At 30.8% G+C, this 60,948-nt stretch overlaps 4 protein-coding genes and 1 pseudogene across 5 annotated transcripts; 2 read left to right on the top strand and 3 right to left on the bottom strand.

Moving 5' to 3' along the window:
* The first annotated feature begins 5,909 nt into the window (after positions 1-5,909).
* LOC114381287 (homeobox-leucine zipper protein HAT7-like) lies at positions 5,910-9,177 on the top strand. Of its 2 annotated transcripts, none has more exons than XM_028340509.1 (3): positions 5,910-6,427; positions 7,094-7,491; positions 8,603-9,177. In XM_028340509.1, the coding sequence occupies exons 1-3, from the start codon at positions 6,298-6,300 to the stop codon at positions 8,936-8,938; spliced, it is 864 nt and encodes a 287-aa protein (XP_028196310.1). In that variant the 5' UTR covers positions 5,910-6,297; the 3' UTR covers positions 8,939-9,177. The 2 variants fall into 2 exon arrangements, with proteins under 2 accessions (XP_028196310.1, XP_028196309.1); XM_028340508.1 differs by having other exon boundaries at positions 5,913-6,427; positions 7,082-7,491.
* A 4,577-nt stretch (positions 9,178-13,754) lies between these two features.
* On the top strand, positions 13,755-17,047 carry LOC114381635 (probable serine/threonine-protein kinase PIX7). The gene is made up of 5 exons (XM_028340887.1): positions 13,755-13,806; positions 15,001-15,326; positions 15,748-15,883; positions 16,689-16,825; positions 16,919-17,047. Exons 1-5 carry the CDS (start codon positions 13,755-13,757, stop codon positions 17,045-17,047), a joined length of 780 nt encoding a protein of 259 aa, XP_028196688.1.
* A 10,097-nt stretch (positions 17,048-27,144) lies between these two features.
* LOC114381831 lies at positions 27,145-32,703 on the bottom strand (annotated as a pseudogene).
* Positions 32,704-33,287: 584 nt separating this feature from the next.
* On the bottom strand, positions 33,288-37,617 carry LOC114381510 (aldose 1-epimerase-like). The gene is made up of 5 exons (XM_028340785.1): positions 37,189-37,617; positions 37,024-37,073; positions 34,925-35,048; positions 34,509-34,616; positions 33,288-34,063 (listed from the first exon to the last, which is right to left on the bottom strand). Exons 1-5 carry the CDS (start codon positions 37,361-37,363, stop codon positions 33,417-33,419), a joined length of 1,104 nt encoding a protein of 367 aa, XP_028196586.1. The 5' UTR covers positions 37,364-37,617; the 3' UTR covers positions 33,288-33,416.
* A 12,105-nt stretch (positions 37,618-49,722) lies between these two features.
* Positions 49,723-54,010, bottom strand: LOC114380792 (plant cysteine oxidase 2-like). Its single transcript, XM_028339841.1, has 5 exons — positions 53,361-54,010; positions 52,058-52,176; positions 51,791-51,953; positions 50,456-50,674; positions 49,723-50,297 (listed from the first exon to the last, which is right to left on the bottom strand). The coding sequence occupies exons 1-5, from the start codon at positions 53,578-53,580 to the stop codon at positions 50,173-50,175; spliced, it is 846 nt and encodes a 281-aa protein (XP_028195642.1). The 5' UTR covers positions 53,581-54,010; the 3' UTR covers positions 49,723-50,172.
* Positions 54,011-60,948: the final 6,938 nt, after the last annotated feature.

Consider the following 60,948-nt stretch of genomic DNA (forward strand, 5'->3'; position numbering starts at 1 on the left):
TGATTACATCTATCTAATTTGATTTCTTTATATATATATATATATATATATATAAAAGATACCTAGCTGGTGTGTGGGATTCCTGTGAGTTTAGTTCCCCTAGATACTCTTATCATTAGAAAAGTGAAAGCACCCAATGATTTCTCCATCAATGGATAAAAGACACGATCTATCCCATTCCCTTACAACTCTCTATTCATTCATTCACAATCGTTTGTTCTTCGTCCTTGTGAAAATTATGATATCATGAGTCACCACTACTGATCCCGGAGAACCAGCAAATTCGTGATCTATAAAAAAATATACCCTCAATTTGATTTGATCCTTCAATACATATGTTTTTGCACCAACACCCCCCCCCCCCCCCCCTCCCCCCCTCCCTTCCCCCTATCTTATAGCTAGTTTTAAATTATTTATACCCAAGAAATTAAGTTGGGTTTGGTAACGTGAGACCAATTATATCAACTAACAAATCATCTTTATTGTTTTAGGGCCTCTTAATATAAATTAATCTCATGTTTTATTTCTAGAACTTAATTGATTATCATATAATAAAAAATTATTAATTTTTTAATATTTATTTTCTCTATTCATTTTCCATCGATATTCTCTTTCAAAGAAATATTCACATTCGAAATACTTTTGAGCAAAAAATGTTGACATACCTCATAATGAAAATTTGAACTAATTTGTGCAATGTTGGAGATTAACCCATTTCATTAGACCCAATTTTCATTGGTGTAATACTTATTTGAAAAATGATATCTTAAAAAATAATTTCTAATTGATTAAAAATATAAAAATATTTACACTATTAATCTATTAAAATTAACCTCTTATTTATATATCTCATTTTATTGTTATATTGATCAAAATATCTCATGTTATAGATTATGAGATAGGCTGTGTACAACGTGAAATCATATATATAATTATTGAAAGGATTAGCTGAACCTTAAGAATTTGCAATCGAATCTATCTTTACCATGCATGCCAAAGGAAACACAACCACGGGGTTGGAGTGAATATATTCCAAAATCCTAGTCTATGTTTGCTAGAAAATGGCCAAATATATCCAGCAGATGCCTGACTCGCTTTAATTAATTTAACGCAAGCTCCATCTCTGATGCATATATTATACTTATATATAAAATGACTGCTTGATGAGGCATGCATTTCAAAATTTTCTATTATACTTCTCTCCTTGGATTCTGGATTTTCACGTTGCCGAATGCCATGTTTCCTCGTCACACATGCATGACCAAACGAGTTAAATTACCTCAAGATTAAATGGGTTTTTTTCTTTTTTTTGAAGATTCCAACTCAATTAAAAGTTGTCAACTATGTAGTACTCTATTGTCAGTACTCTATTGTCCAGTACCCATAAAATACACGTGACATTCTATAACATTCGATTCAGTCGGGCTTCCCAACAAATAAATTATCTCTAACCTAACTAATATTCAAATGTATTTGAATTGACAAATATTAAATTATCTATAACGTCACATTTATCTACAAGGTATGATTATTTCCTACCTTTTATCTATAATCAAATATTTATCTTTAATATTATCTACAAAGCTATAACAGTCCCTACAAATAAAGACCAACACCCTCACCCAAATAATATAAATATAGGTTCCATTGAACTCCTTCACATGAGTTGCTCACACACTTAGCACACGGCAACAAGTCTGCCTCTCTCTTTCGCTCATACGAGCTCCATAGCAGCATATACTTATTTTTCTGTCTTAACTCATATTCTTACTTGACTTGAGTATCAGAATCCTTTGTTTTGCTGGTCTCCCTTCCTGTCAAGGCACCTCTCAAAGTCAATGTGTGAAGTTCGGGATCCACTCAGCCATATCTACCCTATTGTGCCACGGTTTCGGATTTTGGTAAAAACATTTGGCGCCCACCGTGGGGTCGCAGTAAATCATATCCCGCGGTCTCTCGTCAACTCTATCTTCTTCATCCATGGTTAGCACTCGGTCTGACCTTAGACACGAGATCCCTTTCGAAGGCTCTAACCCTCTACAAACAACCATGCCATAAATTGATACTCCCCAACAACTCCAAAACCACATTGCAGAGATTGAGCAACACCACTATAGCTTCAATACGTGCCATTCACGGCGAGTGACATGTATGCAAGAACTCACCATTACGTCTCCAGTACGTGTCACTCGAGGGTAACACGTATGTAAGAACATGACATTATGCCTCCAATACATGCCCCTCCACGGTTGACATGTATGCAAGAGCACTACACCACGTCTCTAGTACATGTCACTCCATGAAGTGACACTTATGCAAGAGCATGACATGTGCAATACACCATACTCGACAAATCCAAGGTTCGCCCTTGGTGAGTCTTGGTTCTCCAATGGCTTGCAAAACACAGGGTCTGCCCTTAGTGAGTCTCGCCAAAATCCAGGACGGATGCATCACTGGTCAATCCTCCAAAGGCTCATCAAACTTCCCTTACTTGACATGTGAGACCTCACCTACAAAACCAAAAGCATGTCCATCCTAGACAACTTGACAGAAGCAGTCCAAACAACACTTTTCTAGGCTCGGGGGCTTGACAAGCCACATCGACATGCAATTCTCTCACTTGTCAAGGTTACCACACTCGACATCGGACAAACACTCGTCCACACCCGTGGGCTTGACAAACTCGTCACCCTCTGCTTGTCAAGACCACTACCTTAGACATCAAATACTCTCCCTCAACACGGGACAATCTCCTTCGACACTAAACAATCTTTTTAGCCCGCAAGCTGGCTCAGAGCTTAGGGGGCTTATGTAATGTACATGACCCACAAAATACGTTTGACATCCTACATGGAACTTAGAGACACGTGTCAATCATCCACGTCAATCCTACAACAGGATTGTGGACGCTCGACCCTTAGCAGTCGGGCTCCTCAATAAACAGGTTATCTCTAACCTAACTAATATTCAAATGTATTTGAATATCTTATTTATTGGCAGGTATTAAATTATCTATAACACCACTTTTATTTACAAGGTACGATTATCTTCTACCTTTTATCTATAAGCAAATATTTATCTCTAACATTATCTACAAGTTCTCGACTATTATCTATAAGCCAAAAATTATCTACAAGGCTACAACAGTCCCTACAAACAAGGACCAATACTTTCGCTCAACTAATATAAATACAGGTTCCATCAAACCCCTTCATACAACTTGCTCACACACTCAGCACACCGCAACAAGCCTGTCTCTCTCTCTCTCTCTCTCTCTCTTTTGCTCATACGAGTTCCATTTTTGCTCATACGAACCTGCTTTTCTTTCCTAACTCATATTCTTACTTGAACGATAGAGTCCTTTGTTTTGCAGGTCCCCCTTCATGTCAAAGGTACCTCTCAAAGCCAATGTGTGAAGTTCGGGATCCAACTCAGTCTATCTTAATGTGCCACGGTTCCAAATTTTGATAAGAATAACTACGTTGATATTTTTATTCAAGATTGGCTTGTCTTCAGTGTAGTATATGTTAGGTTTTTTTTATAAAAAAAAAATTGAGGAAGTAAATATTTGATTTGTTTTTCTCCCTCAAATTAATTCAAATACTATTCGTTTTTTTCTCAAGTATTTGAAATTTAATTTGGACCTATTGCATGCCTCAATAATGTATAAATAAATGGTACTATATGTCAAGCACAAGCAAAGCTACGTCTAGATGTCTCCAAAGAAACCAAGCTTCTTTTTTTTTCATTGGGATTGCTTGTTCTTTTGATGTGGACAGGTATTAACTAAACTAGACTTTCATGATCCCAATCTCTCATTTCCAGTCCATTCTGAGCAATAGAAGGCCAAAAAATCCCATATAATAATAATAATAATAATAATAAGTTATTTTGTATGGTCCCGAACTTCATTCTCGAATCATTGAGTTTGAATGATTTTTCCTTTTTTATGTGACGTTTTTCTTATATGTAACATGTTTTTGTGAACTTGAACTTATCTCTATCGCAATATATACATATAAATTTTGAAAAAGAGAGAAATATATGTGCTTTATCATATTTTGAATAAAATATTCACCTTAAAAATATTGGGGAAATGTGTGCTATCGATCACACATGACACATCTATGAATCTTGTATGTTAAAGGTTACAAAGATCAGCAGTCATATCTGTATATATATATAAAATAAACATTTGCGAATCATTATAATTTGAACAATTTTTTTCAGATTAAAGTTTTGAAAATAAAATTTGTGTTACAGATCACACATCTAGGAATTTTCTGTGCATCTCTATATTGAAGTTATGGGTATATAAAAATCAGCAGCCATGCACACACGCACCGGCATCTAAATACATATATATAATTAATCAGTATAAGTGTCATATTTTCTAAAATTATTTTTAAGAGATTTTTTTAAAAAAATAAATTTAACTAATTTAATTATACTTACAAAATTTAAGGTTTTTTAAAAAATGAATTAATACTTAACACTTCATTATATCACTTTATTTTTAAATTGAGCTTGTCTTAATAATTCTATTACCAAATTTTAAATAATTTACACATCTATGAATATATTTTAAAATTAAAAGTATTATTTATATTTTAAATATTATATCACACGTTAAAATATTATATATATATATATTTGTGTGTGTATGTTCGTAGAACACTAATTTTACCATACTATTTTTCATCTCTCTCCACAGTGGTAGAACTAGACATATTTAATTAGTTTAAATAGAAAAACATATAAAATATTATTAAGAAGTAATTATATTAAAAGTAAACTTAATTTTATTTTTTGATTAACAATGACTAACATGTGATTTTTATTTCTTTTTTTTTTCTTCTCAAATTTAATCTTTCTATTTTTTAATTGTTATAATTATTAATATTTAAAAAAATAATATACTGTTATTTGACTTCTTAATACTCAAAGCACACACAAAGTTCATATCAAATATATAATTATGTTTAATTAGGTTTAACTTTTCAATAATATTTAATCAACGAGCTTTAAGTTACAGAGTGTTTTAAATAGTCTAACCAATTTACTTATATAGAATTTGAAAAGAAAATAATTTTTCAGAGTTTTAACTAGAGGAAAATTGATAGAATTAGAAATCACGTGAATCAATTGGTTTGAGATTTTTTTAGCTAAACTAATAATCTTAATTTTAAATTTTGGGTATGTACTCAGAAAAAATTTCATAGTCTATAATATTTATATTAGACTTAAATAAAATTACTTTCCGTAGAAAATAAACATGCCCTGTAAAAAAAATTGATAGAAAGTTTTTTATACTGTTAGTCAAAAAAGTTAAAAGCTAAATTCAAACCAAAGAATCACTTGAAGATAAAAAAATCACACATTAATCATAATAGGAAAATCAAAACTATAATTAACTTAAAATTATTAAGTTTTTAAATATACATCAAAGAAACTTTTTACATTACCAAAAAGAAAGAAACTTCTAAAATTTGGGGGTGCCCCCCTCAAAATGTAAGTAGCTCCTCCCTATATTTCTTTTAATCGTACCTTTCATTTTATCTCGCATTCTTTTTATAACTCTTTATATATAGTAATATATATATATATATATATATATATATATATATATATATATATATATATATGTATAAATTAATTGTATATACAAAATTCTTCATATATATATATATAATATATATATATAAGAGAGAAAAAAATTTAGTCATGAAATTAGAATAAATAATTTAAATTAATTAAGTAAATGAATAGAATGTGTACTATTTATGTATAACCGCATAATTGCCATCGATGTAGACTTTGTACATACATAAACAAGAGAGTGAGAGAGAATAGGGATGGGTCCATGAAAGGTGTAATATATGGAATTTGATGATACTACTACGATTACATAATTTGCATTGCACCTATTATGATTATTATTATTATTATTTATTTTTCTCTCTCCGCTGTCTGTCTCTCAACCTAAAAATCGCTGTCTTTCGGTCTGCATACCTATCATCAGCACCATCCCCTCTTTCTGAAAACTCTGTCACCATGAGAGTGAGAGCCAAACTCCTGTTTTCGCCACCACCACCCTCCTAATTAAATCGCTGCATCACAAACAAACACACATACACAAAGTAGTGAAAGAAAAGAGAAAGAGAAGAGTGAGTCTTCAATTTTCATTAGTGAGCGACCCTCCAAAAACCTTGCATGAATGAATGATAACATCATCTTCACTACTACTACCAAAAGTCCACAAGAATAACTCCCTCTTCTTCTTCCTTTCCTTCTACCATGGCTTTCCCTCCTTCTCACACTTTCATGTTCCAAACCCATGAAGATCATGACCCCCACCAGCTCCATCTGCGTTCAACTTCAACATCCCTCAACGCCTTCCCCTCTTTCCCACCTCATCACTTTCAAGGTGAGAACACACACACTCACACACAACAAAACACACTCACCATCATTCCTCTCTTCAAGTGTAATTCCAAGTCAATTCATAGTTACTATTTTTTCCATGCATGTCAAGGTCTTTAAAAACCAGTTTGTAACAGTGAATTCAGACATAACATCAAAGTTTTTTTTTTTTTTTTTACACTCTACGCTATTGCATCAACTGTTTTTATCTGTAATATCATGAATCGCAACGAAACTGTGGTAACAACCACAATTTGAAACCTTGATGTATATATAGTAATCAAGATTCTAAATTGAGATCACAGTGTTATTGCGGTGCTTGATAATTGTAGTAAAAGATCCTTAACTCTTTCGTTGAGGTTGAACTCATAGTTGTGGATATTTCTTGAAATCTTGAAAATAATATTAGCCCGGAAATGATTATTCTTTTGTAAAAATAATATGGGACATCTGATAAAAAAAAAGTAATTGTTTTTTTAAGAATACAAGATAAAGGAAGAAGGCATATTGAAAAAATATTAATGGACACTCCTAATAAAGGATAAGATGTATGATGTGATAGAAAAAGAGAGAGATAATGAGAAATAAAAGGTGTGAATGAGGTGTTTAAAATAACAGATGTGGATATCTTTGTATCATTACTATGATTTCATTTCAGGGGGTGGGGCAGGTGCAGGAGGTTTTATGATGAAGCGTTCAATGTCGTTTTCCAGCATAGAGAAGAACAACCACAAGAACAAGTGCGATGAGGTGCACGGTGACGACGAGTTATCGGACGAGGGATCTCAGCTCCTAGGGGAGAAGAAGAAGAGGCTGAGTCAGGAGCAGGTGAAGGGTCTCGAGAAGAGCTTCGAGCTCGGGAACAAGCTCGAGCCCGAGAGGAAAATGCAGCTGGCCAAGGCCCTGGGACTTCAGCCAAGGCAGATCTCCATATGGTTCCAGAACAGAAGAGCTAGGTGGAAGACCAAGCAGCTTGAGAAGGAGTATGAAGTTCTCAAGAAACTGTTTGAAGCTGTTAAGGCTGATAATGACTCCCTCAAGGCTCAGAACCAGAAACTACATGCAGAGGTAATAATTTTATTAATTTATGGTACCATGTGTAGCTAAATTAAAACACAATATACAATTAGATGCAGTTCTTTAGATGTTTTTATATATCGTTGTTCTATCAGAATTGGAGTTTTCTCTTGGTAATCTGAATAATAATAGTTTACTGTTGAAGTTACTGCAGTGAAAATGAAACTTTAATTGTGATTGAAAAATAATACGAAATAAATCTAAAGAACTGCATCTAAGTTTTATTCTTTTTAATAATACTAGAAACATGTCTTGTGTCCAGTCATTGCTTGTGGAATCTTGAAATCAACCTTATTTGTAGGGATAAGGTTCCTTTTTTGGGTCGTGCTAAATAATTAATGGTTTTGGAGAAATGAGAAGTTGGAATTTTTCAGATCTCGAGGGATTAATTTTGGTACCATTTGAATCCTGATCTTGATTCAAAATATCCAATTAATAGAGTTTGACGTGACTCCAACATCCAAATGTCTTTTGTTGAATTAAAATTGAATCTTGAATGAAGTACTTTTGTTATTCAACGATTTTTTTTTCATTTTTTTCCACCATAGTTTTATTTACTGGATTATGGTTAGCAATATTTTCTGAATGTTCTTATTTGTTTTAGTGCTCTTCCTTTTCCCTTAACAATGAACTTGATTGATATTTTCGTGTTTCAAGAGACATAGGCTTTTATATATCTTTAATTATAGGAGGATTCCTTTTTCTTTTATTTTATTCTGAGTTTTGGTGCTTCTCGTTATTTAGTAAGAAAACTCCGTATCATTGATTGAGTAATGATGATCCCACATGTGTTTAGTGACCAATTTTAAAGAAATTGATTCCTTCATTAACTTTTTGTTGATTGTGAGTTGATCATTCTTGGGAAGTGTCAGTGTGACAGTGTCAGAACCGAGAACTGGGAATTAATAGTAATCTTTGCTTTCCTTTTTCCATTGAAAACTCTGTGCTATAACTATTCCACGTTGCTAGCAAGCTATGAAAAAAGACAAAAGGTTGCATTAGATATCCTTCACATGGAACCAGAAAAGCTGTGGTTGAAACACATTAACAAAAACAGTTTTGGTTTTACACTTTCCACTGTGTGGTGTTGTTGTGTTTGCAGTTACAAACTCTAAAAAGTAGGGACTGCAGTGAAACCGGAACAGTAATTAGCCTCAAGAAAGAAACTGAGGGTTCTTGGAGCAATGGCAGCAACAACAGTTCAGAAATCAATTTGGATCTCTCAAGAACACCAGTGATGAATAGTCCTGTGTCTTCTTCTCTGAATGGAAAAACCCTTTTACCAACTTCCCTTAAGCCCACAAGCATAACTCAACTCCTCCAATGCTCATCAAGATCAGATCTCCAAGATGAGAGCTTCTGCAACATGTTCCACAACATTGATGAGCAGCAGAATTTTTGGCCCTGGCCTGATCATCAGCAACACCAGTTTCATTAATCAATAAAAAAAAACCCAAAATTGTTGATTTTGGACACTATAAAATGATTTGAGGTTGAAGAAAAGTTATGAAAAGTAATTAAAAAGTTCATTGATTAGGCTTATAGCTCAACCTTCTCTTTTTTCTTCTTTTTTTCCCTACCAGTTTTTCCAAATTTATGTTTATGATGTAGATTGATGTATAAAAAGTTTGAACACATTTACTTAAGTCATGATCATCAGGAGTTGGTGGACTTTGAGTAGTAGTGCAACTTCTTCTTTCCTTTTTCTTTCTCTCCATAAATATCTTCTTTCAAATACAATCACATTCAAAATACAATTTTCTTAAAAGCAATTTAAATCTTGATTCCTCACATCATAAAGAATTAGTCTAATTGATCAGATCCAAGCCTGATTGGTTGCAACTTCTTTCCTATTGAATTGCACTTTAGTGTGTTATGCAAAATAAATTCTATTTTTTTCTAGGTTGAAATAAAATATTATATACTATATAGTTAATATATATGTACGTGCCCGTAAGTGGATTTCCAGCTCTAGCACGTAGTATGGGGCCACGGATAAAAATAGGATTCTCTGTTTGCATTCTTTATTCACACATGTATATTTTTTAATTTCATGTTGCTGCTTTGGAATCATGACATCGTGTCATCCGAAAATTGCATGGAAAAAGGTGTTTTGGAGAAAAGGTCAGCTAATGAAAAGGGGGCATGGCTGACTTTAGTGAGTGAGGGCATGTCGTTTTATATGGGTTGAAAGAAAGAGCCAAATCTAGCTGGGAGTTTACAAAGAGTAGTAGTAGTAGTAGTGGGGTTGGGGGAAGTAGGATTTCTGATGAGTTTGCACACAGTTCAAGAAGAGTGATGAAGCTAAAGAGGTGGTAGGGAATTAAAAAGAAGAAAATGTTTCTATAAAGTTACAATAATAATAAAAAAAGTTACTATAATGTTAGTGATGGTGTTGAAATTTCACTGTAAGTATATATAACCTTTGCCAATTTTAATCTGACAAACGAAACTACTTCACTCTGAATCCTAAAGAAGATCCATGTGACCTACTGCCAAACCAAAAGTAAAAGCCTTTGATTTCTTTCTCTCTCTCTTAACTCTGTATCCTAAGTTTCTTATAGTAGCTGTCTATCTTAAAAAAGAGTAGACTCCTAATAGAATAAACATTTCATAGAGTAGTGCTGCTAAAAATTAATTAATTCAGTATCAAAACAAATTAATACATGCAGGAGATGACTTAATTATTATTGCTAGAAGCAGCTGCAATCAAATTATTTTATTGTAGTTGTAAATAACTGTAACTCTGGCATTGTATAAAGTAAGACATGTTGCTTCCCAATTTTTGCTGAAGTTACAAATCTACCCTTTGGAGAAGTTTATGTATATATGTGGATCTAAAGTATTGGTATTTTTTACTATTTTCATGAACACATTTTCAGTTTCAATTATTGATTTGAAAAAAGTGGACGTTTGTTTTACAGTGGGATTCTTGTAAATAAAAAGATAGAAATATGTTTTTCCGTGTTTATTAAAATTAGAATGTAATAAAAAAAGATTCTCAAACATGTTATATTTCTAGGAAAATGAATTTCTCATACTCATTTTGTTTATGTATTGATTTGATTCCATGGACTAAGGGTGAGAACGTGAATTCCTGTGTAGTGAAAATTTGATTTTTTGTGTGTACAAATAATATGATACTCTTTTTACTAATATTTACTATCACACTATTTTTCTACTTACCTATCAATTCTATTATTCTCGCTATATATTGTATATTTTTGTTACTTGTAAATAAGATGATACCTGCTTGAAAAATTGTGTCACGTGTAAAATATCTTCAATTGTGTTTTAATTTTCAATATAATTTCATATATATGTATGCTTGAATGATGCACGATGTTGGCGTCATGTGGGATCGATTCATGGTATAGTTGGTTGTTGATATGAAATATAATAATTTCTTTACTACAGAAAGGATTATTGAGTCATAAGATGAATTAAGACCTCCAATAATTTTAATTAAAAGTAGATAAATGTTAAATTCTAATAAAATATTTAAGATTTCATTTAATATTTTATGTCTGAGATTTATTTTGCATGAATTGTCTTAAAAATATTCTTCATATGATATCTTGAAATCCTAAGAAGTAAGAGCTCAAACATCTCAAAAGTCATGCCCTGCTACAGGTGTTTTTACAAACTTGCTCTAAGTAAAAGTACATAGTTTTTCTGTTAAAGTATGCTTCAAGAATGTTAAAGAGAGTAGTTTTCCAACATGTAGAGGACGTACATTTAATACAAGTATTAAATGCTTTAATGGATGCTTCTTCAAACATAATCCTTCAATGAAGAAATCAATTTGTTTAAAGACAACAGAAACTTGTTAAAGATGACCTATAAATACTAGAGGCTTTGATGAGTTGAAGTTACCAACAAATTAACGCACAAAGAATTCAAAGCCAAATAAATTTTGATAAGGCTCATTTTTAAATAACTATGTTAAAAAATGTGGTTAGTATTTCTCTGATAAGTATATTCCTCAATATCTACAAGTAATTTGAAATCATCTCTCGCACGCACCTTAAATACGAGGAATCAAGATCAAAGCCAAATAAATTTTAAAGTGATTTTACAAGTGTCTTTAATGCATCTAATATTTCTTATACTTTTTTTATATGTTGTGTTGACCATTTTGCTTTTGGTGATTCTTTTCCGATTGATTCGTAACGCTCAAACTTTTTGACATTATTTTATTATTTTTTTCTAATAAAATTTAATAAAGTAACTTCTCTTTAACTTTAATTTATTATTTGTATATGTTTTATAAAAATCTAAAATTGAGAAAAATCACACGCATTAAATTACATTATACTATATGACTACACAACACAAACAAATCTCAATACTTTTCCATTCTCATCTAGGATTCTTTAGTTTCCTTATTTTCTTGTTTTCCTTTCTTGACACAAACAAATCTCCTTGCAAAAGCATTCCTTTCTTCCTCTTCAATCTTGGGTGAGTACTTACTTTGCTTTTCATCATCTCTGTCATTTTTTTATGTCACTTGTTTTGTTAATGACGGTAGACATATGATTATTTGGTTCTTTCCTTGTAGTGGAACTAACAAGTTGCACTCACCCACCTTTCCAAATTTGGCCATAACAATTCAAAAGTTATATCAAAATGCCATTTAAAACCAATAAGAGAAATTTTTTAATTTTAATTTAAATTGTAAAATATTTTTTAATTTTTGAACATCGATTGATCCAATCAACTCACCGCTGATCGGAGTAGAACGGTTCACACTTGATAGAAAAATTACACAAATTCACCATATCTCATGGATCCAATCCAAATTATTTTTTTATTGGATTGGATAATGGATTTGAAGAAATCGAATCCAACTCTATCCATGAACATCCTTAGTATATCTGTATTAAACTCAGTTTGATATTATTTTTTTTTTTTACCTTTATATGCTCTTTGAGTTGAAATACTTTTTCTGTCATGGGCTATGGAACCATGCATCTTCTCCTCATAAATTTATTAGTATATAAAAATATTATATTATTAAATTAACTGAACAAATAAAAAATATATACAAATTCAAGTTAAACTATCCAAAACTTATTAAATTATTAATAGAATTCCATGCTTAATTAATATGTTTCAGTGTTCAAAAATCAAAACCACCTGTTTAAGTTCTTTTTAATGATTTTTTAAATTTTAATTTGTTCTCTCTAAGGACATTCATTGATTATTTTCGTTACCTCAAGTGCCTCTTCTACTTTTCATGCATAATGCTAGTCAATCTCTCTCTTTTGAAAATCGGTGTTTTCATTGAGTAAGTGACACATGTTATTGGTCATCTCTTGCCACGACAATGAGAGTGTGGTAATGCTAGTCAATCACTTGCTACTTACCTCAATATATACGGAACTCTACCCATTTCTAATATTCACCATAGCTTTCACTTGTTAACTTTCCCTTTATTTTTGTAAACAAGCACAAACTCTGATGTGTCCTTTTCTAGCTTTGTGTGCATGTTTGTTTCCTTTTTATCAACATGTTGCAAAATCCGATTTCACCATGTGGGGTCTGTTGAAATGGTTTAGTTTATGGCTGGTTTCATGATGAAGCTCTCTTGCTTCCCAAAATATTTATTGTTTTTACTGCTTCTACAATTCTGAACTTATGCCAACATTTATTAATTTTCCTGGTTTAATTTGCTTGAGAATTTGGAGTTTTGACGAGTGTGTACATGGTTTCAGCTTCCTTTACTGCTTCTTTTTAACATATTTTCTACCGTTAATTAAAATTTAGATGCCTTAAATAAGGTGTGATACTCATAATTTCTTAATTTTTAATAAATTGTATCCAATAATAAAGATTGTGTTTAAAAGATTATGTTATCTATGCAACTTTTGTTTTTACTCTCTAAACAGTCTCAATATTACCATCATTTATTTTTACTGTTTACAACTTAAATCATCTCTCCAACCCAGCAACATGAAAAACTTTACTTAGTAATGGTTCCCACAGATAATCTTTTAACATTAGTTTTCATCACCCTATTATTATTATTATTATTATTATTATTATTATTATTATTATTATTATTATTATAGGTACAAATTAACATTGACTCACATATAAAATATTTAAGCACTGAAGTATATTAAGATTGTTTCACACAAGCACCTACAAATTGTGTTGCTAGATATCACTTATCTTTTTTGTTTTCGTTTTTAAGAATTTTATGCTGAAATGTGTATATCTCAAATGCTTTAGGGTTCAGAATTAAAAATATGGAGAGCATGGACAGATCTAAGGGAGGGAGAAACATCGATGTTATTCAAGGTACCTATGAATAAGGCCGAAGATTCTGGAAGAAATTTAGGATTTTACTATGCTGTATGCTTTTAGGTTCAAAAGGTGAAGACTCCAACGAAAAAAGCAACCAAGCTAATGGTATACTTATTCTACCCTTTCTCACCATTCTTAGAATTACGCTGATTTCTTGTTTCAATTAAAAATCTTTTTTAATCAACACTTATATGAAATTTTGTAATTCATACATTAATGGATTGATATAGAAGTCACAAGGTGACAATCTTGTGCATGTTTCCTTATGCCATTGAACCCGATATTCATCAGTAAAATGTCTATTTGATACTCTCTAAGTCCTAAAATAAGTGTTACATTTGAGAGAAAAAATTATCTCAAAATAAGTGACATATTTATCTTTTTAATATAACATCTATTTTTCACCAATATTTCTAATAATGTCACTTTTAGTTTTTAAATATAATATTAATATCATTCCTTTTTATCAATTTAGTAAGGTTAATTTTATAAAATCGTTATTCTCTTTCATCATCATTTGTTTATTAATTTTTTTTTCTATAAAAAATAACCTATAATGACACTTATTTTAAAGAGAAAATAGTACTATTTTTTATTTGTTATTACATTATATTTTAATTATATTTACTATTTATCTCTCTTTTATTTCTCTCTCTCTCATCCCCTTTCTCATCTTATTCTTTGCTCCACCTTTCTCGTTTCCATTTACCTTAAATCAAAATCTATATTAATTAGTCAATCATATGTTATGTCCGTTTGGGATTTTATATATATATATATATAAACATTCTATCCTTCAGGTTATATATTTCTTTAGCGAGAACATAAATAAAACTAAAAAAACGTATTAGATATCTAACCAGAAAAGGAAAACAATGAAAAGTTGAAACATAAAAGATGAGAATTATGAAGTTTTAAAAATATTTTATTTTCAAAAGTTCTTTCAAGAAAACAATGCAAAAGCTGAATCCTTTGTTGAAATATGATCAATCAAATCTACATATGTACTATACGCTTATCTTAATAGAATTACTTGTGAAATAAAATTAACTGAACACTTTTTCTTTGCAAACATATTTATGTATATATGTTACAAAACAGGCAACTTAGGATTTTCTTTGTTGCTTTATACATTTTATGTTCGTTAAATTTGCTTTGTCATCTTATATTTTCCATATAAATCAACAGGAAGAAATGTTACAAATGATATGGTTAGACACCAATCAGATACTCAAAGAACCTCATCCACCAAAAGGTCAAAAGGATCCTTATCCACCAACTTAAACCAAAAAATAATTGAAGCTTCTTCCCTTCGAAGATTTACCTTTAATGATCTGAAGTTGGCAACCAGAAATTTTGAGTCTAAGAATGTTCTTGGTGAGGGAGGGTTTGGAACTGTGTTGAAAGGTTGGGTCAATGAGCATGGAAACTTTGTAGCACGACCTAGAATGGGAATTCCAGTAATAGTGAAGACTCTTAACCCAAATGGATTTCAGGGTCACAAGGAATGGCTTGTATGTGACCATTCTAACCCTGATTGTGTTTCTTTATCTTTTAACTATTTATTTAATTTCCACCATTTTTTAAGCAAATTACATTGACACATCCTATTATTTCTTAAGATTGCACACAATGTCTTGTCTTTCTAACTCCTCTAGTAATCTCTTTTAATTGTCTTAAATACATTACAATGTCACCCTTATTTCACAAAAAGACACATAACACAATGTGTGTCCTCTAAGGGAAATATAGTAAATGTTAAAAAGGCAAGAGTAGCTTACACAATCTCAAGATACCATGGAAGGTGTTAGTGTTTAATTTTGCTCATTACTATTTTGGTACAAAGTATTATGATTTACATAACTTTGTATATATTGCTCATTATACATACATATACATATATATTGAATCTCTTCATTGTTTCATGCATGGCAGACTGAAATAAATTATCTTAGTGAGCTCCATCATCCAAATCTGGTTAGATTGATTGGCTATTGCATCAAGGATGACAAAAGGTTGCTAGTATATGAGTATATGTGTCGAGCAAGCTTAGACAAACATTTGTTCAAGAGTATGTCCTAAATTCAACTTATTGTTTCGTAGAAATTTTTATTAGAATATATCAGTAAATTCATTATTTAGTTAATTTTTTTATAGTGTTGTGTGGTTTGAAGATTTTTATTGTCATTTTTTATTTTAAATTACTCAAATGACATTTTTTTTAATTGTAAATAATCCCGTCCTTTTATTTCTCCATTGTTTCAATCTCACAAAAATTACAATATCATTGTTGCCTATAAGTAGTGCATGGTGAAAGTCTTTCATCTTGATTTAGTAGGCATAACAATAAATGGCATTCACAATTAACTAGTTTAGACATATTTGTTGTGAGCCTTTGAATATTCTTGTAATTTCATCATGTGGCAAAATGTATACAAACTATGTGCATGATTGTAAAAAGAAAACTGATGGAAGATTTCTGAACAATGTATGATATTTTGAATAGGCTTTGTATACAATGGAAGATTTCAAATCAAATGTAAATGTATTCCTAAGGCCTTTGACCTTAAATATGGAAGATGTTTTAATTTGTTATTCTACTGATATTTCTTAATATAAAGATTCTGATGCAATCAGGGGATTGAATTATATAGGTGCTTCATTTAATTTCGTATTACCTTGTCATATTGTCCTCATTCAATGAACACAATGAAACAATCCCATATGAATTCACCTTTATGATAAGGTCACATGTACCTTTAATTTTCTTTTGGTGTGGATTTCCAAACCTTTTAGCTTAACAACTAGGTTAATTAATATGTATATGCTAGACATATATCGTTAAATTAACAAGTAATATTTCCATGTATTAGTAGGAACTAAGCACCTTACATGGCCTATCAGAATTAAGATTGCAATTGGTGCTGCTAATGCCCTTGCATTTTTGCATGAGGAAGTTTCAAGGCCGGTAATATTTCGAGATTTCAAGACATCTAATGTCCTATTGGATAAGGTAATAACTTGAATATTGTTTCATTGCTTACTATGCTAACTTTCAACAGATAAAAAACACCTTTACCTGCATCTTAACATCATTCTGTTTTAGGACTACAATGCAAAACTTTCTGACTTTGGGCTTGCGCAAGATGCTCCAGTGGGAGATAAAAGTCACGTTTCCACTGAAGTAATGGGAACACAAGGTTATGCAGCCCCTGAGTATGTGATGACAGGTTAGTATACTCTCAAACACCTCATTTTGTTCAACCAAATGTTTCTATTTATGTGTAGCATATACAATCACAAGCTTTATGAAAATACCTAGTCCGGGCCATGTATAATTCGTTTGTTACCATGATAAATCTTAAATGAAGTCAATCCATTAGGATCTATGAACATATGATATTCTACTTTAAGATAAAGTTATCGGTTAATTTTCTTAAAAGAGATAAGAATTTGTTTACAAAAAGTATCAGATTAGAGAGTTACCACGGTAAGTACTCATTGTAAGGGGTTGGTATTACAATTAGTTTTTGGGTCATTAAATGCATAAAATCTAAGTTTCCATACTAAATAGCAAAAAAAATGACATGATTTCATTAAATGGAAACTCATACAACTATTAGTTCAAAAACCAACTACACCAAAACTCCCAAACTTGTTATAGGGTAAAATAGAATTTTTCTTCTTTCTGTTTGTGTTTTCTTATCACATTATATGGCTCAAAGAATAAGGAGAATTGCAATCCTCTTTATTTTTGGATCAAATTGCAAATTAGGAGAATAAGAGAATGAGCATACAAGTTTTTTAACCCAAAAGAAGATAAGAAGTTATCAAGAAAGAAATTCCGGAAGGGAGACATAAGGAGAAAAAGTAAATAATTTAAAACATAAAAAAAGTGTCTAAATTAACCAAGACTTAATATTCCGAATTCTTTTTTCCTAAAATAGTCCCAACATCACTAAAAACGTGTTTTCGTTGCTTAAGTGTATCATTTGACAAATAATAAAGTTGAAAATTTAAGTCAGAAAATATATCAATCAACAAAGACTATGCTTAAGTGTATCATTTTCAAGATTTCAGACCACCACAAGTAACAGTTCAATCACTAGTATTACCCAAATTCTCTATAACTCGTGTTCCTGTCTAATTGTCAATCACCTATGCTAATCTGCTAGTAACCAATGGTCACAAAATAAACGATTGTACAAGTCCTTATATAAGAAATGAAATATATGCTAGAGTTGCCACTCTTGTGATTGATCTAGGATATATGGATACTTTCTTTAAAATGTGACTATAAAGACTACTATTATACATGGTACTGTCCCACCCAAATTTACATAGGTGCATGCGATCCTGGTATCTCTACTTTATATTCATTCATATTTATAAAATTAATAATTTATAAAAAAAATACATTTTTAAGATAATTTTTTTGGGTGCAACCCAGAAGATAAATAACAAAAACGAAAATGAAACTACACCATAAATAAGCATCAAAATGAAATCCCGACGAGGCAATGATACAATTCCAAGGCCACAACAGTGGCATGAGAAAGGCCTGATGTAGTTGGGTACACCAGCATGCATCATTGACGATCTCTCTTTCTCTTTGTCACTTTGTTCTGCAACTCTTGCACAAAAGTCTGACATTTTCACGAAAATGGTAGAGGAATAGACGTTCAGCACATGTTAAGAGAAGCTTTTACGAGTTTCCAAACAACCCCCTTAAGAGAAGTTATAATCTCACAGTGTAATAAGTGAAATTATAGGCTTGATTAGCAAGTTAGTTGTCTTTTTATTTTAAGAAAAATAATTAGTTATTAGATGTCAAAAACAAAAAAAGTAAGGGATAGGTTGCTTAAAATAGAAGTAACACTAATTAGAGGAAAATCTGAATTAAGAGGAGAATAAGAGGATATAAATAAACGTCCTTATGTACATTCTCATTCATTTATGAATAAAATTCTGAATTGTTCCTTTTGTGCCTTGAGAGTAGTAGAGAGTGAGTAAGGGCTCAATTGGATAATTTTATTCTCAATTGTCACATTTGGTATCAGATTAGCTCCATGATGATGGTGACCACGAAGGAACTCGAGACTCGCATGGAATTCTATGAGAAGAACCTCTCTGATCATCAAGAATCAATGTAGAAAACGTTGAAAATGGTGCAGAAATTGATCGAAAGCCTCATAGTGGCAATCGCAGTGATGAACGCCGGCAAGAAAATCACGAACAACAAAGATCATCATAGTGAAACTCTGGAAACGGTTCTTCCAATAGCTGATAGAGCGCAGATTCCATCTTCGTCCTTTGATGGCTCCAACTTTCGAGATTGGAAAGCAAAAGCAGAATAATTTTTTGAATTGGAGGGTACCCTTGAAGAACAAAGAAGTCGTTTGTTATTACTACCGATGGATGGTAAAGCCTTTGCGTAGCAAAGGCATTACATGCAGAACAGCAATAACAGAGGGAATTCTTGGCAACAAATCATTCACGATGCTGGAAGCAAATTCGATACGGGTGCATTCGATGATCCAATAGCGAAATTGCAAGATTAAAGCAAAATAGCCCTTTGATCGATTACCTGGAAAACTTTGACACATTGTTAGCTTGAGTATCAATTACAGAAGACTTAGCATTAAGTTTCTTTCTCTCTGGTTTAACCCCTGAGCTTGAGAGATCAGTAAGGGTTCATAGGCCAAAGACAATTCAAGAAGCTATACGAATTGCAAGATTACAAGAGGAGGTCCTTTAAGAAATGGCAAAGAAATTCTCACTAGCAAAATTCGTAAGTTCTGAATCTCAAGTCAGATATACAAGATCTTGGTCTTCTACATCTCCACAAACTAAAAGTTATCCAATCACCACCTTACAACAAAGTCAATCTCAGAATCCTACAGTTTCAACACTTACAATAGATTCTAAGGTATCATCCACAAATCTCAACTCTAGAAAGCACATTAGTGAACGAATTGCAAAGGGACTATGTAGATTTTGTAGTGAAAAATGGGATAAGGATCATAAGCAGTGATGTAAAGTATGGGATAAACTAACTGCTATTTTCAGTGTGTGACACCCTCTACCCCTCACATATATATTAATAAAGGAATAAAAATTCAAATATTAATTAAAAGTATTTTTAAAACATTTTTAAATACAAGCCTTTCAAATGGGTAAAAGGCTCACATTCACTTTCTTCTACATCATATTCAAACTTGTCCAAATAAATAATAAAGTCATCTCGGCTCAAAGAAGGCCATCTAAGTTTCATACAATTAATATAGAATCTATATACTAATGTCACATCCTATCAGAGCGTGGTGTTCCCGTGTCCTCTAGCATGAGATTCTTCATAGTCATCCACCTATTCATCTACTCCTCCGAACACAAAGTTCAAGATCATCACAGGATCCAAACACAAACAGCAAATCGGGAGTGAGTTATCATATTTCTAACTACTAGAGAGAAACAACACAACATATAGTAGCCAAATATAATTTACTTAGCATATCTCACACTATTTCATCACTTTGTCATTCATCAATCACATTTTTCAATCATCAATCACAATACACAGGAATCACACACTCCGATCAAGACATAATAACACATCAATTTCATAATAAACAATTAGCAAGCGTATGCAACAGTTATGCTAAGACTCAAGCCTATATGCAATGTGGTACCATGTCAGTGAAAAACCTCGTCGGGCGCCTAGGAGTACATGACAAGACAAACCACACACTAGTAAGTCAAGTCACTCTCACTAGGTAATATCATAGGGAGACCAGTCAGGGTTACAGTGTTTTGCGATAATGCTCCAACCATTTGGGATCAACATAGACTTAAAGGAGCACTCAAACCGTGTGACCCCCAAGGCCTACACTCCGAAGAGTCCGTCAGGGCCTCTCCCTCCTGATTCAGGTCCAACCCAGAAAATATTTTAGCACACGTACAGACTCTATCTATGAACTGTACAAAACACACGACTTCTCAATTGTTCTCAAAATAACTTTAACTCGTCGCCCTAAAAGGGACTTAACATTAACTCGTCACCCTTCAAGGGACTTAACATTAATTCGTCGCCCAAAAAGGGATTTAACATTAACTCGTCGCCCTTAAAGGGACTTAGCATTAACTCGTCGCCCTTAAAGGGACTTATAGTCGTGAGATTGTACAATGTATAGTTAATACTCAATGCACACAACATCTCAATCACATACATACACAATTTATCACATACACTCGATCTCAATCACAATGGTGTAATTTCAAAATAGCATGTTATCACATCTCATTAATCATATTCACTTTACCTATGAACTATGCAATATACACAACTACTCAATTGTTTTCAAATCATTTTAACTCGTCGGGTTCCCACAATGGATCCCATCACAATACTCGTCGCCCTTAAAGGGTCTTACAATTGTGTAATTGCACAGTTCATAATTCACAACTCAATACACACATCTCATCTCAATACACATGTATTTCATTATCCGTCACATGTTCAATTTATCACATAATCACAGTTTGAATCATCATTTCATAACCTCAACATAACAATTTATACAAAAGATTTCATCACAACATGGGGTGGAAAATCCCTGAAATAGTTTCTCACAATTATATCAAAATCAATTAATCAAATTCATGGGTTAAACACAAAGACATCAAGAGCACTCAAGTTTATCAATCAATTCTCATCAGGACATCAATTGGTACATAGAACACAATAATGTTGTATTTATAATCATAAAGGAAAAATTATAATTCAATAAACATCCCAAAATAAACCCAAATTTAGTTTTCTAAGGATCCCTACACATGTTCATTCTAACCCCCAATTGCGAATAACTCATCCCTTACCTTTGAGCGGACTCACGTGTCTTCAGCTAGCGATAGTAACATCTCTAGCGGTTCCCTGAGATTCCTTCAGTTATTCCTCCGACTGCTCCGATAGAATTCCCAAACGTCAGAGAGACGGAGAAGAGATTGAAACCTCCACTTGTACTGTCTTCATGTGATTCCTTTTTCTCCCTCCACGAATGTTATCTCAAAAATCCCAACGGTGGAAGTGTGCGAAATTGAATTTCGAACACAATATCCAAATTTCATAAAAATCCAACGGTTAACAAAACCGGGATCGTAGTTTTACCGAGACAGTTTTGGGTTTCTGCGGGAAATTAAAATGCTACAATGCAAAGGGTTTTCCTCTAAGATCAGATATGATTTTGAAATTCTTAACGGTAAGAATGTTAGAAATTGGGTTGCTAACGTGATACTAAAATTTCATGACGATCCAACGGTGAACGAGTCCAAGATCGTCATTTTTCTGAGACAGGTTTGGTGGACTGTGGAAAAAAGAAAGGATTTTGAGAGGAGAAGGGGAAAAACGAAAATGAGGCCAAAAAGAGGCACCTGACTTGACATAACTATTTATACCTAGGGTACTCAGCCTATTATTTGCTCTATATTTATTTATTTATTTATTTTATAAAAACAAACTCTATTTTATTTTCTATCAAACAAATAAATAAAATACCTTTTTTATTTTCTCTCAAATCATTATTTTAATTAATAATTATATCTCCTTATTTATTTATGTATGTATAAAATTTCATCATTTTTCTAAAACTCTATTTATGTATAAATAACAATCCTTTTTAATCTAGATTATAAAAATTGGCATGTTACACAGTGCACAAGATAAAATGACCACTGAATTTACATTTGAATATGAATGAGAGCAAGAAACTGAATTAGTAGAACAAAGTCTAGATTTAATTAGGGATGCAAATGTTCATATATCCCTTAATGCATTACAAGGTGTAGCTGGTGGTAACACCCTGCAGATGACAGGCTTAATTAAGAAACAACTAGTGTTTTTCTTAATGGACATTGGAAGTACACACAACTTCATTAGTGCCAAGTGGGTAAAATCACTCAGACTTAAGTCTCAAAGCATAAAAAATTTTCTAGTTATGGTTGCATCTAATAGACAAATGGTTATTACCAGAAGTTATACTCAGGTAGAATGGCGATTTTATGATCATATTTTTCAAGCTGATTTTTTAGTTTTGCCTAGCAATATTTTTGGGGTAATTCTGGGTATGCAGTGGTTCAAGACATTAGGTGACAACAATTGGAATTGTGCTTAGCTGACAATGAAGTTTCAACATCAAGGAAAACTGGTCTGCTTACAAGGTGAAACAAATTTCAGAGAACATCATGGAATTGGAAGGTAAATTAAAACTAGCTCATTGTCAAAGCATGCTATTAGCACTGCAAGGACCAATTTGCTATAATGAGATATCGGTGGAGGATCAGAAGTTGACTCAAGAACAAGAATCTAAACTACATCAGTTGTTAGAGACATACCAGCAGCTATTCAATGAGCCCACAACTTTGCCCCCCAAAAGATGGTATGATCACAAAATTTCCTTGGTTAGTGATAAACCATTATGCTTGATACCATATAGGTATCCTTATACTTAAAAGGAGGAAATGGAAAGACAAGTTAAGGCTTTACTCAACACTGAGTTTATCAGAGAAAGTGGAAGTTGCTATGCATCGCCATTAGTTTTGGTTAAAAAGAAAGATGGCTCATGGAGATGTTACACTGATGTTAGAAAACTAAATGCTTTGATAGTAAAGAATAGGTTCCATATGCCTTTAATAGAAGATCTATTAGATGAATTAAATGGTGCGAGTTACTTTTCTAAACTTGACTTACAAAATGGATACAACCAAGTCAGAATGGAAAAGGAGGACATTCATAAAACTGCCTTTAGAACCCATAGTGGGCACTATGAGTGGGTTATGTTACCTTTTGGACTCAACAATGCACCAGCCACATTTCAAAACCTGATGAATGATATTTTTAGGGAGCACCTTAGGAAGTTCATTTTGGTTTTCTTTGATGACATCTTGGTTTATACCAAGACATGGTCAGAACACATTCACTGCCTACACGCTACACTACAAATATTACAAGAACACAGCTTGGCACTCAACTACAAAAAATGCAGCTTTGGAAAGACCAAAATCGATTACTTGGGACATTTGATTTCTGCCAAAGGTGTGCATCCAAATCCGGATAAAATTAAGGCAATCCAACAATGGCCAAGACCTAAGACAGTCAAAGAATTAAAAGGATTTTTAGGTCTCTCAAGCTACTATAGAAGATTTATTCATAACTATAGGAAGCTTGCTCATCCACTTACACAATTGCTGCAAAAAGACATTGAGTTCAAATGGACAGAAGACACTGAATCAGCATTTGCTAAATTGAAAAAGGCCTTGACATCTGCTTTGGTATTAGCTTTACCAGAATTTGGTCAACCTTTCACAGTAGAAACAGATACTTCAGGAGTAGGTATTGATGTTGTACTTATTCAAAAAGGCCATCCAATAGCCTACATTAGCAAAGCCACGGGCCCAAAGTATCAATTACTCTCAGCCTATGAGAAAGAATTCTATGCTATATTATTTGCAATGACGAAATGACAGCACTACTTCCTTGGACAACACTTCATAATCAAGATTGATCAAAAAGCATTAAAGCACCTTCTTGAGCAACCTCTAACAACCTTGATGCAAAATTGGGGATTAGAGAAACTCATGGGATTGGATTTCAGTGTTGAGTATAAAAAAGGAAAAGAAAATGTGGTAGTTGATGCACTGTCAAGGCAAAAACAAGGAAGCATAGCAACAATCTTCCAAGTCACATCTTAGTTACTGATGGAGGCCAAGGATTCATGGAAAAATGACACAAAATTACAGAAGATAATGGACAAAATAAGGATAAATCAGGGTTCTTTCAAGCAATACACATTTGATGGCACATTTCTTAGAAGAAAAGGAAAAGTGATAATTGGAGCATATCAACAAATGAAAGAAAGGATCCTGCGTCACTACCACAATACTGTAACTGGAGGAAATTCAGGGGACGATCTAACATATATGAGGATTAAAGAGTAATTTTATTGGAAGGGATTGTAGAGGGAGGTTAGGAAGTGGGTGCTAGAATTCCATATCTTTTAGAAAAACAAACCATTGTTACAAATGCCAGGTGGATTGCTTCAGCCATTATCTATCCTAGATAGAGCCTGGAAGTCCATTTCAATGGATTTTATTGTGAGTTTCCCTAAATCTAATGGAATGACAGTTATCTTTGTGGTTTATGACAGATACACAAAGTATGCTCATTTTATACCATTAGCTCACCCTTTTGGAGCAGCTAGAATAGGATAAGTATTTATGGACACCATTGTAAGATTACATGGTTGGCCATCCAAGATCATTTCTGATAGAGATAGCATCTTTATGAGTGCTTTTTGGCTTGAGTTGATGCAACAACATGAAGTTAATTTGCTTAAATCCACAGTTTTCCACCCTCAAACCGATGGACAAATGGAGGCATTAAACAAGGCTTTAGAAGGATACTTGAGGTGTGTTACTAGTGAATTACCTAAGAAATGGACAAAACATATAGCCTTGGCAGAATTATGGTATAACACTAAGTTTCATACAACTATTAAGATGACACCATTTGAAGCACTATATGGCTACCCTCCACCTATGCCAAATATTACAGTACAAGGAAAATCATTGGTAGAAGCAGTAGCTTATACGGTAAAAACCAGACAACATATAGCAAAGCTTCTACAGGACAATTTAACAAAGGCTCGGGAGAAGATGAAGAAATATGTTGATCTCAAAAGGGCACAAAGAATTCAACTGTGGAGACTTCGTTTACTTGAAGATACAACCATACAAGCAACTAAGTTTTGGCAAATTCAGCATTCCACAAGCTGGCTACAAGGTACTATGGACCTTTCAAAGTATTAGAAAGAGTGGGCAAAGTAGCATACAGACTTAAGTTACCTGCTGGAACAAGAATACATGATGTATTTCATGTTTCCCTACTAAAAGCACATCATAGTCCTCACATAGCATCACAAGAACTACCACTGTACAATGAGGAGGGTGAATTTGTACCACAACTACTAGTGGTTTTGGATAGACGAATGAAGAAAAAGGGCAACAGAGTTGTCACGGAGGTATTAATTCAATGGCAACATACCAACCCAGAAGATGCAGTTTGGAAGGAATTACACAGTATGCAACACCAATTTCCAAATTTCAATTGGAGAGCTAACAGGCCGTGAGGACAAGTCCTATTTTTGAAGAGGGGAAAGTTGTAATAAGTGAAATTAGAGGATTAACAAGTTAGTTGTCATTTTATTTTAAGAAAAATAATTAGTTATTAGCTGTCAAAAACAAAAAAAGTAAGGGATAGGTTGCTTAAAATAGAAATAGGAGTAATTGGAGGAAAATCCATATTAAGAGGGGAATAATAGGGTATAAATAAACGCCCTTATGTATATTCTCATTCATTTATGAATAAAGTTCTGAATTGTTCTTGTTGTGCCTTGAGAGTAGAGAGTGAGTAAAGGCTCAATTGGGTAATTCTAGTCCCAATTGTCACACAGTATTATCAAGTATCAACCAACTTTAATTAAGCCTTTTCTTTTCATTGGTTTCAAAGATCGGTGGTTGGTCACAACTTTTATTTTAGATACTTTTTGATCCTTCGTTGTTCCTTTAGATTTTTTAGCTTTGTTTGTTTGAGGTCGGAACCTACATATACTGGATCTATTTTGAGTAGTTTGCTTTCTTGTTTATTATCTTGTTTTGTTGCTTGTTTAGGGTCCATCAGAGGACATGTATTTCATGTTTGTGTACACAGCTTTTTAGTCTCTTCACTCTCGTCTAATTTATACTTCTAATGGAAGCTTCAAATTTAGTTTCAACTTTAATTATAAAATTATTTCATCTAATTCACGTCCCTTAACAAAAATAATTAATTTGATTAATCATATTAAATTTGTCAATTAATTATACTATCATTTTAAAATTATCATTTTTCTTATTTTTTTATCTACTTAATTGGTTCTCATTAATGTTTGGAGAAAGAATAATTAAATATGAATATGTAAGAAAAAAATAATTAATACAAAAAAAAATTCTGAAAAAAATCTTATAATTAAAGACGGAAAGAGTACGTTTTTGCCAAATGTTCCAAGTTTTGTTACTTGTGTTCATTAAGCCCAGTTTCCCTGAGCCACTTTGGCTACTTTCATTTTCAGTCATGTCATCATCATAAGGTCTAGGATCTAATGTGAACTTTTTTTCTAAAAGAAATTTTAACGTTATTTTTCATTGGTTTATAATACGGACTGATTAATTCTATGTTCAATGGAAGTGGTAGAGCAAAATATACACACTCTGAGAAGTGAGAACATAGCTGCTGACACAAAATGTTCACTTGAAGTAACTATAATTTAGGTGTCAAGCTATGCATAACTCAGAGGACAAGCCTCCATTTTTAAATTTTGGAGAAAACTTATGCAGCTTGTTTAGTTTAGATGTATCCAATGCAAACCCTCAACAGCTTCAATACATTGTGTAGACCAAAACATAAGCTGCCTTTTTCCATGTCTCTGGCCAGATCATAATCTACCCTCCCATCATAGCTGCAAGGAGAACATAAGTTTACAAATTGAATAAATATTGCAACTTGAATACAATAGTACTTGTTCATTTCTCAACTATAAATTCTTGAATCTCTATTCCTGTATGCCGAGCACCTCCTTGTACTCTCAACAGAATTTCATCTCCAACTTTTAGTGAGGTCACAGGGATGGCTGTTTTTAACAGTGTATTTCCTGAATAGGGAAATAGACAACACTTTAGGAAGCTCAACAAACTACTAGAAAATACAAAAAAGAAATTGACTGAATTACCTTGTGGGGGACAAACCAAGGCAACTGTTTCTGCATTCTGTAAAAGGATGCTGATAATTTGATTATCTAATTCTATCTGAAATGACATAATTATTATTACCAAATAAGATTTTGGATAGGTACTAGCAAACAGCAATAAAACTACCTGAAAAATATCATGAGTGGCTCACATGACAATGGAATTATTGTTCTTTAATGCCACACAATGTTCAACCATAATTTTACAATATTGATGCAGAGTGAAAACATTTGAGCAACACGGTTAATACCCATTCAAACAAACTAAGTAGCAGACATAGAGAGTCTATTCTACCAGTTACTATGTAATACAGTTATCCTGGTATAAATTATCATTATCTTAAGTTTCTAAAACCCTGCATAACAATTTTTGAATTTTTATCTTCACCCTCATTCTAATGTTAGTCTGCATTGAAGTTCTATAACCATGAAGACAGTTTTGTGGAGAAAACTAGTTATAGTTCCATGATTTGAAATTCAATCTTAATGTTCAATCATTAAGATTTTTTTGGTACTTTTATTGATGCCATATCTTAATTTTGGCTTAGGGTCTAACTCTACTAGACAAAATTAACATATAAGGAGAGGATTGCACAAGCTTTATAAGCTCAATTTAGATCATATCTCTAGTTGATGTGAGACTAAAATTAAGATAGCCCCAAAGAGGCTGCAACTGAGATAGGCTAGGGGTGACTGCTATTAAGGCAACTTTCAAACACCATATATTGAGGAAATCTGGAATCTCTATAGTATATATTTAATTTTTTTAATGGTAGGAAAGGCTTGTGTAAAACAATTATATTTTAAATGGCAGTTAATTTCATATCTATACATGCAAACCAAAACAAACAGTAGATTAACGGTGCAATTTAAAACAGATTACTAACTATTAAAAGCTTTATAGAAGAATATGAAACCTTTTTATGACACCTTGATTTCACTACAAGTGCTAAATAAGAGAAAATTTGAGAACTCTCAGCTAATATAGAACTACTTAAAATAAGCTAATCATATAAATTCAGGTTATTTTGTAACTAGGTTTAACTCAAACTTCGGTTAAAATTAGCTTTGAACCAATTTTTATCTATCTATTTTTAAATTCAAAACACCTAGCATGCTTATTGACATTTGACAATTGATGAATGAGCGGTTTCTGCAAGTATATCTCATCCAATAACCACCCTTAGATCTAGTTCAAGAGGACAAGGGGGAAATGATGAGGAAGAGAGAGCATAAGAAAACAAAAAGTTGGACTAGGAAAAAAACCAACTTTGAAATGGTTTTTTTAAGAATCAGTTTTATCTCAAAATTGGTTTCCATAAGAACCATTGTTAAAAACAGACCCGTTGCACTTACACATCTAGTTTTTATGAATTTCCAAACGACCCTTAAGAATATTACTTTGTATTATCAACTGCTACATCTTTAAGAATATATTTTTTAGATTAGTGTGATATATTCCAAAGGACATGTACCACAGCACACTCATTTAAGAAATCAAGTTAAATAATATAAAGAAACACTTTTCAAACAATTTTCCCAATAATGCACACACAAACCTCTGCCTCCACAAGGATTAGTGGTCTACTTTCTATCTTTACACGCCCAACAATTGCAATTCGTTGCTGACCCTGATGATCAACTACAATCACTTCTTTTCCAGATTTTAATTCTGACAGGTAGCGTGTTCTGCCTCCGGGAACAGCAACATAGGCATGTACTGGTCCCTGTTATGATAAGTAATCGGTTAAAAAGAATTCATGCAACTTCTGTTGACAACATAATTAATTTTTTAAAATGGAAATTCCAATACACTTTGAATGCAAAAAGAACCAAAAACAAAAACATTAAAAACATCAAATCTTCAAGAAAGTAAATAGGCTGAATTCAACTATTTTTGGAGACACACAAGGTTACAACAATTTCAGCTATCAGATTACAAGGGCACTGATCGCACAATCTGTGCTGACACTACTTCTTGAACATGTTCAACATTCATGAGAAATAAAAGGAAAAAAAATGATCATGAGTAATGTTCTTCTATATTAAAAACTTAGCCAAAATCTGCTTTCAAAGTAAATGAATCCTGATTTAGTACAAAACAAAGTTTCCATATTAATAAAAAATCTTTACATCCAATAGAAATAAATATACTTTATAATGATTATAAATGCTATCCAATCTTTAAATTTTTTGACACTAATCATTAACTTTTATACAAAAGTGTACATACATTGATCCACGTCATATGGTGAGAATTAAACACATCACAACCAACTTTTCCCAAGCAGGTTTCGACTGCTTGTCTCACACTGTCACCCCATTGTTGTGAATTGTGAAGATAAGAGAGGTAATTCTGTCCAAGATCAAAGGAAATGAATATAATAATCTCAAGTTCAAGCCCCAAATGCACAACTTACTGCATTTACTCGAAACGGCCTGCTTGTAATGTAATTTGACTCCAAGCATTCCGAGTGAACAAGAAATAATCCTCTGGCAAAGGATCCAACCTGTTGAACATATTAGGACAATAAGAATGGCAGCTTCCCTAGATTAGCCAAGAAATAATTTAAACTGTTGCAGAGGAAACAGATACATACGAGAAGTCCTTCACCAGGTCTCATGAGACTGCAGAGATCTACACAAACCCGATCACCCATTCCAGCCACTTGAATATGTGTTACAGTGGCTTTGGTCAAGCTCAGTAGATTGCTTTCTTCCATTCTTCTTTCAAAATATTCCTGTAAGTTTTAAACTGAAATAAGAGGTCAAGCCTCATTACTGAAGAAGTCTCATCTAGGTACAGAATACCTTTAGCTCGAGAACAGGCTCAACATCTTCAACTTTCATAACCATCTAAACCATGTTGAAGTGCCTACAACATCCAAGGGTTGCAACTGAAAGAACAGAGTTAAAGCTGAAAGCAAAAGAGTACTATTATACACAGTCACACGAGCTTCAACTCTGAAAAGTTTACTTCATTAGTCTCCGCCTAGTATATATACCTCAAGAAACACCTGAGCTTCAGATGTATTATTAGAGATGGCAAACACAATCTTTTGGCTTCTTTGAAATGCAGCTATTATATTTTCAGCAGGTATTACCTAAGAAATTCCAAACAAAGAAAATTATTGAAAATGAGAAATTTAAATTATTGAAAACGAACTATATTACACTTTTAAAAGACAATAGATTTTGTTGCAGAAGCCAGAAATTGAAGTCAGACAAGATCAAGCCAGAAAAGAAATGGCTTTGGAGGCGATGCAGTCAAAGTCATTAAGAGTTAAAATGGAGGTCTTAGAATCACCACAGAACATAATTTTATTTTGAAGAAATTTATAATGGCTCAACCACATCCATAATATTTTGGTTGTCAGACATAGATAGAGTAACATCCATATAAAGGGTAGGAGTTATCATTGTCATCATAAGAATAAGAATACTAATACCCAAAAAATTAATCAAAGAATCAAACACATTTTTTGGTAGGTCAATCAGCCATACCAATTTCATAGTTAACTGAACTGTACTGGCTGATGTTATATACAACACATTTCCAACATATTATTGATTACAACTGATATGCCCTATTCCTAGCCCATATCTAACTTATATAAGGAAACCATGAGCTAGAACTAGAGCATAAATATGCAAAATCTCCAGGCTCCCAATATAAGCTTAAGTAGGACTGACAACTCATTCCACATTAACCATGCTTCAAGTAGAAAAAACAGGTTGATCTTAACTTCTTGCAAAGTAAATTGGTATATAAACTATAGAAAAAATCATCAATGGATTACAAGTGTGCAAACTATTCCATTATAATTCTTATTAGCAATCAACAACGAGCATACCTGCCAATCTAGTAAATTAACTACAATATTCTCTGCCTTCTGATCCTCTGGTCTAAGTCCCTCTAGTTCCTCTGGGGTTGAAATGTCAAAAATTGTGGCTACCCTTTTATTCTGTCCATCCAAAATCTCTCCCTCATTAACAAAAAGAGGGCATATTACAGCAATGGCTGTACCCCATCAAGACCAAAATTTCAAATTCATAAAATTAGACATGCTAGCAGTACACTATCCAGTCCACCAATAACACAAACTCCATTTTACTCTCACCAAAAAATGTATTATGTACAAAACAATTGTGCTCATCTTATCTTATGGCAAACACTAAGGGGATTTAATTTTGATCCATTGTCACTACAAAACATTTTCCCAATATCATGTGTTAACAAATTGAATTTATTAGAATGAATTCTTCAATCATGGTCCATATTCGGTATATTGACAAGTTTTACATTGTGTGTTGAGGACCTAACATAACTAACTATGAAAAGGAAAGAGGGAGACCTAGAAAGATATTGGAGAGAATTGTTAAGATTTAACAGGAATCTCACGGTAAATAATATCTCTAAAAATTTGATCTTTAACCAAGCTGAATAACATAGTATGATTCATGTAGTCAACCTCACCTAATAGGATAAGGCTTTTGTTATCTGTTTTGTTTGCAATCTTCAATCATGGATTTCCTCATATATGATCAGATTGTTGACTTTTACATTTAGGCAAATGCTAACCGGTGTTTTAAGGCACTAAGGGTAGAAATTTTTATTGGGATGCGCAAAACTGTGCTCCCATGATTTTTTTTTTACGCTCTTCTATGATTTACACATTACAAACTTTCTTCTTATAATTCCTTAACTTGGGTCCTTTGGGCTGGTTAGCAAGACGTATTTTGAATTCATAGTGATTCCTAATTGATTGACGTTGTAAATAAGTTTACATTACAGTCTATCAAAATTAAATTCAAACCGGAAAAAACACACAAATGGATAACAGAATTTCCTTCGAAATGAAGAACTTACAAGACCAATCATGAGCAAGTTGTCGATGGTGTGATGGGAAAACGAAAGTGTTCCATCCTCTCTCTACATCTGTTTGAGTCACGTCACATTGGCCCAAACTGAAACTAGTTATTGGGTAGTGGCCTAGTGGGTGTGAACGCTCACACATTTTACATCCGGGGGTTCTTTCCTGCACACCCACGTTTGTTTCCTTCTTGCACTTTCTATTTTAGAATTACATCCAAGACCAAGGCGGTTTGCATTTTAGCTGAATTAATTTTTTAGGACCAATCAAGTATTCATTTTATTAAAGATAATTACAAAATAGTATCTCAATTCATCATATTTTATCATATATGATTCCAAAAAGTGAACGGAATAATTTCAATAAGATTTTATTCTTGAACAGAAAATCATTTTGGAGTTTATTTTATCTATTTTATAACTAGAACAGAGAAAAATATATGTTACACCACACTTTTAATTCAAAAAGATATTTTAAGAATGACTGATTTTTTGCTTTATCAATAATCCACGTAGATTTGGTGTACAATAAGAAATTTATTTCTTCTATTGATTCCTCTGGATTGGATCAAAAACATTTTTTAATGATTGACCAATAATAATGATAATTATAATATAGAATTTTTTTCTAGCTATTTTCTTTTGGATATAAATTTTATTTGAGGCACATGACTACTACCTCTTTTAATAGAAATTTACTGATGATAATTATATTTATAATATAGACTAATAGAAATCATTCAATGGTATGATTAAATAACAATAGATGCATAAAATTAATTAAAATATCTCATTATTCATTTTAATGACCCCAACCCAAGTTTGCAAGAGCACAAGAGTCATGCTATACATTGATACCAAACACATAAAAAATGGCTCAAAGCACACAATTCTAATTAGAACTGTGAAAAAGCATGTGGAACTTTGGTGGAAAATTTAAGCAACAAGACATGCTTGTAGGGCTTTTCTGTGGTCACAATAGTTGATGGAAAATTAGGGTGATTCACAGAGTCAGGAAAAGCTTGACTCTCCAAACACAATGCTGAACGTGGCTGATAAACAAACCCTCCTTTTCCCTTTTCATTCTTGACAAAATTAGCAGTGTAAAATTGCAAACCAGGAGCATTTGTGAAGAGCTTCATCACCCTCCCTGACTTCTTATCCACCACTATAGCTGCCAGCTTAATCTCTTTGCCTTTTTCACCATCCAGCACATAGTTGATGTCATAGCCATTGGTCTTAGGCAATTGGTTGATCCTTTCTCCAACAATGTGTGGCTCAAGGAAGTCATATGGGGTTCCTTTCACAGAGGCATATTGGCCTGTGGGAATGAGATGGTCATCAAATAGTGTGACTTGGGATCCAAAGATCTGAACCACTTCATCTAGAATGTTGCCACTATTGTGGTTTCCTAGATTCCAGTAAGCATGGTTCACCATATTCACCGGGGTAGGCTTGTTCAGAGCTTTTGCTTTCATGATTATCCTCAATGAGTTTTTCCCAAGAATGTAGCTCACAGTTACTAGGAGGTCCCCAGGAAATCCTGAAACACAAATATTCAATTATAATTGAAATCACTAATGTATATATATTAACAATGTCTTGTACTTAAATCTCGTCTAATTATAAATGATCATGTAAATTTTTTAACTTTTACAATAATTATTTTAAAAATTATATTAATTAACTATCATTTACACTCAGTGATTATGCATAAAAAATAAACTTGATATATAGATACATCATTAGATTCATTTCTTATAAGAGTATAATTATATTGTCTATTAACCAGAAATCATGATAGATAGATATAATGAGTTTAAGGTAGTTATCCAACAAACTTAAAAATAATATAGTAATTTGTGATTAAATGGCGTTGTAAAATTCTTTTTAAATAACAACACAGTATTTATTCTAAATATAAATATAGGCTTCATAGTTTAGCAACATTAAAGAAATGAAGTTAATGACAATGCTTAATTACTTACCTCCTTCACCATCATAACTGTGGTAACTGAAGGTGATTCTGGGTTTTTCACCATCTTTTATATACCTTGTCACTTTCCAAAGAACATCACTGAATGCTTTGGGTCCAGCTAAGGTCAATCAGAAAGCATGAGTTTTAGTATTTCTATATGAGATATGTGGTAAAGCAAACATATATGTGTGTGTGTTAGTATTTCTACATGAGATATCTGGTAAAGCAAACATATATGTGTGTGTTAGTATTTCTATATGAGATATCTGGTAAAGCAAACATATATATGAGATATGTGTAAAGATTTTAAATTGCAATTGTGGATTTGCACAAGCATTGCCCAGCATCATATATATGGACCACACAGTCAATACAATTATAGAAAAATTGTGTTCAAGAAATATATGTTAAAACAAGTGTACGTACAATGAAGTGTGTTGTTTCCTTCATTAGCAACTAATTTGTAATGGATTCCATTTAGAGTGAACTGAGCTCCTCCAATTCTGTTAGCAACCCGGCCCACAGTAGCTCCAAAGTATGATGTATCATTCTGCAAATATTTTAGCATTTCAATCACAGTTAGTGTTATTATATATTGTTAGAACAAAGATATATATATATATATATATATAAACCAGGTGCTAATCCTTAATAGAGAGAAGAGTACGTACTATTTCAACAATGGAACATCTGAACTATTTATTTAGACAAAAGTTGTCATATAGATATTTGTATGTACACCCTCAAGTTTTATTTTCTAACAAATTATATAAAATTTAATAATCATAATTTGATTAACTTTCATTCCAATATAGAATATTTCTTTTCATTATATTTGCCTCCTATTAATTAATCATGCATGCTCACCACTACAACGTTGTCATTATTTTTTAAAGTGATAATAAAGTAACTTATCTATGACTTTATTATATACATGTAAAATATTCAAAACTCTTAAGCCTTATCATTAACCTAAAGAATTTAATTTAAATGCATTAAAGTGTAAAAAATTTACCTTGCTATCTAATTATAGATTGCCATGTATGATAAGAATGTTGATTTTTTAAATAACTATTTCAAAAATCATAAATAAGGTAATTTTTAATTTGTTGATTGCGTAAAAAAACTTGCACTAATAATTTATGAAAAAATAAACTTTCAACCTAACCCTAATAGCTTAATATATATCTTTGATATCTAAACATCAAATTAAAATCATTATACCTTATACTTTCATCATGTCCGTATTACAGTAGAGCATTATGTAAATAAAAAAAAATCAAATAACCATTGATATTCAAACTGATTGCAATTCAGCAAATAAAGAAAAAATTAAAAATAAAAAAACTGATTGCGCCATCGGTGCACATAATCTCTTTTTGGTTCATGCTTTACACTTGTTCTCAGACGTTCATGCACTAATACTCAAGTTAAATTAATCTTAACAGAATAAGGTTTTTTTTTACATAATAGAATAAGGTTTATTCTTTCAAAACTGAAGTTAATTTAAATTAGCACACTAATTAATTTCTTTTTTTCTAGATGTACAGTAACGTAGCAAAAGAATTAAAATTAACATCTCATGCACATTATCTTAATATTCTCATTATTAAGCTGGCCCCAGTGAACTATCCTATCTATTTAGTAGGTGTACATCCATTTTTATTTTATTTAATGTTATAAAAGAAGAAAGAGAAATTCAATTTTTTAAGTCATTTTTAATTTATTATTTATCAATATTAATTTCGTATTGACTGCTTCAAATTTAAGAAACTTCTTATTGAATAAATTATTCCAACGTGTTGACTGAACATGTACTTTTTTCCTCAATGTATGGATCTAGATCAGACTTAAAAACTATATTTTTCACATTTATGAATAAAGTTTAAATTATTCTTATCCAAAAGTCCATTAATGTTTAGTCACTTTGACTTTTTGTCCCCCTTTTATATTTATCGATCGTATATACGACAAGGTGAAATTGATTTTAAGTGAATTTTTTATGCGTAAAATTCAAATTCAAGATGCTACTTAAGAAAAATTGTATATCTTTTACTTTTAATTTAGATTTTGCATGTAGCATATAATAATCATTCGACAAGCTAGCAACCAATAAACCTATTTCTGGTAAAATTGTTGGCAGTCTTAAAAAATATTGATATGATAAATACTTTTTATTTATAATTTTTATCATATAAAAACCACTGAAAGATGTTTTCTTATACATTAAAGATATTATTTTTTTATAAAAACTTTCTATTTAATTTATCTCCCTAATCTTAATTAATTCTTACGTTATTAAGAAAATCGATAAATAAATTAAAAGCACAATACAGAACATAATATTGTCTCAGAACAAAACTCTGCCATCGGAGGAAAAGATCGTGTGTGAATCAATTCAAGATGAAGAGCATTATATATTATTGAAAAGCTCACAACAAAAGAAATCAGAAAAAGTAATTGTAAACAGATCATTCAAAATGAACATATTGAAGGAAAATGTTTATATATATTTTATGACTTACTGTGTATGCCTTGGGAGAATCATATCCAAGAACAATGTCACCCAACTTCCCTTCATAGTGAAAGAAAACAATGTGTTAAAAATGCGCAATACACAAAAAAGAAAAACAATTAATTAATTAAAATTGAATGTTTTTGGCACACTAATTAAGTAGATGCATAAGTACCATTCTTATCCGGAAGTATAACGGACACAAGTGTTGCACCCCAATTGGTGACCTTTATAGAAAAATCACCTTTCTTGAGCTCAAATAACCTAATATAATCCATCTTAGAAAAGCCATGGACAAACCCAGAAGAAGCTAACAAGAGCAGACATAACAGCAGAAAGATCTTAGTCATTGTACTTTCCTATGAAGCAATTAAGGAAATAGATGGTGCTTATAGAGGAGGGATAGCAAGAGAGAACTTTTAAGTGAAGAGAGAAAGACAGTTTTCTCAGTCAATGCAAAAGTTTAGGGTGTTTTGTTGCTTGTGGCTTGCAGTTTAAGAGGGTGGCTCTGACACATTGTATTAGGACGTTCTTAATTATTCTTAGTTGTCATCCTGCTGTGCTCCAAAGTCAATGAATTATTGGCTTGCAGTTTAAGAGGGTGGCTTTGAAAGATTGCAGACCCAATCCATCGTGATCCAACTTGTAACGTGATTATTTATAATAAAAGATCCATGTGATTTATATAAATAAAAAATTCAATATTTTTTATTTATTTAGAATTTACTAATAAACATGTATAGTCAATATAAAAGTTTTCACCGTAACACTTTTATATTGTCAATCAATTAAAAATCACATTTAAAATAATTTTAAGATAAATATTATAAAAGTTAATAAATTTATAATAATTTTTTTATTTACTTTATTATAGTGACTATATGTATCTTCTATGGACTGCAATTATAAGTAATAATTTTTTAAAAAATATTTAATGTAATTAATTACTCAAAACTTTTAACTCAGAACATGAATTAAGTTGAAATAATTTTATATAAGTTGATTTACTTAGCATAATATAGTTTGTGATCATATAACATAGTAAAAAAGACCTTTAGACTGTATTATTTATTGACATTATAGAGATGCTAAAACACTTAGGTCAAGATTCTATGTTTATTTTAAGAAAAAAAGGAAGAAACAAAGAAGCAGATTCATTACAAAAGCTTGTGAGTCCAGATGCAGTAGCAGCCGGCCGGCGGCTCTTGATGTTTTATGCGCGTCTAAAAGAGAATAATCATGTTATTGAGTGCTAAAATATTTTTATTTTATCAACTAACATTTATTAATTATCTATGTATCTATATCTATATATTTTATATCCTATATCTAAGGAAAGTTTGTACCCTTGCAAGCTGTAGTATCGCAATTATAATTTAACAATAATCGTTGATTTTAACTATATATAAAGGAAGTTTTAATTTTTGTCAATGATCAAAATTTTAATTTAGAAACGTTAATTTGATTTGATAAATGTCTAGTACTTTAATATTTGTGAATACTTAGATCAAAATTTAAATTTGACAGAAACACCGTTGATTTGGTTGTTAAATTTTTTTTTATAAAAATATTACAAACATTTTAGAACCATTAGATTTGATTTATTAATTTGCCAACATCCATTAATTAAAATGCTTGAACATTTTTTAATCATTAGATTTTTTTAATTTGACAACACATTTATTTTATTCAATGCAAATCAATTGATTTTATTCAATGTAAATTTTTCGTATACAAAATTCTTAAACATTCTAGAACAATTAATCTTTTTTATAGTCTTACAGCTCTCTTGGATTTCATGTTATATTTTTTAAATAATACTAATAATAGTAATAATGATTATCATTAGTATTCATTCTAATATATTATAATTATTATTATTATTTACTAAAATATATTATTAATTAAGATATGAATATAACAACTTTAAAAAATTGGATTATACAAATATATATATATATATATATATATATATATATATATAGACATAATAATAATTCATTATTTAATTTCTATACTAAAATATTAATTTAAAAATTATACAATAAATAAAACATTACTACTTAATATTATTATTATTATTATTAAAATTAATACTTAATTCAGTATTCAAGATTTTAATAAATTTAAATTAAAAAATATCAAATTATATATCTTTCATTATTAATTTCTAACTAAATTAAATAGTTCTCTAAAAAAATTAAATAATAAAATTTGTTAACAATTTAGATTAAAACAAAACAAAGTGAAACAAACAAAATAATTAGATATGTTTTAAATTGTTGATCACAAGGAAAGACCAACGTATAATTTCTAGAAAATATATTAACCAGTGCCATAACCATGAATTTATTGAAATTGAATGTCTAAAAAGAAAGAATGCAAATCGGTTGAGAAAGTTCAGACAAAGCCGTTTTAAAAATCCCATAAATTATGGTAAATAATAGTAATAAAAATGATTTAAAACTATTTCAAGACAAAGAAAATATACATAACTTTTCTTATCTGGATTGAAGAGGCAAAGGCTGCGTATTTTTTTTCCTCTGCGCAAATGGATAAAAAGAACGTTAATTCCATATTCCTCCTTTCTCTGCAAATTAATCGTGTGAGGCAGAATTGACGAAGGTACCCATTATATTATTTATATACTTAAAAATTATTCTCTTTTACCAAAATTTCAGGGGAAAAGGCGTTTTTTTTCCCTTGATTCAATGCTGCCAATAATTGGTTTTAGGAATACAATAATTAATTTTAATTAGAAAGGTTTTATTTCAACACAAAAAAAAAACTTTATGTTTTTTCTAGCATTTTTTATTTCTCATTTTTTCTACACTTCGTGAACATGATAAATATCAACAAGTTATTCACAAAAATTAGTGTTTTTCTTGCATTTTGTATGTTATTTCTATTAGCTTTTTTCACACTTGTCAGCAATGACTAATTCCAATAATGATAAAAAAAAACAATGGATACTTTCAATGGTGATTAAGATAAAAAACAAAGCAATGACTACTTTGAGCAAAATACTATCTGAACGCTATGGAAGAGTAAGTAACAATTTTCTACTTCACAAGAAAACATTTTTTCATTAAAAAAAAACATTAACATTTTTTAACCCTTTTAACAATCTATTTTGCCCAATAATCTTTCTCCAACATTGGATGGGAAAATCATCAAAGTTTGAGCTTTAAGAATGTGGGACACTAAGCATTTATAAGAGGAAATATTTTATTAGCACTGCAATGGTGTTAATTGATGAAGAGGTTTCAAATTCTATTTTAATTTTTAGTTACACTGCATTCATGGTATATATTCTTTTATATTAATTTTTCATAATGTTTGTTTCAAAACAATTATATACATGTTACTGTAGGAAAGTCTATCGCAAGTAAGTTGAAACAAAAATTCCAAGAAGGAAAAGTATACAGCATTAAAAAAATTTGGTGTTAAAAAATAAAAATAAAAAATTTGTTGTTGAAATAACTCTTTAATGTTAGAATTGAATGATTGAACAAGAAAAATGTAATGATAGCACAATTCCTTGCCATATTTTTGAATTTGTAAATTTTGAACATATTTACAAAATCTATTTGGCAAAGATGTTTTAACAGGTTAATATATAATATAATATTAATTATATTATTAATTATTTTTTAAAAATAATTATGTGAATATTTTTTAAAGATATGATTGGAGTTACCAATGATGGGGATCTAATTGAAGAGAAGAGAACTCCTAATGGTGAAGTTGAGATGCTAACACTTCAACTCAAACACACAAGGTATTACAAAATCTTTCTGTCTATATGTATCTTTTTATTTATTGATGCTAACATATTTATAAAAAATTAAAATATAACCAAAAGAAACATATTGAAACTTACTTTTTGGGATGATTACCTAAAAAATTTTGAGCAAACATTCAAAGATAATATGTGTAATATTAATTAGTCATTTGTTCGAGTTATACAGACTTTCATTTTAAGTAAGATCTCAAATTCGAGTCTTGTAAATGAAAAAAAATATGATTGTAAAAAAAAAACCCTACAAAAAGTTAAATTTTCCCGTGAAAATTAGTCATTAACAAAGATAATGAATACTCCATACTTATTAAAAAAAGATAATATATGTAGTGCTCCTAAACCAAAATTTTCACATCAACCATGCTTAAAGAATTTTGAAGTAAAACACCATGTTATCATATTTTAATTATAATGTTAATTAAGGTAAATAAAATACAAAATTTATTTTTTAATTTAATTATATATAGTTATATATATTTATAGGTATTTTTATTCAGCAGAAATGCTAAAAGAATCTAATTACAAGGGGGCAAAGTGATGCCTCTTGAGCACCAGCCAACAAAAAAGATTGAAGCCCATGAGGGGGCCAGTCATAAATAACCAAAGAATGAGATTCCATAGCTCACTTCTTAGCAAGATAGTCAGAAACTAAGTTCCCTTCCCTTAAGGTATGCAAAAACGAAAGATTCCCGTCATAGGAGAGGAACTCTCGAATTTTGGCAACAATTGGAGCATAAGGGTGAGATTGAATGACACCCTCAGTCACAAATTGCAAGGCTAACTTAGAGTCCGACTTGCAAATGATATTCCTGAGGCCTTTGATCCACTCACACCTCAGACCATGAAAAATGGCATGAAGCTCAGACACACAGAAGCTTAGACACACCTAATGTCAATGACCTCATTGAAGCATTCAAGTAAGATATTTTAAAACATTAGATATCATTATGTTATTTTGGTTTTGCACTTACAATGCAAATTTTAATTCCATTTTATTGAGTTATATATATACGACTTGGATTGTAACATATCCCATTTTTTTAAATAAATTAAAAAGGTTTTTTATTTAAAAATAAATAAAATTTTAAAAAATAATGAGATTTTTATAATTAAATAAATAAGGAAAAATAACTTTTTGAAGGAAAATAAAAAAATATATATTTTATTTATTCATTTGATAGGAAATAAAATAGAATTCTTGTTTATAAAATAATAATAAAAACAAGTAAATAATAGGCTGAGTACCCTAACTATAAATAGATGCATGTTAGGTCAGTTTATACTGACGACACTCTGCCCTTCCTCTTCCTCTCAATTTCGTTTTTCCTTCTTTCTCTCACAAAATCCTTTCTTTTTTCTTCACATACACCCAAACCTATCTCAGTAAAATGACTATCCCGAACTCATTAACCGTTGGATTATTGTGAAATTTAAGCACTAGGTTTGGAACTCATTTCCGAACATTCTCACCGTTGGAATTTGTGAATAAATGTTTTACATGAGAGAAATGTCATTCGTATCGTAGCTTTCTCTTTTCCCACCAAGACCCAAAACCTATCCCAGTAAAACTATAATCTCTAACTTGTCAATCATTGGATCGTCGTGACATTTGGGCACCACCTTCAAAAACTATTCTCGCACATTCTTGCCGTTGGGATTTGAGAAATAATGTTTTAGCATAAAGAAATTAGTTTCGCACGTTGATAGTAAAATGAAAGCTACAATCTCTTCTCCTTCTCTTTGGCGCTTGGAAACTCTAATAGAGCAACCAAAGGAAAAGCTTGAAGAATCTTAGACAATTGCTAGAGATGCCGCTATCACTTTCGGAATACACACGTGAGCCCACTTAGAGGTAAGGGATGAGTTTATCGCAATTGGGGTTTATTTTGGGATGTTTATTAAATTATAATTTTCCTTTACGATTATAAATACAATATTGTTGTGTTTGACGGACCAATTGATGTTCTGATGTGAATTGGTTAATAAACTTGAGTGCTTTTGATGTTTTCATGTTTTTTACCTATGATTTTGATTCATGGATTTTAATATGATTGTGTGGAATTGTTTGAGGGGTTTTACTCTCCATATTGTGAGAAACATTTTATATAAATTGTTATATTGAGATTATGAAATTATGATTCAAATTATGAGTATGCGACAAATTAAACTTGTGATGAATGGTGAAATACATGTGTATTGAGATGTGTGTATTGAGTTGTGAGCTATGAACCGTGCAATCACACAATTATAAGACCCTTTAAAGGCAACGAGTTTTTGCGCGACGAGTATTATGATAGGATCCACTGTGGGAACCCGACAAGTTTAATCACTTTGAGACGCAACGAGTTAAAATGATTTTGAAAACAATTGAGTAGTTGTATGTATTGTATAATTCATAGGTAAAGTGTATATGATTCATGAGGTGTGATAACATGTTAAATTAGGATTATACCAATGTGATTGAGACCTAGTGTGTGATAAATTGGGTATGTATTGACTTGTAATATATATGTGCATTGAGATATTGTGTGCACTGAGTTGTGAGCCATGAATCGTACACAACTATAAGACCCTTTAAGGGTGATGAGTTAATGCGCGACGAGTATTGTGATAGGAACCACTGTGGGGACCTGATGAGTTTAATCACAAGCGCGACGAGATAAAATTATTTTGAGAACAATTGAGGAGTTGTGTGTTTTGTACAGTTCATAGATAAAGTCTGTGTGCTAAAATGTTTTTTGAGTTGGATCTGAATCAGGAGGGAGAGGCCTTAACGTACTCTTCGAAGTCTAGGCCTTGGAGGTAAATACACCCGGTTTAATTTAATTGCTCCTTTAAGTCTGTGCCGATCCCACATGGTTGGAGTATTCTCGCAAAACAGCGTGACCCTGACTGGTCTCCCTATGATTTTACCTAGTGAGAGTAACCTAACTTACTAGTGTGTGGTTTGTCTTGTCATGTTCTCCTAGGCACCCGACGAGGTTTTTCACTAACATGGTACCACATTGCATATAGGATTGAATCTTAGTGTATCTGTTGCATAATGCTTGTGTATTGATCGATATTGATTGATTTAGTGATATTGTGTTTTAATCCTTGAGTACGTGAATGATGTGAAAATGAATGAGACGTGTTGTGTTGTGATGTAATGTTATGCAACAAAGTGGGGAAATGATGTGAGTTATGTTTAAGTAAGTTGTATTTCGTTTATATGATATGTATATTTACATGTTTTCTTATTTCTCTCTATTAGTTAGGAATGTGATAACTCACTCCCCATGTGTTATTTGTGTTTGGATCATGTGATGATCTCGAACTTTGTATTTGTGGGGACAGATGACTAGGTGAATTGCTTTAAAAAACCTTGTGTTTAAAGATGCTGGGACACAATACTCTGATAGGATGTGACATTGGAGATGAGTTTTTATTTTAATTGCATGTGAGTAATGACTAAAGAGAAACAATCTACTTATAACTAAAATTCGATCCATTAACCAACATGTTGATTTGAATAGTACTAGACTCAATCTCCTTATTTAAGATCTCGAATTCAAGTCTTATGAATAAAAACAGAAACGTAAGTGGAAAGGAGAAAAATTCATTAAAGATAATCAGTTGGATTTTTTAATTAAGATTAATCATCAATATAACTCGTGAATACTTTTATACCAATTTCATGGTGATAAAAAAATTCAATCCATCATGACAGGAATTTCACTGTTATTCACTTGAGGTTTGCTTTAGTCAATTTTGTGGGGAAAACTCTTATTTTAATGTGAAAATAAACTACAAATCGCAGCAAGAACTTTTGCCTAGCAACCTTAGGCTCTGTTTGGAAAAAAAAAAACTTGTTGAAAAGTATTTCTGATAGAAAAAAATATAATTTTGAAGGTTCTACTATGAGCTTTTTGAGATGTTATAATAAGAAAGCATTTATAAGTTAATTTATGTATAAATTAATTTAACTTATAGGAAAATTTATTTTAATTTATCTTTTTATTTTCTTTTCTAATAAATACTTATAAAGAAGTTTATACGTAAATGAATTTATAAAAATTAGATCAAAACTAACACTGATATTTTTATAAAATTAATAAATTAACATTTGGTGATAAAAAAAAATTATGGAGAAGTTTATTCAAATAAAATTATGTTCAGATAACCTTCCCCGGGAAGCACTTTTAGGAAACAAAATGATGGGAAAAAAATAGTTTTTTCATGAGACAAAATTAGCATATGCATAAATTAATTTATAAAAACTCATATTAATTTCTCTAAAAGATAATTTTTAACTTATACATAAGTTAATTTTAATTTATAAAGAGACTCATTTTATTTTTTATTTTCTTCTACTAAAAATAAGTCTAAACTTTTTTATCGACACATATCTAAAGATTTAATCTAACTAATTCGCACAATTATTTTTAATGGAAGAAAGTCTGCGTGTGCGACCAAACTCCGTTTATGTTTTTGACTGTTGACCGATGAAAAGTGGAGGCTCTTATACACTCGAACGAAAAGCAAAAACAAAGTAATCATGTTCTAATGCTATTTGGATAAAAAGCATTTTTTACAATTGATATTGGATAAAAGTTGACTCAGATTATAGGATTCAAATGTATCCGAAAGTTTTAAGCCCAAATTACCATGCTAGTTAAAAAAAATAAAAACACTTGTTACTATTTATTTGGTCAAAGAAAACATCATTCAAATTCTTTAATTGAACTACAATTTTTTAAGTTGAAGATAAGAAGGGTGAAGAAAAGAACGGATGGTTTGATGTAACATGCTAGAAAAAGGGGGGCAAAAGGTGGTTGTTTGGTTTGGGCCAGCTGAGTCCAAGAGCGATTTCCCAAAAACCATTCTTAAAACCAGTTACCTAAAAAAAACCACTTGATATGCTTAATTCCATATCAGCAAGGATCAATGGGAAACCAAAGCCAAATATCTGCTATTAAATTATGTCCCCCAAAACGACCACATTTGAAAAATTCTTCTCATCAGAGGTGTTCCTCTGAATATATATGAGTTAAAAATGGTGTTTTATATAATAAAATTTTGCTTATATATAAAATAAAAATAGTTTAAAAAATGGTGTTAATATCATGTCACTTGCACTTTTCAATGGGACTAAAATCACCTCTAAAGTCTATCACCAAAAAAATAAATCACTTCCAAAGTCCAACGATAATCACTTATGCCTTGTAGATCAAGACAAGGTCAAGAGGGGGTTAAAAGCCAAATTTAAGGAATATTTAACACAATGTAGTTCAATTAAGTCTAACATCACAAAACATAGTTCTGCTCCAAATTAAATACAATGGAGTTTAATCAAGTATGAAGTAATTAAAGTTGCAATTAGCTGAATGATTATTAACACATGGAATACAACTGAGGACTGTTCCCAGTTAGGATTGCCAGTAGGTGTTGTTGCTGTTTAATGTTTGCTTTTATTACTGTTTGATGGAAATTATGTATTCAACTCTCAAGATGTATACAGGTTTTTTACTACGGCATGGTTTTCCATCAACCAAACCAGCTGTACCAAATGAAAAGGGATAATCAATGGTTGATCAATTGAGAGTATTTTATTAACTCTAGTTTGTTTGATGTATAGCTGTACCAAATGTTATGTGTTGAATATTCCTTATACTGAATCAATTAGTATATATTCTTGTACTTATAAGAAAAATATGTAATACATAATACTTCTAAAATGTATGTGAATTTTAAAAATTAAGCGATGATTCTTTTTTAGACGGATTTTAAGGTGAACCACTGTCATTAGTGATCCATCATAAATTACATTTTATAATCTTAGAATTAATCTCAATCTTATCTATAGACTCACACTATCAAAATATTTTTTTTTCCCTTCCCTTCCTAGTTGTTGACCAAATTCTTTTAAGATGCAAAAATGAAAAAAAAAATTAAAAAAAAAAACATGTTTTCAAACATAACGGACCTCCATTTCTCAAGTAATCAGTTTTAATTAATTATTTTGTATATATTATTTTGAAAGCAAAAATGCTTAATTACAATGAATAAGGAAAAATGTCCAAAAATTTGAAAGTAGGATACTAAAATGTGGGAATTTTAAAGGCAGAGGACAAAAATGTATGATTTAATTTTGTTGCAACATGAACAACATATACACCACTATATCATGATTTATATGCTTCATCGTTAGTCTATGTCAACACTATCTACCAAATCAACATGTCACATCAACTAATGACATTAAACAATCAACTAAAAGCTCAAAATTTTAAAAATTAAGTGGATTAGAAGCTACCAGTTCGACAAATTAAAGGCAGATTGAGATAAATTGATTTGTCAACTTGACCCACCTTACAAGAGAAGAATTATTTTTGTAATAAGTCCCAGAAAAATTTAATTCCATGATTTTAACATAAAAAAAACCTATAAAAATCTCATTTTGATAAATAAAATTCATAATATTTTTATTTTTAATAATAATTATTATTATTATTGTCATCCACAATTAGAGAAAAATATATATTTGATAGAAAATCCTCTTAATTTCCACCCATCCAAGTTATAGAAAATTATTCTTTCCTAAATACACCTATCCAAACAAAGGGTATCTAATATCTTGATATGCACAAAAAATGTTAAATAATTCTTGGCCCATCGCAAACTTTGCAGGCTGATTGGTCAGTTGTTAAGTTTTCTCTAGGAAGCGAAGCGTTCAGTTGGGCCGAAAACGTGTGGTTTTGTTGTGAATCCGAGCTACAAACTTGATCAGATCTAGGAAGCAAAAATAGTTATTTAATACAATACTATATATTTGGTTCATACCATTTGTACTACATTACACCTTTAGATCCACCTCGTATATTGTTAAATTATTTTTTAAGAAGAATTGATAAGTGCGAAAAATAACATCTATATCAGCTCGTACGAAAATGATTTTTATTTTCTCTCTTAATAACTTTATGGTTATGTGATAATTTTGTGGACCACTTTTAATTTCTGACCCTGTTGTTGCTCCAAGAGTCACCTTTACGTTCGACATTCTAGCTTCCTTCGAAAGCTTCTTCTCCATGTCTCTATCACGTGCTTGAAATCATATATACATGCCTCTTTCTTCTCTCTCACCTTTCCCTTGTTCCTTAAGGTCAAGAATCTAGTTAATTATAAAAAGCTAAACATAGATATATAAATATAATACTCAAGCAACACTTTCCAATAGGTACCCTATTATATATGATATATATACAATGGGGCTACGTGTGGCTAGGGCAATAGCTATATAAGGTGGTAACTAATTTCACATATATATCTAATATCTCACATGAATTATGCGGTCACCATCATGCATGCATGCAATAGTTGTTCTCTCAGATAACAAGGAAACTCATTTGAACTATATAACATGCAAATAGCTTAAGCCTAATCTTGCTAGCTAGCTCCTCTACCTTGCAAGTTATCTTCATTATTCTTGATATAATTCAGTCACCACCCAATCAATTAACCAAGCATGTTAACAAAGAGATTAGTGCATATAATTAAAGGCTAATTAATAAGCAATTTGACAACAACAAAAGGTCACCAATTGTAAACTCGCTCTTTCTTTTTCTGATTCTGCGATGCTAGGCACGACAATATATCTTGTAAATTACTTATATATTTTATTAATTTATTTTTCTTAACATAGCTTATATGTTGCCCTCCCCATTATGTTATGGATATCTTTAATCTCTTGAATATTTAATTATATAAACATACTCTTAATCAAATTTAAATAGAAAAAAAGTTATATTTGAGGTAAGATAAAGATCCTATCTAAGGAAAAAATATACTTTAAAATGTTAAAGATAGTGCAATCAAACTTTGATACGAAAGTAATCATATAATATACACATATTAGTGAAATATTCGGGTATTGAATATACCAGGGTGATCATGAAGATAATCACAACACACCTAGACTTTGCATCGTGCATTAGTCAGCATCGTTTATCATCTAATAAACATACTATGCATGCTTAATCTTGATTTCACGAATATATTTTTATCTTTTACTAACATTTCAACTCGGTTTATGTGCCAAATCCACAAAAAAGAGATACATGACGCAATTCAAAACTATGTATATGCCTACAAACATAACATTCTTCACATAAATAATTCGTAACGTTTACCTCAACAAAAACTAGCACCAAATATACATGTGTGTGTGTAACGAAATACCACCTTCTCAGTGAGTATATCATGAAATATTTTGGGGTTGGTACTCCTTGTCCTTGATCCATAGCTTTTGGTGCTAGTTTTTGTTGAGGCAAACATTATGAATTATTTATGTGAAGAATGTTATGTTTATATACAACAACAACAACAACGCCTTATCCCACTAGGTGGAGTCGACTACATGGATCAACTTCCGCCATAATGTTTTATATATATATATATATATATATATAAACAAAATAATTTTAAATTTTTCTGTAACATTATCCTAATAATCTTTAAGGAAAATATTATTCATTCATTCACACACTCTCTCACACACACTCATTCATTCACTTATCATTTTTTATATTTTAAAATTATTAAACATTCTTTTTGTTAATACTTTTCTTTTTGAAATATTCTAAAAAATGTAGCATATATTAAGTACCACTAATGTTGTATATAGTATATTTTCAACTCTAGGTGGTTTACTTCTTTGTCCATATCAAGTACAGGAACACAGGTCCTACACTGTGAAGATGCTGCATCAACATCTTTTCAAAATTGGCAAATTGAGAACAATATTCAAATCAAATAGCACATATTTCCCCCTTTATTTTCCACATAATCCATTATTTGCAGATAGGACAAACAACGGCCGAAAACTTTGAATTATTAGCCCTTGACAGACGGAATACCATTTTCTCATCATCACAGAAGCTGTCATACCAATTTATTAAATACATCAAATTGTGTATAAAGAACCTTTAAATCTTCCGAAAGTGAATTAAATGAATTAACCAACTAGCCAACAAAATAAGGCTAATTTAAGCTCATTGCATTGCACCTTCATTCAAGTTCAATTTCAGGTGCGGCACCTCCTTAATTTGTCCTTTTTTTCTGTTTCTTGGTATGTACAAGAAAAGAACTATAGACTGAAAAACAGCACCAAGGGCATGGCAAGTGCCTCTCATGTTCCATTAAGAAAACAAAAAACACTACTAAAGATAAAGGAAAAAAGGTACAAGAATACATGCGCTGCTTCTCTATTTGAAAGAAAGAAATTGATAGAAAAATTTTCTGTAAGGGTATGTGGCGGCGGCGGCGGCGGAGGCAGCAGCACAAAAACTGAAAGATGGTGTACTTAAGAGGATAAGATTATTAGCTCTCAACAATCTTGGGACCGTTGTACATTTTTCCATTAACTTCTAAGTCTTCAAGTTCCTCCCTCTCTTGTAGCCATTCATAAGCATTTTTTTCCTCTTCTGGTATGGATAATCCATCCGCTGAAATTCCAAAACATATGCACCCCATTAGCTAACAGAAATCATTAAACTATAATAGAAGTCCAAAAAGTAACAATTGGTTTTAGTGCATGTTTAGTTCAACTTGTTTTGAAAACATGAGATGATTTCCAAACATGCATGGATTAGTGGTAAGATACCTGAAAAGTTGGAAAAGGGGAAATTGTGGTAGTATGTGCAGTGTCTGCCTTCAGCATCAGAATATGGAGGACCAAGCACATCTAGAACTGCACATGCTGTCACTGCTGTGAAACAGTGCAAGTTGCCCCCATCTTCTGGATAAAGGATGGAGGGGTTGCAGGGAGCAGTGAAATCAGCATCAACCTTAACTTTGGCCAACCTCATCTCAGGACCTTGATCTGCATAATTAGAATACAAAGATTATTTTCTTTTTTCTTAGTGTACAAGGTTTGCTTACCAAAAAAAAAATATATATATATATATATATATATATATATAAGAAGGGCATTGCTGTAAATGATCAACTGGTGCTAGTTCACCAATTTCCTTTTAATGCTAATTTAAAAGTGTCCTCTCTCACATTTTCCATAGAGAGAAGAGGGAATGCATTTGTTAACAAACTTCTATTATTAAGTGAAATTCATGTGGGGACCTCTGAATCATGTGGATCCCACTCCATTTTTAGCGAGACATATGAAATTCAAAAATAATAAAGAATGTGTTGAAAAAGAGTATGTCAAAAACAATGTCATTGGCATTTCCCTTTCAGCATGTAACAAAAGAAATTTGGGGATATTGCCCAAATACAACAATCAAGTGAGAAGATATTATTTCACCAAGCATCTTGTACTTGGCTACAATAAAAGTAAACAAAGACATGACCATCGATTATATCCATGATCCGTCCTCTCAAAAACCTGATGAGTGACCCTAACAATCAATCTTCATCAAGAAATCGTTCACATCATTCTAGGACTTAAAAAGAAGTACAAGAGGGTTTTCATAATTGGAGAAGATTCTGTGGTATCTGAGAGTTCTATAGCGGTTACTAAAGGAAGCTCCTAATACACACACATCTTAGGTTTGTCCAAAGATAATGCTAGTAGGCAACAAAACCCCTTCTAGGTACATTTTTCCATTACAAAAAGAATTTCTTAAACCAAACAGCTTCTTCAACACACAAGGGTAAATGTTAAAAAGCAACTTCTTCATTGTATTTTATGAATATTCTTATAAATTTAATCTATCTTACAAGTCCACAGAAGGTTACCTTGGAGCATAAATTTATTTTTTCCAAAATGAATAAAGGATCACTAATAAGTGCATGTTTGGAGATAACCATTTTAAACCGTTTTAAACGTACTTTTGGATACTGAACATACTTCTAGAGAAAGATACTATTTATATCTTCCATTCTGAAAGTATTTTTGGAAGATGTGCAAGGGTTATCCAACCACGCTCTAAGTAGTAGTGAATAGTACATGGATAGGGTACAAAAATTGGGAAGTACTCACTTTCTGATGGTTTGATAGTTGTAGGAGATTCAGGAGGCAAGTCAACGACCCAATCATATGACTTGATGTGCATAGTGCCAAAAAGTAGCTTACTGAAAACCGTCATTCCAGGGTGATTGTGAAGAGGAATGACCCCAGAAGGTGGCAAACAAAATATCCCCATCTGTGCAACACAACAATAAAACAAGGTTATAATCACAACAAAAACAGCACTCAGTCTCATGCATGCATGCACCGTGAAATCAGTTTCAAGGTTAGAGTAAGTACCGAGAACTTTTCACACTCATATATGTGCAGGTACGTGATTCTTGGCACTCTCTGAGTGGCACTTGTCCTGAAATACGGCATATCTGGTCTCAAACCAACATCTTCTGGCTTTATTCCATCTGCACAAAGAAAGACAAGAGTTGCTTTGCATGGCACATATATAATAAAACTCATGAAAAAAATAAGTACTGTTAACAACAACTGGTTAATTCTTAGCATCACTGTACAGGTACGTGTGGTCCAGGCAACTGATTAAGTAACTTAGTAGGTTCCAAAGGAAGATATATAATATATACAACAAAAGTTCACTAGATGCATTAATTAAGGTTCAACTCAGACAGATAAAACCAGCCAAGAGTAACATTCCTATGTTTAACAACTCCCACTAAACAATGAGAATTTTGTGCTACGCCTTCAGCCACAGAATAATTTTTATTTTTCCCTCTTTGGCAATCATCATCATAAAAAAAAATTGCTAAAAACATTCAACTTGGTATGAAATCCACTGATTGATTGTCTTGTCTCCCACCTAATAATTAGGATTGCAAGCCTTCATTAACCACTAATCTAGCTTATTATCACCTAAAGAGCCCAAAATTATGATATAGAGAATCCAAATTATCCACATGGACACATGAAACACGAGAAGAGAGAGAGAAGCAAGGAATTTCACTATGCTTGATGTCCCATTCGCATTAAAATTAAACACGTAGTCGACATCACAGTGAGAACTGAAGTTCACAATGTAAATATATATCTCGTGGGAAACATCAAGCACATGATAACTAGCATTTTTTTATTTGATAGCCAATGCAGAAACCTCGGAACATATTTGTAAGACACATGCATGCATGTTAAGGCACAAAATTAGTATATAAAAGAGATAGAAACCCCCCACACAAATTGGTGCAATTTGTGAAATTGAAGTAATACCAAAAATAATACACATTAAAATTCATATTATTTAATAGAAATGAGACACAAAATAAATGTACAAAACAAATAAAATACCCCCCAAACCCGTGATCCCTCCATAAATACTGCCTCTATGACCTAACCAAATGATTATAATTATAATTCCAATAGAAAAGGAAAAACCCAACCCATTTCACACATAGCACATTAGAATTGAGTTTTGCAACAAGATGAAAACACACACACACACATAAATTGAAACATGTTCATTGCAGATCAAAATTTAGACACCCCAGATGGGGGAAAACCAACCAATAACAACCAACAACACATGACACAATCATAAACCAAAACAAGAAAGAAAAAAAAAAACAACATCGTATAGTACCTAGAACAGACTGCAACTCGTCAATGTCCTCATGGGGAGGGACAAAGCCTGTCCCTGCAGAGGCAAAGACAACCTTGCAAGTCTCGAAAAGCTTCTGAACCGGCGGCTTCTTCCTCTGCCGCCGCCGGTTCCTCCTTGAGTTGCTGCTGGCAATGGTTTCTCTTGGCAATTCACAAAAGTCTCTTCCTTTTCTATCAGCCAAGGTCCTCTCAATCCCCATTCAAACCCACCCCACCAATAAATTCCTCAACTTCCCTCAACAACTCTATAATGCAATGCCAAAACAACCTCTCAGACTCAAATTCAGCAAATGGGCACCCCGAAAAGCCTCTCAAAAATGCAAAACAAGGGCACCCAATAGCCAGAGGAACTAGAACAGAGGAAACAGGGGAAGCGGGTATAGTGATAAGGTAAAAAGAAAATACTAAACAATAATGATGTGGTACAGGGGTACAGTGTATGTGAGAGTGTTTTTTTTTCTTTGTACTGTTTTTTTTTTGTGGCGTTGTGTTGGTTTTGATTGGGGTAAAAGGTGTAGTAGATGATAGTACTAATAATAGATTTGGAAATTTTACAAAAAATTTGATGGGAAAATTGTGAGGGTGAAGCAGAGGTGGGTAAGGATTGTGGATTGATATTGATATAAAAGAGGTAGAAGAGGCGCTGGCAGGGGTTAGTTGAGAGAGAAAAACAGTTGGTTTTTGCAAGCCAAATCAGAAAACCAGGGGCCATGTTTGCCATTCCGGTGGGCTGTTTCAACAGCGGGTTTTTTTTAGTTTATAATTTTATACCATCATTTAATATCATATATTTAATGTTGATATTTTCATATCAATATCTGCATAGTCTATAGTATATACTCCCCTCTGATTTGGTGGTTTAGTCTACTATTCTTATGTCTAATAAATAATGTATACTTTATTAAAAATAATAAATAGTCTCCTATTAATAAATATTTTATATCAATAATATGATAATAAAAAAAAAGTTAAAAATATACACATCCGATCAATTACTAGATAGTACAAGACTATCACATGTTTATAATACTGAACAATTGTTGTGTAATATGTATTTAAGTTTTTGAACATTCGAATAAACATTAATAGTGTTTTCTCATGCTATTTGTATTTTCACGTGCCCCTGAATATAAATTGGTCAAGCAAAATATATGGGTTTCTATTTGATTTTGAAATTTTCATACGTGAGTGCTCGTATATGTATGTACCAAGCTGACAATTAGTCTCTATTCTTTTGAGCACTAGACATAGTTAATTAAATAAATACTTAAGAGGAATATGATTAATGTCTTTAATGATTCATATTTGAATCTAAACCATTTTTTTTAATTGTTTGATATAATAGTATAATAATTAGAATTTTTGAAATGCTTTGAGTTGTAAAAAGTAATTATATTTATTTAAATTTTGCACTGTAAAATTGTTCAAAATATTTTTATCGGTTTTTCTAATGCATGCAACCTTACACACAATAAGAATAATTAATTACTCAACTTTATCCAATTTAGATTAAGAATTATTTATAATATTTTAGTCAATTTAATTACTATCTTTTTCTTATTTAAATTAATTGATTCACTTTCAATCAAAATAATAATTTTTTCTCTCGTTTATTAAATTGATTCATTTCCTATAATATTTTTTCCTCAAAAAAATTGTTTCTCTTTTCTGAAAAAAAATCAAATAATTTATATTCATTAATTTTTCATTTTGTATGATACTTCCCCTAAAAAAAACCCATAAAGTCCATAATTACATCAATCAAAATTTTAAGGTCACCGAAACTTTTCCTATTTCAGAGGAAAAAGGAAATAATATTTAAATTCCATAATTATATCATGAAATTTTTATTTACTATAATATTTTCCCTCAAAAAAATAACATAACCACATAATATTTTTATTTATTTATTTTATGGAATTTTGTGTATGTATGCACTGGCATGCTATGTTATATATCGGTATGTATATGAACTTAATTTTGTGTGGTGTGGTTGTTGCTTGATTCACTGATGATGCCTCGCTACTTTTGCTCTTAACAATTACAGGTTGCATAATTAGTAAAGAAACGGTTGAAGTTTGTAATTTAACTATGGTTTTTAAGGAAACATATTATAGTAAATAAAAAATTCATGAATATAATTATGGAATTTAGATATTATTTTATTTTTCTCACGAATAGAAAAAGTTTCGGTGATGTTAAAATATTCATGAATATAATTTTGGACTTTACGGGGTTTGATGATGTTCTTTTAGGGGTAGGAAATGAAAAATTTATGAATATAAATTATTTGGATTTTTTGTAGAAAAAAGAAATCAATTTTTTGGAGAGAAAAATATTATAGGAAATGAATAATTTCATAGATGAGAGAGAGATATTTATTATTTTGATTGAAAGTGAATCAGTTAATTAAATAAGGAAATTGGGTAAAATTGAATAATTAATTACTCTTATTGTGTACAAGGTTGCATACATTAGAAAAACCGTATTTTTATTGTTTATCAACTATTTTCTCATTCGAGGTTGAAATTAAAAATAGCACAAAAAATTACTACGTTGTTAATTTAATAAAACAAATAGAAAAGAAAAGAAATTCTAAACCACTAAAAATGTATTTCATTAATTTAAATTTAGTCTATGTCGTTATATATATATATATATATATATATATATATATATATATATATATATATATATATATATATATATATATATATATATATATATATATATATATATATTATAGTGACCTATTAGGCTCATACAATATTTTGCAAAAATGCAAAAGAAGTCGCTTTCATGCATGCATATTTCCATGAACTTATCAAACCATGCATATCAAATGTTTATAACGATTTTGTAGAACATCCTTGAAGGAGTTAATATACATTGTTTAATTCGTTCGAAGAATTGTTTTAGGGAGTTTCAATATATATATATATATATATATATAATTCTACCCTTAACTCATAATTAAAGGGAGTTTCCTGTAATTTTATTTCCAAAGGTTTTTCTTCCAATGCAAAATAATTACATTAAAACTAGAATTCAATTATAATAAAATGATAATTTAATATTTTTTTTCATTATTAATCTTATATTGTTATATTGTTAAACATTGTTAATTTTTATATAATAACTAATTACTTTGAAATTCATACTTCCAACTAATTGACAGTGTAAACTTTACATTAACATCTGATTTTTTTTACAAAATATTAACATTTGATTTGAACTTCACATTTACATAGTATTTGAATAAGTTTGGTTTGACGCTTGTTAGTGAGGGGTTAGTTTTTTTTTATGTAATTCTTGATTTTATTTTTGCTCTTGTGCCTTGTTGATATGGCAGATACTGATTTCTCTCGTGGATTCTAATAAATATCTTATGGAATGTTAATCAAAATCTTCCTTGTGAATTTCTTGTCTAATTAGGCAGCTCTGGCATAAAAAAGAGCAAGGGAATTGGTGAAACAAAAGAGTGTATTGAGATCTTCTTCTTTTCCGAAAAAACTAGCTGATTGTTATTTCTATTTGATTTGATGTGAAACTTATTTTACTTACCATTTAAATCATAATTTTGTGATAAACCTAGAATTATTACTGTTAATTCTGCATATCATATAACTCTTAGAATATGACATTTGTTGAAATCTCACATTGATTATAAATATGGCTTAAAACTTATAAAGGCTTGGATAATCCTCATCTCATAAGATAACTTTTGAAAATAAGTTAGTCCTTAGACAGTTGTGTGCAACTTGATTTGTAAGGATTGATGTCTAGGTTATGATGTTATGTGGTGGTTATGTCACAATTTCATAGATAATATTTAAGAGTCCTTTGGTGATATTTGGGATCATGTCTAACTTATAATATTTAACTCTTTAAAACAAATTTTTTCTTAATAAACTGAACTATTTGTTCAATATATTTATATTTGCATTGTTTATCTAGAGCTATGTGTCCTATCATAATTGATCAAATTAGCTAAGATCTTTATGGTAAATCTTTTGATGAGGTGGTAATGAGTTATGAATTGAAAATTCTTTATTGTTTGTGCCTATATTGCATAAATCTTTTACTTTTTTTAAGAGGAAATAATTTGTTTCCCATATCCTTGTAGAATATTGACATTTCTAACATCTTTGGATATTAATAACTAAGTTGATCAAATCTTAGAGGTGTTAACATTGTGAATTGTACAAGGTACATATATAACCTAGAAAAGCATGATCATATAATACAAACTTTTAAGACGGTTATTTTGTAATAACCTTCTTAAAAAATATACCTTCTAAGACGGTTATTACAAAATAACCGTCTTAAAAAGTCTAACAAACATTACTTTGTAAGACGGTTATTTTTTCTAAGATGGTTATTATAAAAAATTGTCTTAAAAAGTCTTTCATTATATGTTTTCTAAGACAGTTATTTTGTAATAACCATATTAAAATATATACTTTCTAAGACAATTATAAGTTAATAACCGTTTTAAAAATCTTGTGTTTTTCATGACGATTATTTTGAGAATCGTCATAAAACATGTTTCTCTTTTAACATTATTGACAACAACAACTGACGATCATCGTTAAAAATTCATTTCAACGGTCATTAAAAAGGTTTTTTTAATAATGACAAGTAATTTATGAAAAATAAATTATTATAATAAATTTGTATACCAAACAAGTTTACTTTGATCAAATAAACTTATAAGGTAATGAAAGTAGCTTGTAATCTAAAAAAAACTTACTAAACATAGATAACATATACAATAAGAATTTACATTGTTGTCGCATCATATTAATAAAAAGGATAACATGATAAATAATGATGAATTTCATGATTATTTAAAAAGTATTTACACTAATCAATAATATATATTTTATTGCAGTAAATATATATATATATATATATATATATATATATATATATATATAAATTTTGTTTTTCTTTTTATAAAAAGTCATACTTATATTATTAACTCGTATATATAAATCTTTGTTCAAACTATATATCAAAATTAAACTGATGATAATATAATACAAATTTTGGTGGAAAGAAAAAGCTTGCACTGTTAATTAGTTAAAGGGAAAAGCGAGACAGCAGGAACAAAATATCATTCTCTTTTTTTCGTTAATTCAAGAAAAATTTAAATATAGAAAAAATTCAACATAAATTTTTATACTAATTAAATAGATTATTCTCTTATATGTGAACACAATAAAACCTTATACAACTACATTAATTCTATAATTATTAATTCTTGTATTATAAATATTAGTTTTTGTATTGTGATTTTCATTTTGTGGCATGTGGTTTATGAGCTTTTATATTAAATCAAAATATTTTTCCCATTATATTAAATCAAAATACTTTTTCCCTTTTAATCAGTTTCTAATAACTAAAAGTTGTGAGGCATTCTTATCCAAAAGTGGGAGAAAGTATGCCTTAGTAAAGTTAACTAAACTGGATTATTTGTCCAACATTAATCTTCACATTTTGAACTCTTATTTCTCTTATTTATATAACTTTTAACTTATTTTAAATTCATTTATGTTAAACTTGTTTTCTAATACTCTTTCTGTATTCCAATTAGCTCGACTCAATTGTAACTTGTTTTAATCTTCAATTAGGATTTAAATTTGGTTTCATTTATTTGGTTGGGCATTTGTTTCTTTTCTTAAGTTTTAGGGTTTTTTTTCTTAGCCTTTTTAGCATGCTTGAACATGTATTTTTTGGGGAGAAGGCTTTCATACCATTTTCTTTTTACTCTCTCTAGTCTTCTCATGAATATGAACTCTAATAATATATTATATTTATGTAGGAATCATGTCAAAGAATGTGAGATTTTAGCTTAAATGTTATATTTGTCTAAAATCTACCTAATTAGTAATTAAGTACTTTGCATTCATGCTATCTTGTTTTAATACATGTTAATTTATTTTAAAAAACACACGCACACAATTATATATTACTAATTTAATCATTCAAATATAGTACTGAACTTTAACTCTTTGTTGTTTTCGCAAAATAACTTTATTTTTTAGGTCACTGCATCGCCCAATCATCATTCTTCTTTCTAGTTATCGTCAGCCTCTCGTTATTCACTTTACTAGCTGAAAATTAACTCGTTTTTGTCCTCGTTCTTGATATTACCAACAATACTTCTTAAACATTTTAAAATTTATATTTTATCTCACATATATTTGTAAACTCCTGCAAATGATACAATACATGGAGTATTTATTAATTATTTAGTAATTTCACGCAAATTTCACTAATATGATAAAATTGTTAAGAATAGATTAAAAAAGGTATAGTTCTATTTTTTTTCCAAAAGAGAAACATAAGCACGAGATCTAGTTTTAGTACCTCAAATTGAAAGAAAAATTATGTATGATTTTCACCTATGCATGAAGTATAACTTAAATCATTTTTTAATATTTTTAAGATGTAACCCATTTGGTATACGTTTATCGTTCATTAATCCTTTGTTTAAAGTGAATAACTGACTCCTCACAAATAGCGAAATATATGAAAAAGTATTGAATGTATGAAAGATGCTGTATACACTTTATATATATATATATATATATATAACATGCGTATCTACATGAATTGTATTATACTAGTAGATTTTCTTAACGTATAAATGCATCTTTGTTTTGACTCAAAACGATAAACAGAGTGCGCTTTGTATTTGCGTAAATATAATGGCAACTATGTTTGATTTATTATCTAAATGGATGACAACTATTAACAATGAATTCGAGATATATACATAATATAATAATGGTCGATTCAATACCTAGCTAGAACATTTATATTCGAGCTATAAAAAACAAAAAATAAAAAACGGGAAAAAAATTAAACCATGCAGACACGAGTGAACTACCTTACCAGCTAGAAATCAATGCCTAAGCTAAGAATAGGGGAAAACTAAAGAAAAAATCGGCAATTTATATTAAAAAATATGTGTACACAATTTCTACCTCTTGTTAACTTTAGTGAAAGATTATATATATTTGCCCATACTATTTGAAGGATGAAATTAAACATGAACTTAACGTAAGAGATTTCGTATTAACCATTGGTATGATAAAAATAGTGTATATAATAAGTTGCATAATTCTAACATATTGAGCAAGAAGCTATCTTGGTGATAATTATTAGGTTACTGGGTCATTCTTATTAGGTTGTTATCAGTCCAACTACAAATTTTAAATTTGAGATGTTTACTTTTGGCGTAAGGGAGTGTGTTGGAAATTTACATTAATTAGTTATATAATTAAAATAGCGTGTTAGAGATCTTATTTGAATGACCAATTTTTTTATAAATAAAAAGTGCATAATTTTTGTAAGATTTATTGCTTGAAACTTCTATCTATGTATGCGAGGGGGACAAATTACGTCACAATTCTTGATTACAGTAAGAAATGAAAATAATACTCCATCTGCTTCATAATAAATATCATGTAAGAAAAAATAATAAGTCTCAAAATAAGTATTATATTATTTTTTTAATGTAATATTAATTACTTTTTTTAACTATTTCTCTAATAACA

This window comes from Glycine soja, chromosome 13 (assembly GCF_004193775.1).
Source record: "Glycine soja cultivar W05 chromosome 13, ASM419377v2, whole genome shotgun sequence".
NCBI classification, from domain to species: Eukaryota; Viridiplantae; Streptophyta; class Magnoliopsida; order Fabales; family Fabaceae; genus Glycine; species Glycine soja.

Coding starts and splice junctions, on each gene's coding strand:
- LOC114381287 (XM_028340508.1), top strand. CDS start 6,298: ATGGCTTTCCCTCCTTCTCACACTTTCATGTTCCAAACCCATGAAGAT. Junction 6,428..7,081: donor CCCACCTCATCACTTTCAAG/GTGAGAACACAC, acceptor ATTTCATTTCAG/GGGGTGGGGCAGGTGCAGGA. Junction 7,492..8,602: donor ACCAGAAACTACATGCAGAG/GTAATAATTTTA, acceptor TTGTGTTTGCAG/TTACAAACTCTAAAAAGTAG.
- LOC114381635 (XM_028340887.1), top strand. CDS start 13,755: ATGGAGAGCATGGACAGATCTAAGGGAGGGAGAAACATCGATGTTATT. Junction 13,807..15,000: donor AAACATCGATGTTATTCAAG/GTACCTATGAAT, acceptor ATAAATCAACAG/GAAGAAATGTTACAAATGAT. Junction 16,826..16,918: donor CTAATGTCCTATTGGATAAG/GTAATAACTTGA, acceptor ATTCTGTTTTAG/GACTACAATGCAAAACTTTC.
- LOC114381510 (XM_028340785.1), bottom strand. CDS start 37,363: ATGACTAAGATCTTTCTGCTGTTATGTCTGCTCTTGTTAGCTTCTTCT. Junction 35,049..37,023: donor ATTCTCCCAAGGCATACACA/GTAAGTCATAAA, acceptor AAATATTTGCAG/AATGATACATCATACTTTGG. Junction 34,064..34,508: donor CAGTTATGATGGTGAAGGAG/GTAAGTAATTAA, acceptor TTTGTGTTTCAG/GATTTCCTGGGGACCTCCTA.
- LOC114380792 (XM_028339841.1), bottom strand. CDS start 53,580: ATGGGGATTGAGAGGACCTTGGCTGATAGAAAAGGAAGAGACTTTTGT. Junction 51,954..52,057: donor ATGAGTGTGAAAAGTTCTCG/GTACTTACTCTA, acceptor TGTGTTGCACAG/ATGGGGATATTTTGTTTGCC. Junction 50,675..51,790: donor AACTATCAAACCATCAGAAA/GTGAGTACTTCC, acceptor CTAATTATGCAG/ATCAAGGTCCTGAGATGAGG.